This window comes from Lepus europaeus, chromosome 10 (genome assembly GCF_033115175.1).
Source record: "Lepus europaeus isolate LE1 chromosome 10, mLepTim1.pri, whole genome shotgun sequence".
NCBI lineage: Eukaryota > Metazoa > Chordata > Mammalia > Lagomorpha > Leporidae > Lepus > Lepus europaeus.
The window spans coordinates 60,887,962-60,960,050 of NC_084836.1; the positions used below are offsets into that span (position 1 = coordinate 60,887,962).

Genomic DNA, 72,089 nt, shown 5'->3' on the forward strand with positions numbered 1-72,089 from the left:
GACTGATAGAAAAGCCAGTAGAGATCCTCTATCCACTGGTTCATTCCTCAAATGTCCACAAGAACCAAAGCTGGACAGGACAAAGTAGGGGTCAATAATTCAATGTAGGACTTTCATGTGAATGGTAGGAACCCAAGTACTTGGGACATCTGTCCCTTGCACCCTCCCAAGGTGTACAACGGCAGGAAGCTGAGATTCAGAGTGGAGCCAGAACTTGAACCCCAGTCTTTAAGATGTTCTACTCAAAAAAAAAAAAAAAAAAAACCACTGTCTAGATGTTCAAACACTAAAGTTACCTCACACACTGTATTTTTTTCTTCATTGTTGAATTGATTCATGTAGCTTACAGAAAACCATTTAATAGACAATTAGCTTACATAGTAATGTCTTTGTAGAATACTCAAAGTATAACACTTGTAATTGTAGACACATGATTCATGACTAATCCGCACAGTAGAGCCATATTTGAACTTGCTCCCTGGTGACCTGGATGCCTATTAGAGTCCAGAAGCTCTCTGGAAATGAAGTACTGTCCAGTGGCCATTAATTTTCATCATTCCTGATTACATAGATCTATGGGGAAATCCACTCAAATGATCAGCTAAAATTTGTCTTTGGGAAGTCCTGGAGACTTTTTTCCTGTGCTTTTTTATCATCCTGTTTTTTTTGTTTGTTTGTTTGTTTGTTTTTTTGTTTTTTTTTGTTTTTTTTTTAATCAGCTAATTCAAGCTCATTTTATTTGATCACTTTAGAGGTAAAACTATTGTTTTTGATTTGTGTTTGTTTTCTTTTTCTGCAATTCATGAATGAACAAAAATCAAAATGGCAATTGCCTGCATTCAATGTGAAAGAATGTTGGATGCTTTGTGGCAGATATTTTATCAAAGTGAAAGGTTTTTCTAGAACAGGAGACCCTGTCATCTTTAGTTGTGATGTTGTGTTTCACACAGATTCTAGCAAGGGCTGCACCATCAGAGATAGGTCTGCTTTTAGTCATCAAATTCTTAATATCAGCACAAAAGTTCAACAATTCTTCTCACTTAATAAATGCATAAAACATTGTTTAAAATCTAAATTTTCTGACAGCTAAATTTAGTAATTGTATTTGATAATCCCAGATATTCTTGTGAGTGTAGAAATTTAATGTAATTACATGTCTAAATTATGTGTCCGATCATTACTACCAGCTATTAAGATTAACAATAAATTTCAAAAGATGAAAAAAAAATTCTGAAAAAAACAGTATTCAATGTATGTATACATCCTTGTTCATTAACCAAGGCTTCAAATAATATTGACTGATGTAAATAAGTATTTACTTCAGGTAAATATCTACTTAAACAAGTACTTACATAACTCAGTAAATAGTAAGTAAAATCTTTATCTTATCTAGTCAATATGTATACATTAAACATATGTTATATGAAAGGCACTATTTGCTCAACCAACATTTTGCATTCAATATTATTAACTTTATGTTTAAAATGGCACAGCACTCATCATTGTTGTCGCTATTCTAATTATGCTGAGTGCCCTTCACCCACATCCATGTGTGTTAAAATTTTCCTCAGACTCATTTGCATTCTGCTTTACATACTTTTCACTGGAGTTTCTCGATTAGCTGGGCATGATATCCTGTGTATAGGTCACCTCTTCAAATCGTTTGTGTTTTGCATCTGCCATTCTCCATGGCTGGCCAGTAATGTGCCAGGTCTCAGGCCCAAACATTTTCTTCTATCTGACATATGCTCAGAATTTGATGTCGTCTAAAGATTCTCCCAGGGAGAAACTACAACAGAGTGTAACTAGATATTAGTAAGGCTGTAGGTCTGGGTTGAGAACAATTCGGAGTCTTATCATAAGAACAGTGTGACAGAGCTTTGTAAATTAGTTCCAGTTACTGCTCTTAATGTCTTAAGATATGACACAGAGACTGGGTGACCAAAGGTTAAGATAACAGTATTTTTATAGCTTTACAAATAGAACGATTTTAAGGTAGTCTTTGTGACGACAAAGAAAGTTAAGCCACCCTTGGGATACCTGCATTCCATAAGATTGTTTGAATTACATTCCCAGTTGTTCCACTTCCAGTGTGCACACTGGGAGGCACCAGATATTGGCTCAAATACTTGAGTTCCGGCCATCCAAGTAGGAGTTTTGTATCAAGTTTCCAACTCTTGGTTTCAGCCTAGTGCAGCCTTGGCTGTTGGAGGCAGCCAACCAGCAGACAGAAGATTTATGTGTGTGTATGTGCATGTCATTTTGCCATATTTAAACTTTAAAAAAAAGTAAAATAACTTTTATTTGTTATCCTGGATGTCATTAGTTACTCATGAGTATCTTTAGGCAAGCTGGTTTGCCCATTGGTCCCCTGGTTTCTTCATCTGTTAAACACAGTAATAATGCTTATGCATAGAGAACACTCAACAGTAGTTTTTTATGTGTGGTAAACTTGAAAAAAATTGGTTTTATGTCTGTTGACCACCCAGACATCTCTACGTCCTTCCTCCATGCTTTCAGGGCACTTTACATATAACTCTTATGTATGCTTTCAAATCTGCTGTAACTATATATCAATGCCTGGATTCCCATTAAACTCTAAACTTCTCTAGAGTAGGGGCTGTGTCTTACTTGTTTGTGTATTTCCAGCATCTACATTAGTGCTGGTCATATAGAAACACTCAATAAGTCTTGAATTATTGACTAAATAAACTAAAAAAGCAGCAATGTGTTATAATCCTAGGTCTGGCGCAAATCCTACCTTAATTATCATTTTCTAGTAAAAATGTTTTGAAATATATTTATTATGACATAGTAAAAATATTTCATTTCCATAAATGTAAGGTAACATTTAGATAAAGAAAGCAAGAAGAGCATGTATACTCCATTTTTCCTTCTAAAAATTTCTACCTCAGAAGTGAATGTCTTGATATGATAGTATTGTGATGAAACTTGCATGATTTCGCTTTTGCTGTTAATAGAAATATGTAATTATTTGCATAACAACTTCCTCAAAGCAATATTTTACAAAAATTTTACCTAAAATATTTTATTGTATTAGACTGTACAGGATGGAAATCAATGCATGATATGAATACAGTTTCTGTAATTTTCACAATGTGAACAAATTGTGCAAGAGTCATTAACATCAAAATATGGAAAATTACCATATAAATCAATAAAAAACATGTCTTATTTCCCTTCTTTTATACCACTACCTAAAATAACTATTACCTTGAATTATAATAAGAGATTAGTCTTTCTTGTTTTTAAAATTTATATAAAAGGAACCGTATATACTTGATTCTGTCTTCTCTCTCTAAAATCCTGAGATGCATCTACATTGCTGCCTGTAGCAGTGATCTAAGAGATTCTTCCCTGCTGTAACACAAAGTGGTCATTTAGTCATTTTTTTTTTTTTATTTGGCAGGTAGAGTTATAGAAAGTGAGAGGCAGAGACAGAGAGAAAGGTCTTCCTTCCATTGATTCACTCCCCCAAATGTCCGCTGTAGCCGGAACTGTGTCAATCTGAAGACAGGAGCCAGATGCTTCCTTCTGGTCTCCCACGCGTGTGCAGGGGCCCAGGCACTTGGGCCATCCTCCACTGCCCTTCCGGGCCACAGCAGAGAGCTGGACTGGAAGAGGAGCAACCAGGACTAGAACCTGGCACCCACAGGCAGAGGATTAACCAAATGAGCCATGGCGCCAGCCCCTATTTAGTCATTTTGATTACTAAACAATATTTTATATACAAATATGTCAATTTATTCAATTGCTGATAGCATTTGAATTATTTCCAGTTTCAGGCCATTACACATAAAGCTGCTTTGCACAAAGATATTTATTTATTTGCAAATTAGAGTAACAGCAAATGAGGAAGAGGCAGAGAGAGAGAGAGAGAGAAATTGATCTTGTATTTACTGGTTCATTCTTCAAATGGCCACAACATCCAGGTCTGGACCAGACCAAAACCAAGAACCAGGAATTCCATCTTGATTTTCTACCTGAGTGGCAGAGCCCAAGTATCCGGGATGTCTTCTGCTGCCTTTCCAGTCTTAGAAACAGGAAACTGGCTAGGAAATGGAACAACCAGAACATGCAGTGGCACTGACATACAGGATGCCCACCTTGCAAGTGATGGCTTAACCTACTGCACTACAATCCCTGCCCCTGTTTATAGAGTTTGAAACATACAAGGGATCTCCAGATAGGTCATGGTGAATGCCCATTGTGAAAAATTTTGCATTGATTTCTAAATTATTTTGTACCAAAATAAAAGCATATGAACTTACAATATATTTTAACACATCTAAGTTTGAGGCAAAACAAGATAAGACTCCCTGCTAGAATGACACGAGTCCCGCTAAAATTGAAGTAAAAACAAACAGCAAATTTACGATGAAAGTTGGGCAGAAAATTGTAAATTTATTGCTGCTTTACAAGATGTTTATGAGACAAATGGCCAAAGAAAACAGAACTGTAATAGGATATGAAACACAACTTTTGCAGGATGATCCTGAAGATGAAGCCCAAGCAAAGCAGTGGCTACCAAGAGGAAGAAGAGTTAGTGAAGAAAGTGGACTAAGCAAGAGGAAAGATTATGTCAACTTTTATTGGGGATGCTCAAGGCACTTTTGTTTTTTGATGTTCAGGAGGAGCAAAGAACCACCGCATCTACTTATTCATTCAGAAAGTGTTTTAAGAAAGTTAGCCAAAGCATCAGAAGAAAAACACTTGGTAAAGCTTCACAAGAGATTCTCCACCACAGCAGTGCTTCTGATCATTCCACTCTTCAATATGGGGAATTGTGTATAAGTTTCTGTGGGGAATCATTAGGTAGCCACCTTCAGGTCCTGCTTTGGCTCCTTTTGAAATCTTTTTGTTTTCTACTCGTAGAAAGTCTTTTATCTTTTAATTCCATTTTCCCGTGAATTTTTTGACATCACAGGTACATAAACTCTTTGGTTATATAACTAGGAGTAGAATTGTGGATGTGAGTTACAATAACACTGTATCCCAATGGCTATGATTTGGTTGAAATTTGAGAGTACCTAATGAACTATATTTTAAGATTTTTGTCCCCAGAGTGGTGGTATTAGGAGGTACTTGGTATTTTTAAAATGTGAGCATTATGGGAGGTCCCTGGGCCAATGGATATTTGACAAAAGCCAAAGCAGTGGGACTCTTCTCCATCTAGGACCCTGAACCTCCAAAACTGTGTGCATAATAAACCTTATGCTTTTATAAGTCAGCTGCCTCAGATATTTTGGAAATCTATGCAAAGTTGACTCACCTACTTTGTAATTGCAACTTTTATCTTCTACTTACATGGTTTGGGAAAATATAGCAGTAAATGGTTGTGGTTATAACTAATGATGTTGAGTATTTTTATGTAATTTAAATGTAATTTTAATATCTGCTATTGAAAGATATTATTTGTAGTCACTTTCTCATTTTCCTCTTGCAGATTGTATCTTTTCTTATTGATGTTTAATAATCTTTGTATATTAATGTACTTGATTCATCTTTTTCAGATATGTATTCTAAAAATAAAATCATGCCTCATTATCCACAAGGACCTGGTTCCAGGAGTCCTGCAGATATAAATACCTGTGATTGCTCAAAGCCCTCATATGAAAGGGCACAGCATTTGAACAGAATCCATGCTCATACTCTTATATACTTTAAATCATATCTACTTTAATGTGAATGCTATATTAACAGTTGTTAAGCTATATTGTTCAAGGAATAATGGCAAGGGAAAATTATCTACATGTTAATTGTAGTGGATTTTTTAAAAAATATTTATTTATTTGAATGGCAGAGTGACAAAGACACACACACACACACACAGAATCTTCTGTAGGTGCTTCACTCCTCAAACAGCTGGCTTCAGATCAGCACAGCTCCAGCCTTTGAGGCCATTAGGGGAGTGAACCAGCAGATGTGGAAGACCTCTCTCTCTCTCTCTCTCTCTCTCTCTCTCTCTCTCTCTCTCTCTTTCTCTCTCTCTCTGCCTCTGCATATCTATAACACTACCTTTCAAATAAATAAATCTTTTTTAAAAAGATCTATAACTCACATCACTATTGTGTTCCATCTACTCACTTTAAATTCTTATTTCAATCATACTGCTATAATTATTGTAGGTTAGAACTAAATTTCTTTTTTAAAGATTTTGTTTTACTTATTGAAAGACAGAGTGGCATAAACTGAGATAGTCATAGAGAGAGAGAGAGATCTTCCATCCAGTGGATCACTCTCCAAATGGCCACAACATCCAGGATAAAGCCAGGAACCAGGAACTCCATTCAGGTCTTCCATGTGGGTGGCAGATGCCCAAGTGCTTGGGCCATCTTCTTCTGCTTTCCCAAGCACGTTAGCAGGGAGCTGGATTGGAAGCAGGGCAGCCAGAACTCAAACTGCGGCTCTGATACAGTATGCTGCCTTTGCAGATGGTGGCTTAACCCACAGTGCTGCACCATAGTGCCAGCCCCCGATGGAAGTTTGATAAAACACTTACATGACCTTAAAGTTTATTGCTCCTCACAAGTGTCTTCATATACCTGGATACTTTGCAGCTTTGTAATATAAATTTTATAATCATGTCAATTTCCTCAGGAAAAAAAATCACTTTGGGATTTTTAATTGAAATTGCATTGGATTAAAAGATCAGTTCTAAGAGAATTGGCATTCTTAATGTATTCCTTCCATGCATGAAAATGTTATACACTCAATTTATTTCGATCTCTTTGATGCTTCTCTAGCAATTTATTTTCATTTTCTAGGAAGAATTTTTGTCCCTATTTGATCATCTAATTCCCAATATATTTTATTATTTTAATGATATTACAAATATTTTATTTCATTTTCCATAAGTCTGTTACTAATATAGAGAAATGCTATTTTGTATTGACATTGTATCCAACAGTAAATACACTTCATAGCTCTAATTATTTATGTGTTTGTTCTTTTGAATTTTCTGTATAATAATAATGTTTAAGTGATTTTTTCTTCTCTTTTTCTCTTTTTAATATTTGTATGTTTGTCAGAATTATAATTAATAGGTAATCAAATGAAATGGAGGAACAGCCTAGCTTTGTTTTATTAACTTCGTTTCTCAAACTATAAATAGGTACTGAATTTTATGAAACATATTTTATGCACCAAATTATTTTTCTCAGTCTGCTAAGCAGTAAGGTATTTGATTCACTTTTCAAACATTTAATCATGCTTGCACCCTGAAATAAACTTCATTGACTTTTACATGAGGTATTGGTTCTTCAAATTCAGACTACCTTGGTAAATCAGTGAGACTGCCATAGACCACTATACAGCTCTCTGATGTCCCATACATTCTTGCAAATAAATAGGTTATCTCATTGTGTTTTCTTCTTTTTGAATAAAGATTCATCTATTTATTTACTTACTTATTTGAAAGGCAGGATTAGAGAGAGAGGGAGAGACGGAAAAAGAGAGAGAGAAGTTCCACCCACTGGGTCACTCCCCAGGTAGCCACAGTGGCTAGTTCTAGGCCATGGGTAGCAGGACAGAAGCACTTGGGCCATTTTCTGTTGCTTTACGACATCCATTAGCAGGGAGCTGTATTGTAAGTGGAGCAGCCAGGACTTGAACCAGTTTGATGCCAGTTTCACAGGGAGCCGTTCACATTCTGTGCTGCCACACAGGCCCCAGTGGTTCTTCTTCTTGCATCCTGGTCCTTTGAGTACAGACTGCTTTCCAGCTCTTTAAATGCATGTGCTTCGGTCGTTTTCCTTCTATTTTTCTACTTTCTGCTGTAAAAATTGTACCTATCATTTATGGTCTTTTGGCATCTACAGTGCCAAAGCTAGAAGCAAAATTTTCAATAACTTAGTTTCATTATTAAATTTTATAAATTCTTAGGATCAGGGAACAAAAAATGTCCCAGTATAATTTGTTATAGACACAGTGACAATGTGAGATGTATTTTGTTTGTACTCATCCCAGGATTTTAAACTTTCTTAAGGGACCAATTATCTAGACATCTTTCAAGAAGCATGTGGCACAAAAATCTTTATACTCAGACACCAAAAGAGAAGAATAAGCTGTCTGGAGTTTGCAACACTCTGTTCAAACTCTTATTCTGTAAATTGCACTTCTTTTAAATATTTACCAGAAAACTAGACACTCATTTTTGGAGAATAAGTATTTATAGGAGGTTTTTGGAATTGCCACCATTTCCAGTTTTCAGAAATAATCATATTTGCTTTAATTTATCTCAGGTCTCTTTTATACTTTGGGGTTCCAGCTATGACATAGGAGAAGTATATTTTCCTGATAATGCATATGCAGACTGGAATGTAAATATATTATCATATTTGCATAAGAGTTTTAATCATAAACACAGAAAGCAAAATTGATAGAAATCATATTGATCTTTACTACCTCACATTACATCCACATTAATAATGAATGTGACAGCAGCATCATAAATATGCAAAGGAGCAACACATCAGCCTAAACATCTTCAGTAATTTGTAGACTAACACTCATAGGAAACCACTAATGGAATACAGTGCATTTTCTTTTCTATGAATACTCAAAATCCATGCATTATGTATCAGTGAAACTGCTAATAGCAGACTTTAACCGTATCATTTAAACTTGTTATTATGGGCAGGGCAAACTGATCTTTAAAGTGACTGATAATAAAATACATCTCTGCCTTGACATTATCCCTGATTGTTCAGTTTATCTTTTTCGCCAGTCCCTGTATTTATAGGAAACAGAAGAAATCACTACTTGGATATTTGGGATACTTATGTTCTATTAAATGTAAGAGAATGGTGGCCAGTGAATACCTAACAAATCGAAGTTAAATGTCCCCAAAGCACCTGCTCAGTTTAATGTCAGAATATCAGAACAGTCTCAGTATATCCATTATTACAGTATACCTCATGGTACAAATTACCACAACAGCTCTTATTTATGTAAGAGATCTGACAGAAATGCGGAAGTTGAGAGCATGTGCAGATACATGGGGACAGAGGCTCCGCAGAGGCTCAGTTATTGGAATTCACAGGATGAATAATAGCTCCTAAGCACAGGGCTAATGTTAGAAGCTTTAAGAAAATACCCATAGCAAAATACAGGGAAAACTTTGCCATAATGATTCTGAGGAGTTTCCTCAGAAATAAAGTATATTAGATAATACAGTAGTGATAAATTAGCTTTTTCTAGTATTTTAACTCTGTTTTAGAACCTGTACAAGTTTTGGAATTCCTGGAGTATCCCACACTCTATTTTCAAGGCTGAGTAGAATGCTTACACACACACGCACACCCAACACATACACACAATGAAAAATTAGATCCAAATCTACTATACATTTTCTGTGAACTTTTTGAGAAACCATCATATCTTTCATATCAATTTGATCTTGCAATGAGAGCAGTATTGAATTAACTAAATTGTAGATGTATCCAAAATATAATTGAGTTAATGCTTTGGATGATTAAAACATTTTTTGTTGTATGTGCTTTCAAGTTTGTGATTTAAAAGCACCCCTTTAATAAAGTCAATTAGTCAGTTCACATAGTATGCAAAATCATATTTGACTAATTTGAATTTGTATAATAATGAGAAAAATTCAGTTATTTTAAAATTCTATACATAACTATAATTAAGAGCTACCTTTTAAAGGAAATTTTTAATTTCAATGTATTTAAAAGAATAAAACATGCAATATGGAATTCTAAAGAAAATTCATTTTGTGCAAAAACAGATAAATAAAACAAATATAAGAACATAAGAGGCAATAAAATTGGTCATTGATATGAATCAAATCATATTGATAATTACACTAAATATTAATGTTCTAAATACTTCAGAGTTTTTCAGCTTGGATAAAAAGAAGAAACTAAACTAAAATAAATCCAACTTTCACACAAAATCACAGTGAAATAACTCTACAATGAAAATTATAAGACACTAATGAAGAAAGGACACAAAATGGAAAAATATCCAAAGTTTGTAGATTGAAAGAATTAACATTGTTCTAAAGTTTAAAATAAAAAACATTGTTGAAATGGCTATACTGCCCAAAGCAACCTACTTATTCAGTAAAATCTTCACCAAAATATCAATGCTATCATTTGCATACATAGAAAAAATGATCCTAAAATGTATATTGAATGACAAAAACTCAGAATAGTCAAAGAAATCCTGAGAAAAATTATAAATCTGGAGATATCACAATCCCTAACTTCAAAGCATACTACAAAACTGTAGTAATTAAAATACCAAGTTACTGGCATACAAGCTGACACACAGAACAATGGAACAAAATAAAAACTTCAGAAATTAAGACCTGTACTTACATCAACACGTTTTTGAACATGATGCCAAAAATGTAGATTGGTGAAAGGACAACCTTTTCAATAAATGGTGCTGACAAAGCTGGATACAAGTATGTGGAAGAATGTAACAGAGCTTTGCTTTCCACAATATAAAAACAGCAATCAAAATGGATCAAAGACCTAAAACAAGACCTAACATAGCAAAACTGATGAAAGAATATATGGGAAAAACACTTCAAGACCTTGGTGTAGTCAAAGATTTTTTTTTTTTTTTTGATGAGACTACAAAGGCACAGGTAATAGAAGCAAAACTAATGAAATGGAACTCCACCAAACTGAGAAACCCATGCACAGAAAAGGAAACAACAGTGTGAAGAGACAATCAGTAGAAAGGGAGAAAATCTTACTTATTATTCATTTGACAAACAATTAACATCCAGAATATATAAGGAACTCAAACAATTCAACAGTAAGGAAACAACTAATTCAATGTAAAATGGACAAACTATTTAAATACACCTGTCTCGTGAAAAGAAAACACGGTGCAAACAGTTGGGACTTCCACATCTCCCAGTGGACTGCCAGCTCAAGTCCCAGTTCCTCTGCTTCTGTTCCAGCTTCCTGCCAATGCATTCTGGGAAGTAGAAGGTGATGGCTCAGGTGCTTAGGCCCCTGCCACCTACATGGGAGACCCAGAAGGAGTTCCAGACTCCTGGCTTAGGCCTGGCCCAGTTACAATTGTTTTGGGTATTTGAGTAAGTAGTGAACAGGTGGAGGAGAGACCTCTCTCCCTCTCTCTTTATCTCTGCCTCTACCTCTCTGTAACTCTGCCTTCCAAATAAATAAATAAATCTTTTTTAAAAAAAAGCATGCAGAGAAAATGTAACTGTAATATACTGTTGATAGGAAAGTGATATGGACAGTCTTAACAAAACTAAAAATAGGTCTACCATAAGATCCAGGATTCCTACTGCTGGGTGTAACCAAAAGAAATGAAATCACTGGGCCAGCATTGTGGCATAGTGAGTTAAGATGCCACCTGCAGTAGTGGCATCCCTTATGGACACCATTTCATGTTCTGGCTGCTCCACACCTAATCCAGCACTTTACTAATGCACCTAGGAAAGTAGCAGAAGATGGACAAGCCCCTACCACACGTAAGGGAGATTTGGAAGAAACTTGGCCTCCTAGTTTCGGCCTGGCCCAGCCTTGGCCCAGCCCTGGCCATTACCTCCATTTGATAAGTGAAGCAAAGGATGAAAGATCTGTCTGTCTCTTACTCTGCTTCCATAATTCCGTCTTTCAGATAAAAAAAGGAATCTTTTAAAAATTGAAATCATTACATCCAGGAGACACCTGTTATGTCCAAAATCGCCAAGATATGGAATAAATCATGCAGTCTATCAACAGATGAATGGGTATGCAGCCTCTAGTATACAAAATGGAATACCAGCCATCTGTGAGATGAAGATAAAGCATTGCTCCAAGGGAATTTTATAACTGTAAATACTTATATATGTCATAAAAAAGAGAAACACATAAAGTCAATTGCACAATGGTGTAAAAATAAGTTTGAAACATGACTTAAAGAGTGATCTTATTGAGGAGTGGAATGTTGTGGTTCAGAGTTAAGCAGGATGAGACACCAGTATCCCCTATCAGAGTGCTTATTCTAGTCCCAACCGCTTCACTTCCAATTAAGCCTCTGCTACTGCATCTTGTAAAGCAGCAAATGATGGCAACACACATGAGGCACCAGGATGGAGTTCCTGATTCCTGGCTTTAGTCTGGCCAGCCCTAGAGGTTCTGGACATTTGGGGAGTAAATGGAAGATATCATTGTGTGTGTGTCTCTCTCCCTCATTTGGCCTTTCAGGCAGTGAAAATAATAAATAAAAAAAATTTTTTTGACAGGCAGAGTGGATAGTGTGAGAGAGAGAGAGACAGAGAGAAAGGTCTTCCTTTTTGCCGTTGGTTCACCCTCCAATGGCCGCCGCGGCCGGCACATCTCGCTGATCCGAAGCCAGGAGCCAGGTGCTTCTCCTGGTCTCCCATGGGGTGCAGGGCCCAAGCACTTGGGCCATCCTCCACTGCACTCCTGGGCCATAGCAGAGAGCTGGCCTGGAAGAGGGGTAACCGGGATAGAATCCGGCGCCCTGACCGGGACTAGAACCCAGTGTGCTGGTGCTGCAAGTCGGAGGATTAGCCTGTTAAGCCACAGTGCCGGCCATAAATAAAAATTTAAAAAGAAGTAGAACACGGTACAAAGAAGTAAGAGCTGATAGGCAGTTTTGAATTATAAATAAATATTAATAATAAATAAATTACATATTCATAAGATAATAATATTTCTAATTTATCTACTAGAAGTTTTGGTAGGTTTATTGTTGGCCTGGATTTTTCCCTAACTCTATTGTCTTTGCTGCAGTGGATGGTTCAAAACATAATCTTATTTCATTTTTCAAAACTGAAGTGATTATTTTTCCAGATGCTGGAAATGCTGTATTCTAACACCCCTCAACCTTCAGCCATGTCTGGAAATTGCGGTTGGCTGAAGTGAGATGTTCATCCTAGAGTCACACCCCTTTCCAAAGTAGCCAGCATGCAGTCACTAACAGATTAAAGTGTATGAAGCCAACTATCCAGTCCCAACCTGTGCCACATCAAAAGGGCCAATTCAGACTTGGAGTTCCTCTGAGGAAACTTCATTGATGGTGCTATACAGTCCAAATTCTTCCTCCCCCACTGTTCTCTTTGTTTTCCTTGCAGATACAGATTTCAAGAGCACCTGTTGATACACTTAATCCATGCTCATCTCCACCTAAAAGTCTTCTTCCTGGTTAATTCAAATGACAGCAATTCCTTTTCAACATAACTTCAAAGCAGCAGACATCAAGGCAGAAACAAATGTGCGAGGATTCTATTAGGATAAATGCTTGTGAAAACAAATAGGGACCTAAGAAAGGCATAAAAGGTCTGTAGGCATCGGTGGAAATCTATAACCATATGAAAGAAAAAGGGAATGATGTTTATGTGGAATTTAAAATTGAACAAAAATACTGGATTCCTTAAATAAAAGTTAATTTTATTGAGGATTCCCATAATTCTCAGGAACTAGCTTGCTTTGGTGTTCCTTTTTTGAGACACACAATTTTCCTAACGTATAGTTCTCAAAACAAATCCATTTTATTTATGAGGATTAGATTCATGGAAATGTTACTTGCTCAAACTTACCAAGCAGTGAATACCTATGACTTGGTATTGTTGTGGTGTTAATTTTTAATAGAAATAGGACTTTCTCTTGAAGAAAGAAGATTTACTACTGTTTTTTGCTGAAAGAATCAGCCCACTTTGGGTTAATATTCAGAAATTATACATGCATGTATTCATACATGCCCACATTTCATTATATATTCTTTTAAGGTAGAATTAAGGTATTGATAAACAATTTAGGCACAAGAGATATCACTGTGCAACAATTACAATTCCACAAGTGTCTACCATGTATTTATAGTCACAATTAATGACATGTCAAATTGTTAGAAGAAAGGTATTGATCAAATAACAAATCAATCAGATTCTCAGAAGGCCAGATAGTTTGAACATCTTTCTAAAAATGTAATTTATCTAAGCTGACATGCAAAATGCTACCGTATTTCAAAAACAAATGGTAGAAGCATCAAGGTATGTATATTTATCTTTGCAGTTTGTAGTGTCAGAGTAACCTAGAATAAAAGTGAATATTCAACACAATCATACAAACTTTTGGCAACATGTTGTCAAATATTTGAAAATGTTTTTGTTTTTCATTATGTGATGACAAAATTGTGTGATATGAATCATTTATATGCAGGTGCCCTGGTATCACTTCATAAAATTTTATTTTATCAAGTAGACTTCCAAGATAGACACCATAACCCCTAACACCAAGATATTTATATCCTGTGTAGTCCTGTGTCTGACTGCGTGTTTTATTTAATGGTCTGATTTTAGCTGATAGACTATGACAAAGGTAATGAGATGTCATTCCCATGATTAGATTGTAATACATGGTGACACCTACCTTTCTAGCAAAGTCTCCTGTGATGATTAGTTTTATGGTGCCAACTTGATTGGAAAAGCATAGTATGGAGTGGGTCTGTGAGGCTGTTTTCAAGTGAGATTAGCAAGTCAGTCTGAGTAGTTGGGTGGAAGGACCTGGACTTGATGTGGGCAAGCACTATCAGTAGACTGAGGGCTGGGAAAGACTAAACAGGAATGTGACTTAGCCTCTTTCTGAGAGAGCTGGGATTGTTCAACTCCAGTTTCTGATATAGTTTCTGGCTTTGGTATTCCAAGGTTTACACCTACTCCCCCTTTGCTGGCACTCAGGTGTTTTTACAATTTTATTTAAGTTATATAAGTTCCATGTATTTCATATGTTCAGATTTAGGAACATAGTGACACTTCCCCCTCTTCTTCTCACACTCCAACCCTTCCTCCTCCTCCCTCTTACATTCTCACTTCTATTTTCTACAAAGATCCATTTTTAGTTTCCATAAAGATCATATAGATAAACCTACACTAAGGAAAAGAGTTCAACAAATAGCATGAAGAAAAAAATACTCTTCCTCAACAGAAAAGACAAGGTCTGTAAACAATCATTGAATCTCAAAATATCTATTCCACTTTAATACATTTCAGATACTTGGTACTCTATTAATTATCATTGGTCAGGGAAAACATATGATATCTAAGTATAATTGTTTACAGTTGATGTAAAAGACAAGATTCCTTTTTCTTTTCAGCTGAGTAGTACTTCTTCTATAATTTTTTTATCCAGTCAACAGTTGATGGACATCAGGGTTGATTCCATATCTTAGCTATTGTGTATTATGCTCAATGAACATGAGGGTACAAATAACTCTTTTGTATGCTGATTCCATGTCCTTTGGGTAAAGTCTCAGGAGTGGGATGGCTGAGTCATATGGTAGATCCATATTCAGAATTCTGAGGTATTTCCGTAGTGTCTTCTACAGAGGCTGCACCAGTTTACAATCCCACCAACAGTGTATCAGGGTACCTTTTCCCTCACATCCACACCAGCATTTGTTGTTTGTTGATTTCTGTATGAGAGCCATTCTAACTGGAGTGAGGTGAAACCTCACTGTGGTTTGTGTTTGCATTTCCCTGATGGCTAGTGATCCTGAGCATTTTCTCAAGTGTTGGTCATTTGAATTTCCTTTTTTGAAAAGTGCCAGTTAAAGTACTTTGACCATTTCTTAACTGGATTGCTTTGTTGTTGTTGAATTTCTTGTGCTTTTTATAGATTCTGGTTATTAACCCTTTATCAGTTGCATAGTTTGCAAATATTTTCTCACATTCTGTCAGTTGCTTCTTTACTTTGCTGAATGTTTCTTTTGCAGTACAGAAGCTTTTCAGCTTGGTGTAATGCCATTTATCAATTTTGACTTTGACTGCCTGCTTTTTTATAGTCTTTTCCAGAAGTCTTTGCCTATTCCAATGTCTTGCAGGTTTTCTCCAATATTCTCTAGTAATTTGATGGAACTAGGTTGTAGATTTATGTCTTTGATCCATTTTGAGTGGATTTTTGTGCAAGGTACAACTTATGAGTGTAGTTTCCTATTTCAGCATATGGATATCCAGTTTCCCTAGCATGATTTGTTGAAGACAATGTCCTTGCTGCAGGGATTGATTTCGCCCTTTTGTCAAAGATAAGCTGGTTGTAGATGCATAGATTGATTTCTGGAGTTTCTATTCTATTCCATTGGTCTACCTGTCTGTTTATATGCCAGTACCAGGCTGTTGTAATGATAACTGGCCTGTAGTATGTCTTGAGATCTGGTATTCTGATGCCCTAAGCTTTGTTTTTGTTGTATAAGATTGCTTTAGCTATTTGGGGTCTCTTGTGTTTCCTTACAAATTTGGCATCATTTTTTTCTAGGTCTGAAAAGAATGTCTTTGTTATTTTGATTGTGACCATATTGATTCTGTACATTGCTTTTGGTAGTATGGACATTTTGATGTTGTTAACTCTTTTCTAAAATCCATGACATGGAAGATTTTTCCTGTTTTTAATGTTTTTTTTTTCTATTTCTTTCTTTAGTGTTTTATAATTTTCATCATAGAAATCTTTGACATCCTTGGTTAAGTTTATACCAAGGTATTTAATTATTTTTGAAGTTATTGTGAATGGGACTGGTATTAAATGTTCTTTCTCAGCCATGACATTGTCTGTGTATACAAAGGATATCGATTTTTCTGTGTTGATTTTATATCCTTGCACTTTACTAAACTTTTTTATGAGTTCCAACAGTCTCTCAGTGGAGTTTTTTGGATCCCCTATATATTGAAGCATGTCATCTGCTAATGGTGATAGTTTTACTTCCTCCTTCCAAATTTGTATCCTCTTTGTTTATGGCTTTAATAGAGCAATTTACCATGTTGAAAAAGGAACCAAAAGTGGGTTATTGGCCAGTGAGGGACTCAAACTGTGAGAAATAAATTTATCTTCATCATGAATCACCCATTCTGTATCATTTTGTAACAGCAGAAAATGTAGAGACACAATATATTTATGAACAGAGACTCAAAAGAATTTAAAAACAAGGTATTCAAATAACATTATGTTGATGCAAAATGTGTTGTCTTTAGAAAGAAATAAGTGAAAAAGTATCAAACTTTTAAAAGATGTGTTATATATAAATGATAATATGTTAAAATATAAATAAATGATGAGAAAGATCCTTAGATTTTAAAAGACATAGCATATAAATGTATAAATAAATGTCATGGCAAACTGTTCCCACTGCTTAAAACTCTGTATGTATGCATAATATCATCTGTGTTTCCACACATACCAAATTGTTATGATAGGTTTTCTAATAAAACTATAAGATTTAACTCATTCTGGTAGAAAAATGAGCATCCTTGGACAACGAAAATGTAATTATTCTACTTTTAGTGCATGCTTTCTACTTAAATACCTGTCACATATAGTTATATAATGATTTATTTTTCCTCGGAATCTTTCATATATGCTTACATTTGCCAAATTAAATGATATTTTATTTGTGTATTTTTTTCTACCTTAATATTATATAATTTAAAACAAGGAATTGAGAGAATGCTCCATAACATGAAAATTAAGGTGAAGTATCAAAATTAAGTTAATTTCCTCATTTCTAAGACATAAGTTATGGAAAATAACAGCTTCTTATGTTTGAGCATTTTTAAAAGATTTATTCATTTATTTGAAGTCAGTGTTCAGAGAAAGAGGGAGAGACAGAGAGAAGGAAATCTTCCATCTATTGACTCACTCCCCAAAAGGCCAGGGCTGAGCCAAGCCAAATCCCTGAGCCAAGAGCTTCATCCAGGTCTCCCAAATGGGTAGCAAGGGTCCAAACACTTGGGTCATCCTCCATTGCTTTTCTCGGTCCATTAGCAGGGAGCTGGATAGGAAATGGAGCAGCCAGGACTTGAACTAGTGCCCATATGGGATACTGGCATCACAGGTGACAGCTTTACCCACTGTGTCACAACACCGGCCCTTGAGTATGTTTTTCTCATAAAACAAGTCAAGAATTTTCTACATAGTATTAATGATAGCATCCATGAAGGTTACTGTAAAACATACTATACTTTCAGTGTATAGGTCTTCATGCACACAGATGCAAACATTATGCAAATATAAGTACTATTAGAATCCTATTGAACTTAGGAAGAGGGCAAAAAGCTCAAATGAAATATATCAAAAGTGATTATTTGTTTAGCAGCATAAAAAGTAATTGTACTTTAAAATTTCTTGGTGAATAAAATTTTTATCCTTCAGTTAGTATAAGAACAAGAAAATTATTAGTGAAGACATCAATTACATGTCATAATACAAAGCTGATTTTAATGAGAATAGATAAATTAGCTAGAGCTAAGTGCATATGAACTTGCAAAAGATGATGCATGATATTTTATAATCATTATTTTTATAACTAAAGATCTGCATTACCAGTAGTAATCCTAGAGTTCTTCTGAAAATATATTAGAATCTTCCCATGGACTCTTAAAATAAACATATTTTGATTCTTCTATAGTAAGCATTTTAGATAACAACTGGTTTGTAACACATTGACTATGTGGCATCATTTCCCCTGACAACCTCCTCAAGAAGAGCATTTTTAAAATTGCATATATAGTGTCTGGCCTTGTGTATGTACATTTTTTTCTGCACCAGCAATAAATACAATTTTCTAGATTCTGCCCTTGATAAATCCTACTACTGTCCATTTTAATAATCAGTTATACAGCATTTAAGTGGTGTCATAAAATATTTTACTCACTATCACAATGTGATGTATTCATCTTACTGCCAAATTTTATGAACTGTTACAGAGTTATCATAGAACCATACATAAAACACAAAATGAAATACATGTAAGCTTCCCTTATTTTTACTTTATTGAATGTCATAAGTGTTTTTCTTCCCAATCTTTATTGTGAATTAATCAAATGACTTCCAAACATTCTCTCACAGAAAATCTAGTTTCTGTGTTTTTCCTTTGTTGTCTTTACCTACTCTTTATCAAAATGTCATTTCAAGTTTTACTCTTTTGTAAAACTAATGAACAGGACAAAACTACAAAATATAATATCATTATACCAAAACTACTAGCAGGAAGATAAAAAAAGATTTCATTGTCTTTGTAACAATTTCTTTTTCTAGATTTCCAGAGGTCAACCTGACATAAATTATTGAAGGGAATGAGATTTGCCCAATAAACTGAAGTGGTACAATGGTTAAGTTGTTTTTATTTATTTATTTATTTATTTTTTTTGACAGGCAGATTTAGACAGTGAGAGACAGAGAGAAAGTTCCTTTTCTGTTGGTTCACCCCTCAAATACTGCTACGGCTGGCGCGCTGCACCAATCCAAAGCCAGGAGCTAGGTGCTTCCTTCTGGTCTCCCATGCAGGTGCAGGGCCCAAGGACTTGGGCCATCCTCCACTGCACTCCTGGGAGATAGCAGAGAGCTGGACTGGAAAAGGAACAACTGGGAGAGAATCCGGCACCCCAACCGGGACTAGAACCCATTGTGCTGGTGCCGCAGGCAGAAGATTAGCCTAGTGAGCCGCGGCACCAGCCCAGTGGTTAATTTTTATATACAAGTTTTGTCTGAGTATACTTGGAAATCAACATTACCTTGATTTTTAGAAAACTCGGGTTAATCATTTTTATTCTACCATAGTCAACTTTCCCATTTTGGAATTTTTCAGATTTATGTGAAACAATTAACCAACCCAAACACATTACTCTTAGTCGATGCATGTGCCATCATGGTTCTTAACTGCAAATTACAGAAATGAATTCCAATTAATGTAATTAGAAGATGGATGATTGGAAGGATTACATGAAGCACACAGAATCTATGGGAAGCCTAGTAAATCAAACTCAGGAATGGGAAGAAAGAGAGAAAAGATAAGAACTTGGAGATCTCCCAAATACCTCTAAAATACCAGTCTCCATGCTACAGCAGAAGTCATTGGCAGCCATAGCTGGTATAACCAATACCATGAGACACTTAAGAAAGCACTGATGGGCATTTTAATTTCAGTGTCTGTCTTCATTTCAGAACCATCACTTGTGGAATGGATCTTAAGTAGCCACTGCTTTTTTGGGTTATTGATGCCAGAATAGGGTTGAATATTCACTTTAGGCTCATGCCTGGGTAGCTTGTAACTGCTCAGCTTTAGTCACAAGGGTGAGCTAGAAGTCAAAGTTGAAAGAAGTAATGAAAAATGTTCAGTTACTGCTAACCCTAGTAATGGCATCCACTGTAGTTTATAATTTTGGCTGCCCACTATCCATATACATGCTTCTTTGAAAAATTCCTTCTGCCTAATTTAATGCAAATATCCAGATTGTTGTCCAAAACACATCTACAAATGTATAATCAATAACTGCCTCCAGTTCTGACATGTGCCCAACATAATATTCTTCATATTATAAAATTAAGCATTGCAGTACATCTTCCATGATAAGATCAGAAGTATTTAGGTAGAAGACAAAAGATAGCTAAAGTGTATAAAAATTCATAGATTGTAAAAATAAAGAAAGCATGGATGGAGATTACAGTCTATTTCTATATAAACTGGTTATATCATGGTGAATCAAGTTGCTTAATTGCAATTAATTTCCACGTGTTCATAGATAGCAAACATTATGAACAATTTCCAGAGCAGGTGGTCAGTCTTCATTTCTTTGTTTAATCTCTAGGTATTATTGTTCCTCCATTACATAAGTAATTCCAACCTATCTTTTTTTCTGGTTTCTCTAACATTGTTTTCAAATATTTATTGTCTCTGGGTGTTTAAGATGATTCCTAATCTTTATTCTGTGAAATTTCTAATTTTATTTGTGGTGGTTTATCTCTTCTATTTACTGATATTGAAATATGCAAAATTGTATTTAGATTCTATGTTTATAGACTGAGTATTCTATAAACATATTCTCAGTTATAGACTGAGTGGTATTCCTTCATACCATTCCTGTGCCTTTTAGAGCCTTCTCATCATCTTTTTCCTTGAGTATTTACTTTCTTCCAAGTGAGAAACAGTTAGTGTTGTTTCTCTTATGTACTCCCTGAGCAAAGAAACACTGTATGGCGCAGCCTAAACTAGTCACACTATACTCTGAGTCAAACCACTTGCTATGCACTGCCTTCTTGCTAGTGGGACTGTTTAATCCCACATTATCCTCTTTCTACTGCATTACAAAGCATTACAGCCTGAGATTCGGATGTGAGCGTCTATTCTATAGTTTGAGACACTAAGTATGGGCCTGTCTTGCATTAAGCTTTTCCACAGCATACAGACTAGTTTATCATAAAATTTTATTGGATGATTGCCACAAACTCATAAAATTGATGGAAGCACATTGCTTATGTTGCACTTCATACACAAAATTTTATTAGAAACATAATGGAAGAGTGGAAGGAGTGTATTCGTGAATGAGATTCAAGGACTTCATATTCTCTGTATTGTCCATTTAACTCTATTTCCCATTTTCAGCCTTGAAGCATGATATTGCACTGCATTTCTCAAGAAAAAGTATATTAATGAATGAATTAACTGATTTGAGAGAGAGAGAGAATGAGAAATGGAGAGAAGGAAGGAGGGTTCTCCCTTCTGCTGATTGACTCCCCAAATGCCTGCAATGCCTGGTCTGGGTCCTTGAGCCAAGGCCAGGAGCCAAGATCTCAATTCAGGCCTGGCACATAGGTGGCAGGAATCCAATTATGTGAACCATGCCAGGGTTAACATTATGAGGAAGCTAAAGTCAAAAGCCAGGGGTGGGAATCAAACTCAGGTACTATGATGTAGGACACAGGTGTTTCAACTGTTAGACTAAATGTCTACTCTTAAATATATTCTCTTATGTAGTGATTCATTCATTCAGGTGTAGCATATCATGAAATGTTTAAGTAAACAATGTTTTAAAATATTTTCTTTTAAGTTTCCTTCTTTGTCAGCTTTTAAAATTATTTTCAAAAATTTTGGATTAACATGTAGCACTTGTACATTCTTGTGGGGTACAATACAATATCTCAACAAACACACACAGAGTAAACCAATCATGCCAAGCAATTAGCATTTCCATTTCCTTATCTTTTCCTTATGTTTGGAGTCTGTCAGCTGGAAACTCATCTCATTCAGTTCTTTCTATGGCATACTACACATTTTTTTTTAACGTTTTTAAAGATTTATTTATTTATTTGAGAGAGTTATAGAGAAGAAGGGAGAGACAGAAAGACAGATCTTCCATCCTTTGGTTCACTCACCAGATGGCCGGCCACAATAGCCAGCCTAAAACCAGGAACCTGGAGCTTCATCCAGGTCTCCCACATGGATGGCAGGGATTCAAACACTAGGGCCATCTTCTGCTGCTTTTTCAGGCACTAGCAAGGAGCTGGATCTGAAGCAGAGCAGCAGTGTCATAAACCCGCGTCCATATGGGATTCTGGGCATTGCAGCCGGCGCTTGACCCATTCGGAAACAAAGCCAGTCTTTCTTTATCATGATCAGTCCTTAGATCCTAGTATTTCTCCCTTATATCTTTTCTACACTGAATTTCTTTTGAAGCATGTTTCTGGATCAAATCTTTGTCATCTAATGATTGTTTAATGCTAATGGTTTCCTACATGCTAAGTTACTGGTCCAATTGAAATAGGAGCTGTATCTGTTTTTCTCTTTATCTCCAAAATGCTGATCACAATGCCCGAGTGTAGTAGGAAGGGTTTGAAAATATTGCATAAATCTATTAATAAATGCATAATAAAGATACATATTCTCTTTTAAAATTTAATTTTAATTGACAAATGAAAATCAAGCAAAAATGCATATTGTGTAAAATATGCTATTTTGAAAAATGGTGTGTATACATATACATATATATAATATATATTTAATCTCCCCTACTTTCCAGTAAGCCCCAACAAATTATTCAGGCCAATCAATTTCTCGCTTTATGCCACTTTTCTGGATAAATATTTTTCTTGAATAAATTAAATTTCCTCTGCTAATTTGGAAATCCATTGATTATTTAAAAGTATCTAGGAAATTAATTTCAGCAGATATGCTAATATTTCTTCTTCTGCTGATAGTGAATCGCAGAACTGCAGACTTTACAATATTAAAAAAAAAAAGTTCATGTGCTAGGAACACAAAAGGTGGCCAAAAAAACCAGTTAGATAATGGTTAATATTGATGTTCAGAAAATTGTCATCTGAACATTGCAAAAATTAAGGAAAATTGCCATCATTGCTTATGGGTCTTACGATCTCTCTCCTATTGCTTTCAAACTTTCCTCTTTTATTTTCTCCTGTGTGCATTCACTATTAAACAATGTCTGTGAGAAAAATGCAGAAAATCAAGCTGCAATGCTAAAGCAGTTAACTATTGTGGTTAAGAACATGAACTTTGGAGCCAGACCAGATTAGTCTGATTTTTTTATGTAGATTTTGTAATTTTCTCAATCTCCATATGCATTAGTTTCCTGAGCTGTAAAATAGGAATATGATAGTACTCAGCCTTGTGAGATTGATAAGAGGGTCAAATTAGTACCTGTTATATGGCAAATATTAGCTAATTATTAGCTATCTTTAGCATTGGAAAAAAGATGATTTCCAAATGCTTATAGTCACTTGTTATTATTTATTATTTTAATCCCAGTTTACTCTTCATATGCAGAATAAAATTAATAAGTTAATAATTAGCAAAACTAAGAAAAATATTCCCCCTCTTTTTAAAATATCTCAACAAAAATCCTTTTTAACAAGAAAATTATCCATATCACCTAAATGTGTATTATTTTATTAGGAATAACTGAATTGTCTAATTCTACAGTCTCTCTCCATTTATATTGCTGTATTTACATTGAAAAAAACCAGTATTTAAAGGAAATGATATATGATTACAGTGTAAGCATTTTGTAAATATATGTCTTTATGTAAATAGTTGTGTCTGGTACTGAAAAATATCTTGAAACAGGTTTTTGGATTTCATTAAATAAATTCTGCAATTACAGACTTCTTTTACTATAGTGTAGCATGAGATTATATGATTTAAAATTCATGATAATTTGCCTCTCATTTATTTGCCTCACAAGTTGAGGTTGTGTATTAAATATTATAGCATATGTAAACCTTAAAAGATTTTTCTGACACTGAGTTCGATCTCTTATTCCCGGAACAGCGATGCTACTAATAACTTGTTTCCATATAAAAAGAGAAGAAAGAGCACACCCAAACACCAGAACAGACATATCCCTTGCTCTTTATGCTAAAAGTTTATTTGAAGGTAGTCTATAAACAGAAAAATCTCAATAGGCAGCAACTCTAGGTATGCTTATGTACTATTCAACTGGAAGTTCTGGTGAGAAAAGTCCAGCACCTTGCATCCTTTATGCATTATTCATTGCAAATCAATAAGCATCTGCCCTAGTCATCCAAAGGTAGGTGCCAGAGCCCCAGTGGACATAATGGACCAGAAGTTAGATATTCACTTTTCTAGTAGTTGATGAAATTCAAGATGACTGTGCTTTGGGCAGTGACCTTTTGTTGAAAGTCTGTATGCCATGTAGTGACATATTTTATAATTTTTTTGTTTCCATAGAAATCAGTTTCTTTAATATTGTCTGAAACAAAAAGAATTAGAAAAATTTTGTTATGAATATTAGAGGGATATAAATTAAATTTTATATAAATGCTTGCTTCATTCTATTCATAGAGGTTGAGGATTGAAGTCAAATATGCTCTGGAAGCACATTCTTTTAAATATAAATGTATTTTATATAGCTAGCCCTAATAATGACACCATTGTATTTCTCACATAACACTTTTGATCATAAATCACATAAAGAATTCACTGCATTTATTTTACTACTAATAAGAATAGTGTTGAATTACGTTAGAAAAATTACAGAATTTTGGTGAATGGAATTTGAATTTTATAAGAAATCAAAAGAGAACCAACGGCATTTCTATAAATGTTTATAAAGAAAGTATTACATCAGAGCTTTATCAGTTTACATGTTTCTGTTGGATTATGTTAATGAGTTAATTTTAACTGATTCAAAAAACTGATTCACTTTCTATCTAGCTGGAAAAGGATGAAGTTGTCCTTTCAGTAGAACATTAATCCAACTCTCTTTTTCTTTTTCTTTTTTTTTTTTGACAGGCGGAGTTAGACAGTGAGAGAGAGAAAGGTCTTCCTTCAATTGGTTCATCCCCCTAATAGCCGCTACGTCTGCTGATCCGAAGCCAGGAGCCAGGTGCTTCCTCCTGGTCTCCCATGCAGGTGCAGGGCCCAAGCACTTGGGCCATCCTCCTGCACTCCCAGGCCACAGCAGAGAGCGGGCCTGGAAGAGGAGCAACCGGGACAGAATCCAGCGCCCAAGCCGGGACTAGAACCTGGAGTGCAGGCACCGCAGGCGGAGGATTAGCCTAGTGAGCCACAGCACTGGCCCCAACTCTCTTTTTCTGAAATCCAAAGAACTATTCAAACTAAGAATAAAAACTGGAAGCAATTTTGCAATCATCCTAAATAGAATAATACATGTCCATTCAAAAATTCAAAATCAAAATTTCTTTATTGGGGAATACATCTGTCACTGTGTTAAATCACAGTTTGCAACACCCACGTTCCATTTCAGAGTCCCTGGGTTTGAGTCCCAGCTCTCCTTCCAATCCAGCTTCCCACCACACTTCAAGTACTTGGGTCCCTGATGTCCACATGGGAAACTTAGATTAACTACTTCAGCTCTTGGCCTTGGCTCTGGCCCAGCTCCAGCTGTTGCAGGTATTTGGAGAGTGAGCCAGTGAAGACCACCTCTTTGCTCTCCTCTCTTCTCTCTCTTTTCTCATCCTCCTCTCTTCTCTCTCTCCCCCCATTCTAACTCAGTCTCTGCCTTTCAAATAAATAAATGATAATAAAAAGTTAAAAGCAATCGCATCACATATCAACTACCCAAAATTTATCTATGTTAAGATTAAAATATCATGTTTCTAATTGACAGAAGCAAAATATGGAAATATGAAAGGAGTACTGGGTTATTCCTAACACCATTATCTAATTTAGCAACATTTATTAAACATGGAATCTATTGGGTTTTATATATATGTATATATTCAAATAACATATAAAATATTTATTAAAACATAAATGACACAATAAACTTTTGCTGATTTTTGTCTATTTCATTTAAAAACATGTTCATCTATATTATTTAATCTATAAGTGTCAATCATTTATAATTGCTTTGTATAATAATCCTACCAACAGTAGGATTGCTGGATCATGTGGTGGTTTTACTGCAGATTTTCTGAGGAATCTGTATGTAATGGTTATGATAATTTACATTCTAACCAACAGTATGAGAATTCTGCTTTCTCTCCATCTGCATCATTTATTATTTTTTTAACTTTTATTTAATGAATATAAATTTCCAGTGTACAGCTTATGGATTACAATGGTTTCCCCCCCCCCATAACTTCCCTCCCACCCGCAAACCTCCCCTCTCCCGCTCCCTCTCCCCTTCCATTTGCATCAAGATTCATTTTCAATTCTCTTTATATACAGAAGATCAATTGAGTATAAAGATTTCAACGGTTTGCACCCACATAGAAACACAAAGTGAAACATACTGTTTGAGTACTAGTTATAGCATTAAATCACAATGTACAGCACATTAAGGACAGAGATCCCACATGAGGAGCAAGTGCACAGTGACTCCTGTTGTTGACCCAACAAATTGACACTCTAGTTTATGGCGCCAGTAACCACCCTAGGCTGTCGTCATGAGTTGCCAAGGCTATGGAAGCCTTCCAAGTTTACCGACTCTGATCATATTTAGACAAGGTCATAAAAGACAGAGTGAGGATAGTAACCAATGATCCTAAGAGTGGCATTTACCAGGTTTGAACAATTATACAGCATTAAGTGGGGAAGAGGACCATCAGTACACACAGGTTGGGAGTAGAGCCATTGGTGGTAGAGTAGAGGTTATGATTACAAAGGAGTGAGGCCCAAGTGCACTAGACAGGGCCTAGAACAAAGGACAGAGTCATTATTAGAGGAGCTAAGAAAGGTGCTGTCTAAGCTACAATTAAGTTTTCTGATTGAGAGGCAAATAGAACCTGACAGAAGGGGCTTGATAATAATCTGTTGGGCTTTAGGCCTTGTAAGTTAAGAGGCCCAGACCTATCTATTTCTTCACATGGGGTATATCCTAAGGGAGGTGTGAACCTCCTAGGGGAAGGCACTCTGTTGACTTTCATTACTTGGCTGGCCTGGGAGGAGAGCTGGCCAGGTAAAGGCAGGGGGCATCTCTAACAAGAAATTTACAGTTCTGCCTTCAATGTTGCTGACCCTACTTGACCATCCCCTCAGCTGCAGTGGTCACTTTGGAAGTTGGGCTGAGTGAAGGGCTTTTCAGCTTAGAGCCAATAAGATCTGTGGCTCTGACCTGGGCATCCTTCGACTCCAGGGCAGGTCCATTTCCAGTGATCCAACTCTTGGCAGAGCTGCCAGGGCTCTTCACAAGCTGACTTCTGCTGAAGCCCAGGCTTACCACATTGAAAGCCACTGCAGTGGACTGGCCTGTTGGGTCTCCTTGAGGGCAGATCACTGTACAGATCAGCCATTAATAGGCCTGCCACCCATTGCTTCTGATGCCGAGCTTTCTTTTCCTCCTGGTTTTTCTTAAAGCAGACCAGAGGATGCAAGTCAAGGGAGTGCCCAAGTCCCATCTCTAATCTTCGGTGGCCTGAACTACAAGTCTCTAGTCACAGGCATGTTCTGTAGTAGTTTTTCTAAGGTAGACAATGCCCATGAGGAAAATTATATTCTCATTTTAAAACTTTCTTTCCCTTTGGTCTGAAAGGGAGGTTTTTTCTACTTACTGTATACTTCGCTTATCTTAATCTATAAGCCATTTAAAATAAAACTCTTAATAAAATTTCCCCATGTGGACATACAATATGTACACACATATAATATAGCATAATAGACCAATATAGCAATTTTAATAATAGCTTTTAAAATCTTTAACTCTTTTTGTAGATTGCCAATTGATTTGAATTGCTTTTTCTTTTTAGTAACCTCAGTTAACCATACTTTCTCTCAGTTGGTACTGTTAATACATTATTGGCTTCATCTGTTTACAGAGCCATCCCAAAGTACTGAATACAATAAATTGGCTGGAAAAAGTCCATAGGAACCTACAGGAGGACCGCTAAACACAGAACCAACAACGCTTTAGTTTTATGAGCAGCACATCATATATAACTGTGGATGACAAAAGACTTTAAGTCGCCATGTTTAAAATTATAAACTCATCAACCAACAAGAGGCACTTGCTTACTTCACAGTATTTTTGAAAGCACCTGCAGGATTTTACAAGTATTTAACCCTTTAGGCCTCTGGGGCTTTCTCATTAAGATAACTATCCTATCTAGTAACACAAGATCATTAGACTTTTTAATTCTCAAACATTTGTATTAATAGCATTTTCCATTATAGAAACTTAAAGTCTGGTACCACATCACATCTTGACAGTCCTTCTAATATAATCCAAATAGACTGATTAGTTGGTGTCTCTATAAGATGAGAGACATAGGTCCTTCGATTTTTTCAGTTGGGCCCAAACTGGAAAAACCAAAGTCCAGGATTTACTGGAAATTTTAGAGACCAGATTGTTTGAAACTTTGATTTTTTGAATGCCTGTCAAGACTGCCAAGAAGGCTCAAAATCCAAAATATCTGGTTGAAATAAGATTTCTTAAAATCATGACATAACATAGACCAAATTTGATCATTGTTACAAGGTGATTATTCAAATTTTTGAAAAAAGCACATATTTAAATAACCCATAGCTCTTAATAAAAATTCAGCTGTTTTTGAACAATTAGAATTTAACAGACATCAAAAGAACAGTCATTCTAACTAAAGTCATTAGATATATCATTGTGATTTGGATTTGCATTTCCTTTGTGATTAATGACGCTGACTATTTTTTCATGTAGTTTTTAGCCCATTTCCTCTATTGAAACATGTCTATTCAGATCATTTGCCCATTTGAAAGTGAGATTATTTATTCTTTATTTTTTGCTTTTGAGTTGTCTGAGTTTCTTGTACATCCTAGAAAGTAAACCCTTAGTAAATTGTTTCCAAATATTGAATGAAAAAGCGAAAGTTGACATCCTTGTCTTGATCCTGATCTATGAAGAATAAGTTTCAGCTTTTCCCTATTCGGTACAATGCAGACTATGTGCTTCTATAACACAGCCCTTACTATGTTGTGCTACCTTCTTTCTATGCCTATATTTTGAGGATTTTTATCATGAAGGGATGTTGAATTTTGATAAATGCTCTTCCTGTCTCTATTGAGATAACTGTTTGTTTTTATCCTTCACTCTGTTGAAGTGCTATAATACATTTAGTTTGATTTTATATGTTGAAACATGCTTGCATCTCTGAAATAAATCCCACTTGATCATAGTGAATATTGCTTTTGACTTGCAGCTGGATTTGATTTGCTAGTATTTTGTTGAGAATTTTTGAATGGATGTTCATCAGGGATATTGGTCTGTAGTTTCCTTTTTTGCTGTATCCATGTCTAGTTTTCGTGTCAGGATAATTGCAGCCTTATACAATTCATTTGGAAGTGATCCATCCAGTTTAATATTTTAGAATAGAGCTCATCTTCAAAAAGTTAGTACAGATATACTAACATGAGGTTAGTAATAGGGGAAGTTGGATGTTCTTCATAGACTGTGACAAATATATCATATCAATATATTAATAACAATGGAATCTAGGTGGGTAGTTGGTGAAAACTATACTATATCAAAACTTTTGTTTTGTCAACTGAAAACTAGTCTGAAATTAAAAATTTGTTTTTAAAGTTTGATAAAACTCAGCAGTGTTGCTATATAATAGTGGGATTTTCTTTGTTGAAAGACTTTATATTACTAATTCAAGCACATGCATTGTTATTTTTCTGTTTAGATTTTTTTACAACCTCATTGTTCAGTTTTGATAAATTATGAGTGTCCAGAAGTGTATTCATTTATGTTATGGCTTGCAATTAGCTATTTATAGTTATTAATAATAGTCTATAATGAGCCTTTGGATTTCTATGTAATTATAATATTACTATATATTATTCTATATTCTATATTATATAAATATTATAAAATATTTTCATTTTCTTTCTGATTTTATTTTGGACTATTCTCTTTTTCTTATTGAATCTGGATAAAGCTTTGTCAATATTGTTCATCTTTTCAAAAAAAAACCTTTTCATTGAGGTTTTTGTATCATTTTTTTAAAGTTCATTTGGTTTATTTCACCTCTGATTTCCACTATTTCTTTCCTTCTACTGGTTCTGTATTTGGCTTGTTCTTGCTTTCCCAGGTCTATGACATGCATCATAGCATGGCTTGTTTGAAATCTTTCTATTTTTTAAATAAACACTTATTGATGTAAGCATCCCTATTTCTATATCCTGTAGCTTTTCCTATGCTTCATTTTCATTTTTATTTGTTTCAAGAATTTTTTAAATTTTTCTTATTTTTTAATGTCCATTTGGTCAGAGACTGTCGTTTAATTTCCATATATTTGTACATTTTCTAAAATATCTCTTGTTGATTTCTAATTTACTCCATTGTGGTCAAAGAAATTTCTTTTGCATATGTTCCATTTTTCTTTAATTGTTGATCCTTGTTTTGTGGCTTATCCTGGAGAATGTTCTAGTTACCGAAGAATAAAGTGTGTATTCGATAGCTGCTGAGTGAGAAATGCTTTAGGTTCACTTGATCCAAAAGATAATTTAACTGTGATGTTTCTTTATAAATTATTTTTGGTGTAGCTACCCTTTCCATTGATGAAACTGGAGTGCTGAAATCCTCAACTATTATTGCACTACAGTCTTTCTTTTTTGACCAAATAATGTTTGTATTATTTAATTGGGTGCTCTACCATAGGGAGCATATACATTTGCAGTTGCTATTTCATTTTATTAAATCAATCCCTTTATCATTATAAAGTAACAGTTGTCTGTTTTTTTCAATTTTAAATTGTAACCTATTTTGTCCAATGTAAGTGTAAATATACCTGGTTGCTTCTGGTTTATTTCCACATGGTATATTTTAATCTATTTGTTCACTTTCAGTCTGTGTGTGTCTGTTGGTAAAGTGTCTTGTAGACAGCATATAATTGGATCTCTCTTTTTGTAATTCATTGAGTGTATCTATATCTTTTCACTGATGAAAATAATCCACTGACATTCAAGATAGTTATCGTTAAGTAAAGACATAGTCCTGTCATCCTATTAAGTTTTTTCTGCTCATTTTGTATGAACTATGTTTCTTTCTTCCTTTATCATTTTTCTTTTCTATATTGAATGAGTTTGATTTTTTTTTTCTTTTTGTGTATTCACTTTGTTGTTGAGATTTGTCCTTTTGGGTGCTCATATGGTGATTATCATCCTTTTACTTTTAATTTAGGACTCTCTTTAACATTTCTTATAGACCAATCTGGCCAGATGAATTCTCTGCTTTTCATTGAAAGTTTTGTTTCTTCTCCACTTGTAAGAGACAGCATTGCTGGTTAAAGTGCTCTTGTTTAGTAATTTTATTTGCCTTCAGGACATGGAATATATCATCCAGTTCTCTGCTGATCTGTTGGGTTTCTGCCAAGAAGTCTGTCATTAAGCTAATGAGGGTTCTGCCATGAGTGACAGGATTCTTTTCTCTTGCTGTTTTTACAATCCCTCTCTTTAGTTTGAGTTTTATTGTAATATGCTTCAAGGGAGGATTATTTTTGCTGAAACATATTGAGGATCTTTTGAGCTTCCTTTTGCACTTTCTGACCTAGATGCATCAAGATTTGGATTGTTTTCAGTAATTATGTTATTGAATAGAAATTTTAAATTTTTAAAAAATTTTCCCTCTTCTGGACTGTCCATGATTCAGATGCTTGTTCATTTAATGGTGTTCCTTAAGTCTAGAAGGCTTCATTCTTTATCCTTTTTTTCTTTGCAACTGGTTTATTTAAAAAAACCTGTCTTAATGCCTAGAAATTCTTTCTTCTGTTTGATCAGCTCTGATGTTGTGACTGCCAACTATATTTTTAACTTCATTTTGTACTATTTAATGCCAAGATCTCTGATTTTTAAATGATCACATCATAGTTACTGAATTTATCATTCATTTATTGAATTGCCTACCTAACTTTATTTCATGTTTTGTTTGTACTGTCCTATAACTAAGTTTCTTTAAAATCATTCTTTGCTCTTCTTTGTCAGAAAATGCATTGATCTACTCTTCTGTGTGATTTATTGTTAGAGAATTAGTGTGTGTTCCTTTGGCAATCTCATGTTACCTTGTTTTTCCACATTTTTTATGTCCCTACATCAGTATTTCTGCATTTGTTGGTCAGTTGCCTCTACTAGTTTTATAGGTTGGCTTTCGTAATAAAAGACTTTCTGCTGGTACTATGTCAGAGATTGACTAGTTATGCACACTTGTTTTGGGTTCATCTGGGTACTTTAATATAGTGTCCATTTAGCTTCTTCAGCTATAACCAACTTTGGTTATGTTTGTGGATATCTCAATAGTGTAGGCTGAAATGTTGTGAGATTGCACCACCAGCTGGGATGCAGCTCCCTTAGATAGACAGGGTTCATTTGAAACTCTGACCATTGAGTACCTGGCTTCAGATGAGTTGTTCCCTTAAGTTTCCGTGGGTTCTGTTTGGATAGAATCACTGTGGTGGGCCTAGGGACCTGTGAAAGAGCATGCCAAATAAGAAGTGTGTCTGTTAGTGTCTGGATGCTACATGGCATCTGGACTACACCAGTGGACCCAGACAAGACTTGTTACAGTCCAAAGACTGAACAGATGACTTTTTTGGAACTCTGGGTGTCAACCTGCTCAAGCAGTTATGCTCAACTACTTCCTGGGGCCATGAGTGGGTTGGTGTGGCTAAGCATTTGTTTCTCAGGGTTTTAGTGGGTAGAGACTCTTAAGCACTGTCTACTCATATGCTTTTTAGGGCCTATAGGAGAATGGGCATGCCTGTCTGTTTGCTTTCCTGAGATCTTGCTATGCCAAACTACTCAAGAAAGCCTGTAATTTGCTTCATTGAGTTTCTGTACACCAAGACACTCTGGTTGGGCAGCTGGGCTATTTTCTGGTGTTAGACTGGATCATCTTATTACTGCTTGAGCAGTAAGAGAATGGACAGAGCCACCTGGGTGCTTATGGATGAGCAGATGGGTAGATGGGGTTACCTGTCTACTTTCTGAAGACTTTTGTAGGCCAAAACACTCATTTTATGTAATATATTGAAAGTACATATGACTTTTTCATGTTGTTTTAGACAGGCTATTCTAAACTTTGTTTCTAAAAGATTTGTTTATTTATTTGAAAGGCAGAGTGACAGAGTCAGACAGATGTAGAGATAGAGACCTTGCATTTCACACACCCCCTAACTGTTCCCAACAGCCACGGATAAGACAGTTGGAAGCTAGGAGCCAGGAACTCGATCTGGGTCTCCCAAGCTGGTAGCCTTCTATTCTTGGGCCACCTCCCACTAGCTCCCAAGGTGCATTAGCAGGAAGCTGCATTGGAAGCAGAGAAGCAGAACTTGGTGCTAGGGCTGGAACCAGCAGGTATTGCAGAAGTGGGCTGGGTGACCCCATGCACCATAAGGTCTGCTCTAACTTTGTTCCTCATTTAAACAATCAAAGGAAGATGTAACTTACCCCCTGGCATTTTCACATAATGATCAAAAGTAGAAACATTAATTTATCATGCATGCTCTCATTCAGCATTTTTTCAGCTGACTTACAGCAGAGGAATTAGAGAAGTTCCTCTTACTCCATTCTGCATTATGAGGGCACCATCAGAAAAATTTTAATCGTTCACTTTAACCTAATGGACATATTTTGAGGCCCATAAATCATTTTTGATTGATAGATTATCAAGAAATTTGTCTGAAAATTGATCAGAAATTATTGGTGTCATTAGAAAAGTGGTTTTATCATTGTAGCGTTTCTTCCCTTTTCCCCTAAGAACACCAAATGATTTCCTCGACCAAAGCTGTGATTACATTTTTCTAGGCTTTCAGTGTCACTAGAAATACCTGTTTAAGTACATATACATTAAGTTTTGAATATGTCTAATTACTTATTTCAGTAGTATTAAAGTTTATAAAATAAAAGGCTGTTAGCTTTTATTTCCAGCTTAAGATTCTTTTATAAAACAGTACTATTCAGTCATTTCTCCTAGATTTTGCACATTTACTTTTTTTCTTAACTCTTAACTAATCATCTAGAAGTGACTAATGAATTCTGCATCCCCATTATATTTACCAGAGTTTGAAGAACACAATACTTACTGAAACAAATCTCTTTATTTCAAATAATCCCAAAGTTTCTTTTATGGATATCATATTCATGTACCTTTAACTCATGTGTGTTTAGTTCAAAATAATTTCCACCTGACAAATATATATCATTCATTTGAATTAATATATTAATATATTTTATTACGTTGGATAGAGGAGATTATTATTTATGTACAGGAAACTCAACAGTGTACATTTATCCCAGCTTCATGGCAAGTTCTTTATTTAGCCTTGGCTTTCTCCCACCTGGCTATGTGAACCACAAATTTTGGACCCAAAACACTGCCTCCCGAGAAACTGCAGATATCATATCTGTCATTGCAATTGGTCTTGATAACTTCCACCAGCTTCACCAGAGCCCCTTAGTTTACTGAGTTCACCTGCATGAAAACAAAAATAGTTCATATCTTTCAGTGGAACAAGTACCCCACCTAGCCTTTCCAATGATAACGCATCAGGGAACTCCCATTTTATGATACTGGAAAGGCAAGAAGACAATCAGATACATGGTATTCACGTCATGTACAGTCATCACCAGCTGTGTCTTCTCATTCTCCAACAAGGTGGTGACAAGATTGATGCCTGCCTAGAGGACAGGTGGTATATTAACTACATATACATCAAGTTCTTATAAACAATTTTCTAACCCATAAATATATTGAGGGGTAGATGGGACAGAGAACTTAAATCACTTGTCCTAAACTACAAAATAAGCAAGTGGCAGAGCCAGAGGCAAATCCAGGGAGTCTGGTACATTAACCTTCACGGGACGGCCCTTTGCCAGCATTCTTCATTTGAGCACAAGCCAATAACCTCGGCTTCTTATCAGTTTCATCTCTAATTTTTACTTATGGGTCAACTTCAGCAGTTGAACAGCTTCTTGGGCCATTCAGGGGCTGGGTGGCTGGTTAATGGCAGAAGACACTTTCAGCTGCTTCTATAGAATGGCCATCTGCCACTGCAGCAGGGTGTAGTGGGGCCATTTGACAAAAAGAGATGAGTTGCATTTCAGGCTCTGGGCCCTGCCCAATGCCAAAGTTCTTAGATCTTTTCTCAAACAGGAGATTTACCATCTGTTTGGTCTCCAGCTTCTTTTTTTTTTTAACTTTTATTTAATAAATATAAATTTCAAAAGTACAGCTTATGGATTACAATGGCTTTTCCCCCCCCATAACTTCCCTCCCACCCGCAACCCTCCCATCTCCCGCTCCCTCTCCCATTCCATTCGCATTGATTCATTTTCAATTATCTTTATATACAGAAGATCAGTTTAGTATAAATTAAGTAAAGATTTCAACAGTGTGCACCCACACCAAAACACGAAGTGTAAAATACTGTTTGAGTACTAGTTATAGCATTAATTCACATTGTACAACACACTAAGGACAGAGATCCTACATGAGGAGTAAGTGCACAGTGACTCCTATTGTTGACTTAGCAAATTGACACTCTTGTTTATGGTGTCAGTAATCTCCCTAGTTTCTTAACAACAGCAGGCGCTGGGGCCATCTCCTTTCCCTTGGCCATCTTTCTGTTGGCTTCTTGGGGGATTGGATGCTGAATTAACATGTTCAGTGTATTTGTCAACATACCATTGTTGACATACAATGTTAATATGCTTTTCTAATAGCATTGGCAACCTGTCTATTGAGAGTATATTAACCACATATGATGAAAATGACCTCATAAAGGCAAAACAGCTTAGGGGTTAAAACAGACTATAAAACCAGACTCCCCGGATTTGCCACTTGCTTGTGCAATCTAGGACAAGTAATTTAAGCTCTCTCTTCCATCTACCCCTCAACATATTTATGGGTTAAAAATTGTTTATGAGAACTTGACGTATATGTAGTATGCACATATGTATGTGGGTAAACATCTTTGTTTCATCTTTGCATCTGCATAGACGAAAGGGCATGTGTATATTTGAAACACATAGCAGTGATACCTAGAGAATTAAGGTTCTTCAGTGATAGTTTCTATTGCCATTATTCGTACCTGCCCTTGCTGCTCATATCACCACAAAACCAAAGATTAATCTGGAGCATCACGAATTCCTACAAGGATCCTGCAGCAGAACTATAGGGAGAAATCTCTGAAAATATAAAACTTTGACATGACTATAAAATAAATATATTCTCTGTTGAGATGAAGATTAATGATCATTGATAAAAATGAAAGAATAACTTCCTTTGGGGCCTGGAGTCTAAGGTTGGGCATTAAGAGAGCAGTGTGTTGAGAGGCCTTTTAGCCAAGAAGACAATGTGAAAGCAACTCCTGTGCAAACCTCAGAGGTACATATTATATCTCTCTGCGACTTATGTATGAAGAGAGTAAGCCTTAGCATATATTTTATTTGTGACTAATACATTGGATTTTCTTCTGTGCAAAAAGAATCACAATATTGAAACAAACTCTCAGCTACAGTGCCATTTCAAATTTCCGAAGGAGACTGCCATTTCTAATATATCTCTTTTCTCACTTCTGCTTCTCATTCCCACAGAAGTATTTAAAAGTTTCTCTATTCTCAAAATACTGAATCAACTTTTTTACATTCAAGTTTGGGTGGTACCCTACATTTTATCTCATATGGAAATAGAAAGTTAATGTGTAAAAATTATCGCAGTCTCCCAATATTGAGCTTAGTAGAGTATTTTGTACTCTCCCCTGCCCCCACACAACCAGATTATCCCACATCCAATGTTTATTTTTAAAGATCTATTTATTTATTTAAACAGCTGAGTAACAGAGATAGAGCAAGGGAGAGATAGAAAGGGATTCTCCATTTGCTGATATACTCCCAAAATAGCAACAATGGCTGGGGCTGGAAAGGGTCAAAGCCAGGAACCAGGAGCTTCTTCAGGAAACCCCATGTGGATACAGTGGCCCAAGCACTTGAGACATCTGCTGCTTTCCCAGAGACATTAACAGGGAGCTGGATCAGAAATGTAGCACAATCGTAATCATTGCTATATACACATGTTCATTTACCATTCTACAAAACTCAGCCACATCATTTTAAGTACATAATTCCTAACTGTATTGTATATTTAGATGCTAAATATGCTATATAAAAGATAACATTGCTAAGTGATAATTAGTGCTCAGCTTTTAAGTATCTTCCTTTCTTATATACATCAATGAATTATTGATTAATCTACAATAAATACAGCACATATTACCAGGATGTATCTATAAAGCATATTATTAACTTGCCTCAATACCTTTAGCAGTATCTCTCCTTATACATACTGAAATTACTAGAGACCTGCTCCTTAATGATTTGAAAATCAAGCTAGGATCATATTCGCAAAGACCAGCTTTTCTAACCTAATACATTGTAGTTTTATTGACCCTTCAAACTACTTGAAGAATGAGACTTATTTTTTTTGAAAGCCCCACTCATAAGTGTTTTTTTTTTTTTATTTGCTTAGTGGCTTCCATCAGTGGACTTTCTTGAAGTTTTATTGTAGGTATAGTTCTAAGACTTCACATCTGCCCCTGGCCTTTAAATAAAGATCACTCTTTAGTGAGTAAATTCCATTAGCTAAACCAGGCCAAAAAAGTGAAGGTGGGATTTTTCTCTTGTCCAATATGATTGAAAGAAGGAAAATTGAGGAAATGACATTATCTGATTACATTTTATTGCAGCAACATACGGAGCAATTACTGAGCTCTTTGCTCTCTCTTTAAAAAAAGGATACTACATCAAGTAATCTCAAAATTTCCTGTCAAATTTAATATTGTATCAAGACCTTCATCATAAAGAATCTGTGTCAACAACTAGAATTTACTATATTCAAATAAAATAAATAATTGCTTTCATGTCTTTGCAAAAGTATCTTTATGTTTTCCTCATTAAGCATGCTCCTTCCTCAGTAGCTTCAGTGGCCCATATATTGAATCTTTAATATGGTATATTATTTCTGTATGAATATTGAAGAACATTTCTTTTTGAAAAAAAATTATTCCCATTTACATGCAAAATATACCACCTTTTTCAATGTTTTTAGCTTTGGAATCTTAATATGTCCATCTCCTTTCTTTATTTATTATCTCTCCTGCATTTAACAGTCATTAAACTTTGACATTTGTAAATTGCTAATAACTGCAAGCCCCAGTTATCTCGCCTAGGAAGTATTCAAAAGGAAAAGTAGCAAATTGGCTCCCAACAGAAAAACTTGGCAAATCCACAAGCAACACACTTTTGCTCAGATCCCAACTGAAACAATAGTCAGCACTTAGTGAATTGATATCACATTTAATATCTTTCTAGACATCACTTGCTATTTCTTTGTTTGCTAGTGCTTTTAGAGATTTCCCTTGCTGATAATGCTTTGTGTTGTTATCAAGCCTAATTCAGCTTTTAGCAGAGCCTTTGAATGTTTTATAATAGTCATTTACAGATGCCTGTAGATAAATTAAAACCACAAATACAGCTAAATTGCATAATCACACCAATTGATTTTGTGTTAGCCTTCAAGATGTATAGATACATGGTGGCATCTCTATCAAAGGAAGGCAGTGAAAGTCAAAGCCCTTCAAATCCCAGAAAACAGGAGAAAGTGTATCAAGGGATCAAAGAAAAACACAATTCTACAAGGGAAACACCCACCGGTTTGTAATTACTCAACAAAGGGATATCACTTTACTCTCACATTTAAACACATGTGAAGGCTGGTATGCATGTACCCAAATACACATATACACAGTGAGTGATTTAAGAGAACACCTACCCATATAAGGCTCTATAACAATAGCTGACATTTTTTTTTTTTTTTTTGACAGGCAGAGTGGATAGTGAGAGAGAGAGACAGAGAGAAAGGTCTTCCTTTTTTGCCGGTTGGTTCACTCTCCAATGGCCGCTGCGGCCGGCGCATCGCGCTGATTCGAAGCCAGGAGCCAGGTGCTTCTCCTGGTCTCCCATGCGGGTGCAGGGCCCAAGCACTTGGGCCATCCTCCACTGCCTTCCCGGGCTATAGCAGAGAGCTGGCCTGGAAGAGGGGCAACCGGGATAGAATCCGGTGCCCCGACCGGGACTAGAACCCTGTGTGCCAGCACCGCAAGGCGGAGGATTAGCCTGTTAAGCCACGGCGCCAGCCAATAGCTGGCATTGTTAACACTGCACGATTTACTTGTGAACTGTGATTTCAAAAATTTTTGTTGAAAATGATCACATATTAAATTTATTCAAAATAAATGGACATAAAATTCACATTTCCTGTAATATAGGGAAAATCATATTAATAGCTGATCTCATTCCTTTGAGACTACCTGTTCCAAATGAACTACCTGTTCCAAGAACACCTTCAAGTCATAGACACATTCACTCACACTAAAATGAAATTATTTATGGAATTAAAGTGTCATTTGTTCAGAAAAGAATACAAAAGAAAGTTAAAGTAGGTAGATATAAACTAAAACTAAGCTCTACACACAATTTTAAATATGTCATTTCCATCATTGAGTATCTTTTAAAGCTAATTTAATTCTAAAAAGGTCTGGAAAATAGCAAACATACTGGAGATATCAAAACTTGGGAGTCTCATCAACCTGAGTTGAACTTCCAGAAATCTTTAAGGCATAGCTCAAAGATAAAAGCAATCAAAAGAAGAAAACAAAAATCAACTCCACAAATGCCTAAACACAAATGCAGAAATTCAAAAGACAAGAATAAGGAAGACACCATGACATCTACAAAGGAATACAACAACACTTCAATATCAGAATTAGAAGAGGAAAAGATTGAGGAAATGCTAGACAGAATTAAAAAAATTAATCATTGGATTACTCAAAAGCAATCAGAAGCAAATCCAGAAACCAAGACCAGAGATGATGTGAATGAAAATTCTTCCCATGAAATCGAGATTTAAAAGAGACACCAAAATGAAATATTGGAATTGAAGAATACTCTAGATCAAATAAAAAAAAGCAGTGGAAAGCCTTAATAGCAGACTTGTTGAAGCAGAAGAAAGAATATACAAACTAGCTGACAAATATTTAGAAATCTTACAGTCAGATTCCTCCACCCCCCAAAAAAGAGAGATTTAAAGGATACGATCAAATGACCCAGCATACAGGTCGTAGGAGTTCCTGAAGAAGTGTAAAGAGAGAATGGGCTAGAATGCCTATTTAGTGAAATATTACAGAAAACTTCCCCAATTTGAAGAAAGAAAATGAAGTCAAAGTAGAGGAAGCACACAGAACTACTAATATGACCAGAAAAGATCTTCAACATTGTAGTCAAACTCTCCACAGTAAATCATAAAGAAAAGATTCTAAAATGTGGATGAGCGAAACAACAGATTACTTTTAGAGGATCTTCAATTGGACTTACAGCTGACTTCTCATCAGAAATGCTAAAGGCTAGAAGGGAATGGTGAGGCATAGTCCAAGTATTAAAGAAAAACTGTCAATCCAGAATACTGTATCCTGCAAAGCTCTAATTTATGATTGAAGGTGAAATAAAGACCTTCTACAACTAGCAGAAATTGAAAGAATTTGTCACCATTCATCCAGTCTTACAAAAGATGCTCAAGGATTTGCTATACACAGAACAACAGAAAGATAGCCATCATTAAAAAAGAAATAGAAGGCAGTAAATCCTCCAGTAAAGTACAAAAGAAATCCAAAGTAAACAGTAGGAATATTTATGGAAATATGGCAGGACCAAACCATCACTTAACAATAGTCATCTTAAATGTAAATGGCCTCAACTCTCCAGTTAAAAGATACAGACTGGCTGAAAGGATTAAAAAACAAGACCCATCTATTTGTTGCCTACAAGAAGCATATCTCACCAATGAAGATATATGCAGACTGAAAGTGAAAGGATGAAACAAGATAGTCCATACTAATGAAAAGCAAAAAGGGCAGATATTGCTATCCTCATATCAGACAAAATATATTTTAGCACAAAAACTGTTGAAAGAGACACAGAAGGGCACCATGTAATGACTAATAGAAATTACAGGGCACAAGGCTATTTAAAAGAAATTCTAATGGATCTAAAGGGAGACACATATTCCAATATATAGTAATGGGCGACTTCAAGACCCCTCTTTCAGCAGTGGGCAGCTCAACCACACAGAACAAAAGCAAGGAAACAATAGAGTTAATAGATACCAAAGACAAAATTGACCTAATGGATGTCTACAGAACTTTTACCCCACAGTTGCCAAATACACATTCTTATCAGTGCATGGAACTTTCTCTAGGATAGACTATATGCTAGGGCTCAAAGCAATACCCATCTCACCCTGCAGGCTGTTGCTTTTACCTGCTACACCACTGTACTCACTCTCCAACTCATCTTTGACAAATTAGCTAAAATCAACCCATGGGGAAAGAACAGTCTCATGGCTGGTGCTGTGGCGCACTAGGTTAATCCTCCACCTGCAGTGCCAGCACCCATTTGGGTGCTGGATCTAGTCCCAGAAGCTCCTATTCCAGTCCAGCTCTCTGCTATGGCCTGGGAAAGCAGTAGAAGATGGCTCAAGTCCTTGAGCCCCTGCACCTGCATGGGAGACCAGGAAGAAGCACCTGGCTCCTGGCTTCGGATCGGCCTAGTTCCGGCCACTGCAGCCATTTGGGGAGTGAACCAATGGATGGAAGAACCTTTCTATCTGTCTCTCTCTCTCACTAACTGTAACTCTACCTGTCGAATGAATGAATAAATAAATAAATAAAATCTTTAAAAAAAAAAAAAGAAAGAAAGAACAGTCTTTTTAACAAATGGTTCTGGGAAACTGAATCTCCATGTGTTTAAGTATGAAACTAGACCCATACCTTACACCTTACACAAAAATCCACCTAGAATGTATCAAAGACTTATATCTATGACCCAACACCATCAAATCATTAGAGAAGATTAGGGAAACTCTGCCAGACATTGGGATAGGCAAGAACTTCTTGGAAAAGACCCAGAAGCACAGATAATGAGAGGCAATATTGACAAATGGGATTACTTAAAGCTGAGAAGCTTCTGCACTGCCAAAGTGAAGAGGCAACCAACAGAATGGGAAAAATATTTACAAACTACACAACTGATAAAGGATTATTAACATCCTGATCTATAAAGAGCTCAAGAAATTCAACAACAAAATGAAACAAACAATCCTGTTAAGAAATGGGCAAAGGACTTGAACAGGCATTTTTAAAAAGAGGAAATTCGAATGGTGAACAGATACATGAGAAAATGCTCAGGATCACTAGCAAAAAGGGAAACACAAATCAAAACCACAATGAGGTTTCACCTCGTACCATTTAGAATGACTCTCATATATAAACCAACAAAGGACAAATTGCTGGTGAGAATGTGGAGAAAAATGTACCCTGGTCCACTGTTGGTGGGAATGTAAAAATATGCAACCACTATGGAAGATAGTATGGAGATAAGTCAGAAATCTGAATATAGACCTACCAAATGATCCAGCCATCCCACTCCTAGGAATTTACTCAAACCAAAAGAAATCAGTATATGAAAGAATGATCTGTACCCCTATGTTCATTGCTGTTTAATTCACAGTAGATGAGATATGGAATCAACCTGGATGTTCATCGACTGTTGACTGGATAAAGAAATTATGGTATATATACACTCTGGAGTACTACTCAGCTGTAAAAGAGAAAGATGAAATCTTGTTTTGTAAAACAAAATGAACACAACTAGAAACCATTATACTTAGTGAGATAAGCCAGTTCCAAAAAGACAGACATCATATGCATTCCCTGATCTGGGGTAACTGATCAAGTACCTGAATTTTAATGTATTGAAGTGAAATAGACATTTTGAGAATTGATGAATGTTTATAGCCTTGGTCTCTCCCATTGAAGAACATTGTTTTTTCTCTTCATACTATTTTTTAAACTCTTTTACTTAGAATTGTGTTAACTATATAATAATTAAGTATACTGAAAATAGATCATTATAAAAATTAAGAATGAGAGTCTGATAGTGAGGGTGAGGAAGAGTTGGAGCATGAGGAGGAGGGAGGTTAGGGGGGAAGTGCCACTATTTTCCTAAATTTGTATATACAAAATATATATATATATTATATAACTAAATAAAATTTTTAAAAAACACATATTAAATATATTTGTTTATGGAACTTAGAAAAGAGGTTTAAGCCACAGTAGAGGAGATTATAAAAATATTGTTTGAAGCCAGATCATGAGTTTTACCCGTAGGAAATGAGCAGCCATCTTCAATTTTAAAAAATGGTTGTAAAAAACAGACTGCCAGGTGGCTCCAGTTACACCTGCTTCCTGACTTATAGCTTGATAGGATTCCCTGAATGTGAATAGAACCTTTGAATTGCTTCTGAGCAGTAAAATCCAGCACAGAAATAGGGAGTTCTTGGTTTTGTTATCAGAGATTGCAATGTCTGCCTTATGAGGAGACTTCTTTTCTAACTTTGAATCAGTAAGCTTCTAGGCAGTGAGCTTCCATAATGAGAGGGTCGCATGAAAAACAACTCAGGAGACCAGACTCCTACAAGCCAGGAAGTTCAACCCAAAAATCCATAAGAGGTCAAATGCTCGCAAAAGCCGTGTAAGCATGGCAGAAAATCCCTCCCTAGTCAAACCATAAGATATGAAACCAATCCTGACCAACACCATGACTATGGCCTTGCAGGCAGTACAACTAAGTGGTACTTTTTGAACTATTAAGAAGTGTTTTTTTAAGTCTCTGTGTTATGGTAGTTTGTTACACAGCAATAAATAACTGCATAGGATTTGGGTCTATTTCATATTTTTTGAAAATATACTTGTCAGCAGTTATATTCCTTAATGTTTGTCAAATTTAAAAAACTCATTCAACTCTCATATCTAGTGTTTGTACTTTAGCACAGATTAAAATACCATCCAATGAATTCATTAAGTTTAATTTAGACCAAAAAGGCAAAAATGTTTCCACAGATAGTTATGTAACTGAGGAATTATCACTAAATAATTAAAGGGGAAATAATATATTTCTAGGATATTTCTAGTAAATATCATTGGCTTTTGAAAAGTATTAGATATATTTTTTGTTAGTTATACTGTACAATATTACCACATACAGCTGGAGTTATTATTGTAATATATTTATAGGGAAATCTTGTACAGCATTCAAGAGAAAATGTATTTCTTTAACTTAAACATTTATTAAATAAGTTTTCTTTACAGAATATTTGATTTGTGTTTAAATATGTGGATGGGATGCTGGCAAGAAAAGCAAGGCTTCTGTGACTGTGTATTGAACAGTGCATATCTGAGAGCATGCTTTATACTTTATTTGAAATGTAAGTTATTTTATTCTGGTAGTCAATAATCAAAATTCAAGCACATTTTCCTTAGGAAAACCTCCCAGTACCAGTAAACTGTATAAAAATATACATATCTAAAAAGAAACTCTCTGTTTAAATACAGACTGGAAATGCATTGCAGTCTATTAAGGTCTGAAATACATTCCTATTTTCCAAACCAATTACCATGCTGTTTTAGAAGTTATGTTATTTTAGTAATTTTTTCTAGCTTAAAACAATGTTATAAGAAAAAGCCAGAAAAAGCAATAAGAACATTTTCTGAGACCACATACAGAAGGGACCTTCAAAATTTGTGTGGAATATTAAATCTAAAATTTTTAAAAAGTATAAACTTTTGTTTCTCAATATAAGCTTGGTCAATTTCAAAATACTTTTGTAAGTGAGGATATGCGACATTTAGTACACCTCTAAATAACTGAGGATCTTGGGAATTTATCTATGTCAGTGGTGTCTTTTTGACATTAATTGAAGATTAATATGTGCTCCTTTTTTAAAGATTTATTTATTTATTTCAAAGTCAGATTTACAAAGAGAAAGAGAGAAAATCTTCCATCCGCTGGTTCACTCCCCAAATGGCAGCAATTGCCGGAGCTGCATTGATCCAAAGTCAGGAGCTAGGAGCTTCTTCAGGTCTCCCACACGGGTGCAGGGGCCCAAGAACTTGGGCCATCTTCTACTGCTTTCCCAGGCCATAGCAGAGAGTTGGATTGGAAGTGGAGCAGCTGGGACACAAACTGGTACCCATAAGGGATGCTGGCAGGCGCTGGCTTTACCGGCTACACCACTATGCCAGCCACAATATCTACTTTTTAAAGACTTTTTTTTCCCCCAAGACACTGTTGTTGTGGTGCAACAAATTAAGCTGCTGCCTGTTTCATCAGCATCCTATTTGTTGCCAGTTCAAGTCCCTATCTCTCCACTTCTGATCTAACTCCCTGCTAATGTGCTTGGAAAAGCAATAGAAGCTGGCCTGAGTAGTTGAGTCCCTGCTACCCATTCTTCTCTTCTTTCTGCGAGAAGCTGTAATCATTATCTACAGTTCTCTACATTTTTCTCTTTTACTCCTGTGGTAAACATAGAATTGAAACATAAATTTGTCTTGCCCTATTTTAAAACAAATAACAATTCATCAAAGCAAACTTTCTTTTTTTATTGAATATGACACCTAAGAAGCTGACCAACTTTCTACTCACTTTAATCTTTGGTTCTAGTAAGACCTACCGTAGGAGTTTTTGTTTGTTTTGAATGGCTTTATTTTTGGTAAGACAGATAATTGCCTTTATTTCCAATAAGTCTGGAACTCCTGGTACTCTTTTTGGTGTATTCACAGTTGAATAATCTCTACCATATACAATTCATCCCTCACAAAATTCTTTCCATATACATAGAATATTCTACAAATTTTATTTCTGCATATAAAAATATGTTATGAATCCATATGATATTTGGATTCAGAATTTTAACATGAAATGTAAACATTTTCCACATGATATTTTTCATATAACACCTGGAAAAATCAAAAGTGAATAAAAATGAAAGTATGGTTTGCTTTCATACTACCTAAAATGAACTACTATATTCCAGTTCCCCCACAATGTTCATTTTTCAAGGTGAAGGATAAACTAACTATAAATGTGTAATAGTTGGTAGATTCCACTTCTAAAACTCTAATTTTATTGACAGAAATATTCCACACTCAGAAATTTGCTTCCAATAACCGAATAAATTGAAATAGCAATTGTTGTTTCTTGATTATCTGCCTGAAGCTCAACATGTAGACATACATAATTCACTCCTAGTAGGAGTCAAATCTTGGACTAAAAGAGCAGGATGAGCAAACATAAAATTTCTAACTGTAGTGAAAAGGAAGATTGTTTTACAAGAAAATATTGTAAGGACAAATGAAATTTAAGCAGGAATACTGCAAAAAATAGATATATACTTGCTAAGTTTTGATGAATTGCTTTTTCCTATATAGACTTTCTATCCTCCTACAAATGAGGTTATGGTTTTAAATTTTCAAATTTCTTTATTTGCTTTCAAAATAAATTTATTGCATCTTTTTCCCCCTCTCTGGACCTTTGAAATAGCTATACTTTTCATATCCACAAAGCAGCAAGCCTGTTAATCTTTCCATACCCCTATGAGATCATTAAACCCTTCTTGTATAGACAGGTGGTTATGCATATACAGACATGCAAAGGAATGCATGCATAAATCCATAGGGAAAAAAGTGTTACTCAGATAATTTATGTTGAATGTAATGAATAGTCATGATGTAGAATAGAAATTATTAAATTCTTCAAAAACCTATGATCTTCAAAGCTATTGCAGTGAGAATGGAGCCAGTTTCATGGCACAGCAGGTTAAGCCAGCACCCCATATCACAGTATCATTTGGAGTCCCGGCTGCTCTATTTCCAATTTATCTTCCTCCTAATGCTCCTGGAAAGGCAGTGGAAGATGGCCAAGTACTTGGTCTTCTGTACCCACATGGGAGACCCCGAAGGAGTTCCTTTCTCTTGACTTTGTCCTGTCTCAGACAGGCTGTTGTAACTATTTAGGGAATAAAAAAATGGATGGAATATATATCTCTCTCTCACTCTCGCTCTCTCCCTTTCCTTTTCTGTCATTATGCCTTTCAAGTATATAACATCTTTAAAGTAAACAAGAGAAAAACAAGTAAAAAGTTCAGTTCTTCAATCATAGAAGCCATATTACAAGAACTGAATGTACATTTATTCTTTTATTTTTTCTTTGTATAAAAAGAACAGATTTCATATACACAGTTTTAATCCCATAATGATAATGTAGATTTTACAGAAGTTTCTTCATTGCTTGAAGTTCTATTGGTAAGTGTTGGTTCTTGGAAATATCCTTTATGTAACCGGATATAAGGAATGATGAACTGAGAGATTATTTCCCTCTGGATTATTGGTGGGTATGATAGAAACTGTTAGCTGTATATCTATTTTCTCTTTCCCATATACATTTAAAATTTATTTAAGAGAGGTATACACACAGAAAGGGGGGAGAGAGAGAGCAAGAGAGAGAAAGAAGCACGAGAGAGAGAGAGAGAGAGAGAGAGAGAGAGAGAGACCTGCCTCCCTCTGTATCTACTGATTTACCTCCCAAGCACCTCTGTAGTTCATGGAACATAGAAATCACTCATATTAGTGATGATGATGACAAAGTTTCCTGTTGATGTTTCTATAGTATTATGTGATTCTCACATAAATCTTTAGATGTTACAGCATTTCTGATAATGCCCTGTATTCTATTTCTAAGAGTTCTTCTAAGAATTAGAGGTCAGAGCCAACTCTTGGTAGATCCTTTGGAAATGATGAGGTGGAGCACATCCAGTTGTCAACGCAGTAAATGAACACAAGTGTGTCCAGCCAAATAGGTCTGGGCTTTCCTTCTGTGGGCTTTAAGAGAGCATTTGGTTCTATGCCATTCCAATGCAGGTGTTTGTCAAATCATCTTCTAATGATAGTGACTGGTGAGTTGCTGGTCTTATAGGGGAAGGACTGGTCTGGAGTATATCCCATCTAGTTAAAAGATGCTTGTTATTACACAACTGTATTTTCCTCAGAGTCAATGATAAATGTGATAAATAGTTTATAATTTCAGGAACCACCAATTTCTAAGCCTAAATGTAACTTCCTGGCTGGCGCCGCAGCTCAATAGGCTAATCCTCTGCCCGCGGCACTGGCACACCGGGTTCTAGTCCCGGTTGGGGCGCCGGATTCTGTCCCGGTTGTCCCTCTTCCAGGCCAGCTCTCTGCTGTGGCCTGGGAGTGCAGTGGAGGATGACCCAAGTGCTTGGGCCCTGCACCTGCATGGGAGACCAGGAGAAGCACTTGGCTCCTGCCTTTGCATCAGCGTGGTGCGCCAGCCGCAGCGCGCCGGCTGCGGCGGCCATTGGAGGGTGAACCAACAGCAAAGGAAGACCTTTCTCTCTGTCTCTCTCTCTCACTGTCCACTCTGTCTGTTAAAAAAAAAAAGTAACTTCCTTTGAAAGCTCTCAGGAAATACTAACTTAAGTTAGAATCTTAATTTTAATTTGTAATGTCCTTCATACATTTTCATTTTCATTTTCATTACTTATCACACCTTCTAAGTTTCCAATTATTACTCTGAATAGGGGTTTGTTTTTAAAATATTTATATCTTTGTTTTGTTTGAAAGGCAGAGAGAGAGAGAGAGAGAAAGAGAGAGAGATTCGATCTACTAGCCACTACACAAATGCTAACAAGAGCCAGGGTTGGGCCGGGTTGAGGCCAGGGGCTTGGAATTCAGTTTGGGTCTTTCAAGTGGTGGCAGAAGTCCAACTAATGAGCCATCACCTGCTGCCTCCCAGAGTGTGCATTACCGGAAAGCTGAACTCAAAACAGGAGCTGGGGCTTGTGGATATTCCAAGTGATTTTTGTACCACTGTGTCAAATGTTCTCCCCAGCATAAGGTTTGTACTTCTCTCATAACCTGGATGTGGAACATATGCCCACCTCTTTGGGACCTAGGCTTTTAAAGAATAGAAGAAAAACAAAACAAAACAAAAAAAAAAAAACAGTTGTGGAAAAAGATTCAAAAATATTAATTTTGATAGGCTCATGGGTTTCTTATCAGCAGAAGCAGCAAAATTTATGCTGCATGACTTTGGAGGTTAGATTAGAAAAGCTGATGTAGTTCCAGTTTATTTTATTCAAATACCCACAATTGGAGCTCTAGCTACTCTGAGGCAATTTCATTATGAGAAAACCATGAAGAAGTCTAACAGAAATGTCACATGCAGGTGTTCTAGTCAGCATTTCTGGTTCTAAGACTTCTACACCCAGATCCCAAATATATGAGTGAACGCAACTTCAAATACTTCTAATCGCCAGCCGTATGAGTCATCACAGGCTATTGGATCTTCAGAGCCCAGCCATCATGAAGGAAAATCAAGTGTTTCTTATTCTGCCCTTTCCAAATTTTTTATTTTTTAAAGATTATGTATGTATGTATGTATTTTAATACTTATTTATTTGCCAGATAGAGTAACAGAGAGAGAAGGAGAGACAGAGAGAGATCCACTGGTTCACCCCTCAAATGGCCTCAATGGCCAGGGCTTTGCCAGGCTGATGCTAGGAGCCAGGAGCTTCTTCCAGGTCTGCAATGTGTGTGCAGTGGCCCAGGGACTTGATCTATCTTCTGCTACTTTCCCAGGTGCATTAGCAGGGAGCTGTATTGGAAGTAGAGCAGCCTGGACTTGAACTAGAACCCAAATGTGATGCCGGCACTGCAGGCCATGCCTTAACCTACCACAGTGTCAGCCCCAGGATTATTTATTTATTGAAAGTCAGTTACAGAGAGGAAGGGAGAGACAGACAGAGAGATCGTCCATCTGCTGGTTCACTCCCCAGACACAGCAGCCATGGCTGGACTCTGGTTCACTCTTCAAACAGACACAACAGCCATGGCTGGTCCAAGCTGAAGTCAGAAACCAGCAGCTTCATTTGAGTCTCCTATGTGGGTGGCAGGGGCCCAAATATCTGAGCCATCTTGAACTGTTTTCCCCAGGCCATTAACAAGGAACTGGATCAAAAATGGAGAAGCTGGGCACAAATTGGTACCCATGTGGGACATCGGAATTACAGGCAGCAGCTTAATCTACTACGCCATGGTACCAGCTCCCTTTTTTGAATTCTTGACCCTCACAAAACATAGCTATTATTGTAAGCCACTAGGTTTGGAGATAATTTGTTATAAGACACTATTAACTGGAATAAGTAGTATAATGGAGACACCACAAGAAAATTTTAGAAACTGGACAATGAACTAACTCTATACAAAATTAGGATTCAAAATTGATGGACTCCAAATACAGAATCTAATTATATACGATAGGAACCATAAAATGAGTACTTAGTATAATCACCTAAGCATTATGCTAATAACTATATGACTTTATATGCATAATCTCCATATAATTCTTATAATAACTGTAATACTATATACTGTAATTATTTCTATTAAAATAAAAATTAAAAACTCCAAGTGGTTAAATAACTTAATTGTCTAGAGACAACAGGATTTCACAGACCCCCAATGAGATGCTTTCAATTTGGAATGGTCATTTGGAATTGTCCCAGTTATTAACAATCTTTTACACCCTCTGTAAACCAATCATTAGATACAGGTTCCTCAAAGAATTCTTTCACACACATAAGTTCAAAGACAAAATAGAGTATTCTGTGACGATAAAACTTAGGAGCGTGTTTCCAATTAGTGGGAATAGTGACTGGAAGGGGAAACTGAGTGTGCTTTTATCCATTCAGGATGCTGTAACAAACTATCACAAACTGGGACTTATTAGCAACAAAAATTTAATTCTCACAGATCTGATGTGAGTACATTCAGTATCAAGGCACTGTCAGATTTCTGGTCTAGTTAGGGCCCTCATCCCTAAATTGTCAGTTTTTCTGTGTACTCAAAAAGAAGAGGCAAGAGAGTGTGGGGCACTCGTTTATAAAAGGCACTAAATCAATCCTACTGACTTAATATTCTCCAAGTGTCCCCATCTCCAGATAACATAACAGTGTTGATTAGGCTTCAAGAAATTAATTTGGGAGTGTGGGGTTATAAACTAATTCTATCATATCTGGTTTGTTTATTGACTTGTTTTTTGTTCCAAAAATGTGTCACTTAGATATTTATTGAGCTATACACTAATAATTTGCAAAGTTTTTCTAGTTATTTCTAGTTATAAATGTAGAAATATCTCCTATGATCATCTTAATAGATTTAGAAAAAATATATTTATTTAGAAAAAATATAAAACAATTTGGAAAATTTGATAAATATTATAGTATCAATAACTAGAATTTGAGGGCAATCTTTTAGGTCATTTTCTAATTGCCTTTCGTGTTTATTTGTTTTTACTTAGCATGCAAGTACTCCAAGAGAAGAATCTCATTGGTCTTATTTGTTTTAATCCACACCCCTCTGATGAGGATTAGAGAGTTACTCTGGTTCCTACTGTACAAAAAGTGGAACTAAATATGAGTCAGGCAAAGTGAAGAGGTGATCACCTCAATCTTTAATTAAAGTATTCCTTCGAACACATCAGTGGATCGATAGGTTCAAAAGGTAAAGATATTTAATAAACATCAATAGATGGTTCAAAGTGATTGTAAAGAAAATTATGTAAAATGTGAGAGGTAGGAAAGACCTATCTCAAACAATCTGTTAGTCCATGTAATTAATACGGATTTAAGTCTAAAGCAATAAAAACAAGCAAAGCATTTAAAGCAAGGTGGACATGAGGTACTGTGCACTTCAGTAAAGGAACATGCTGGCATCTTTGATGAAAATGAACACAAGAGGAGTGGAGTGAGCTTCAAGCACCAGTAAGAGACTGGTATAATAATCCCAGTGAGAAATGAAGAGAACTCATATTAATTGGCAATGAAATGAGGAGAAAAGGACATATCTAATTGTAATTTACTAGATCCTTTCCATAAGGCATTGTATCTAGCTGGGTACACAGAAATGCATAAAGAAAAAAATGTCAAGGTTAGACAACGATAAGGAAGTGGGTGAGGCTAGTTAGCAACAAGAGGATACCACAGGATTGGTGGATGGGAAAACATAAACATAACAAATTCTTCCATTTACTTTGACTTTAAGTTGTTTGCTGGAATAACCCTAGAGATGTCCAGTAGGCATCTGCATATATAGGATATATATATATATAGATATATAGATATATCTATATATATATCCTTTAAGGCTTAGCATGCTTCTTGGCAGTTGTTGGGTATATGCTAAATATATGGTAAAACAAATAACAAGTAGTAAGTGGATAATTTTTTAATACAACCAGAGATCCTATAGTAGTCCCATTTTATTTAGTACCTCTCTCAGCTCCTAGCACAGGATGGAATTTCAAAAATACCTTTAATCCATGAATGATCAAAGAAATAAAAATATTTTAAACTTCATAATGAATCCATAAGTACATGCGAACTACATACATTTCCTTTTATCATTCACAACAATATCTATATTTTGCTAAAAGGAATACATGTATTTTTATTTTATCAGGAAGACTACATGGAGATTATGTATCATATTTAAATAATATATATCTTATAAAAATGTGCTTTATAGGCTTCCTGGCTTTATGTATAATTTACCTCTGTATTTCAGGCACTAGAAGTTCTGCAGCATGACTTTGCACTCCATTGAAACACAAGACAATAATAGTCATTCTACTCATTTATTATTTTACACTTTAACTACCAATAATACTGAAAAACAATGACAAGTAGAAAACTCATTGACATTCCAATTCACTGTAGAAACATATCTTTAAACACTCATCAGCTGACTAATGCACCATAGAGAAGATGTATAGCAGGTGTTATATTTCCCAGAATTTAGCTAGCCATTTAAACCTGCTGTGTTTACATGAACAATGCTGATTTTGTCTCACTACATTCTACTTATAATTGAAGATCGTTGACATATGAAAGTATGTGATTGGTTATGGGTATTTGAGGGTATGGAAAATATATACTAAATAGAATTTTCCAAGTAAAATGAAGTTTAGTTCTATTAGTAAAATGAAACTTGTTGCCCATTATTTGAAATGGCAATTCAATGTTATCATTGTCAAAAGCATCATAAATGGGATGACTGTTAAAAGCAGAGGGCTCTACTTTCACGCTCATTTTTGTTTTCATGCTTAGATTTCTAATCTCCAGCATCATATGAGAATGTTGTGCACACTTTTTGATAAAATTTCATTTTTAAAATTCTTCTCATATACTTTGTGTCAGTCATGATAACAATATAATATAAATGATGTCTGTCAAATTGTCTTCATATCTTTTCTACCACCTTTATCCTGTTTCTGGCTAGTAAAGTATAGAGTCAAGTATCTTAAGAGTTGTACTTTATATGAAAATCAATATAATTTAAATTGAATCTACCTGAGTAGAATTCAAGACTTTACTTGATAATTTTTTTTTTTTTAACAGGCAGAGTTAGACAGTAAAAGAGACAGAGAGAAAAGTCTTCCTTCCATTGGTTCACCTCCCAAATGACCACTATGGCCAATGCTGTGTCGATCTGAAGCCAGGAGCCAGGTGCTTCCTCCTGGTCTCCCATGCAGGTGCAGGGCCCAAGCACTTGGACCATCCTTCACTGCCCTCCCGGGCCACAGTAGAGAGCTGGACTGGAAGAGGAGCAACTGGGACAGAACCAGCTCCCCAACCAGGACTAGAACCCCGGGGTACCGGCGCCGCTGGTGGAGGATTAGCCTAGTAAACCGTGGCGCCAGCCTGCTAAATTTTATAATATAGAATATCTTTTATAAATATTTTTCTTTCCATGTAGTTTCATAGTTGTATTTTTTCTGTGAATTTGTGGAATTTGGAATTTGTGGAATTTTTCTGTGAATTGTGGAATCTGCTATTTGTGGAATTCATGTCTTGTAAAGTGTGGCATTTCTGTACCGAAACAAGATATTTGTGGAAATAACTATTTCCAAATTGCTATAAGACAAATATTATGAAAAGTGTTTTTATTTGTGAGTGTGCCCTAAATGAAAAGTAAAGTAATCTAGTGAAATTTGTACCTTCTTAGAGTCAGAAATATAGATTTAAACAAGAGAACAGATATTCACTAATTATTTTAATTTATGGAGGTTAATTAACTGGTGAACCTTAATTACTTGCCTATAAAATGAGGTCATGATCTCTTATGTCACATTATAAAAATTAAGTGAAACCTCATAGTAGAAAATGCTACCACAATGTTTATGTGCCCAGATAGGTACTGAGCTCTTTTTATATTTTAACTTATGTAAATAATATATATTATACATATATACATATGACTTCCAAGACAGGTTCTGGTATATGTACTCAATCGGATTAAATTCTAGCAGACTAATAGTGAATTTGCATATTTTGAGCATTCAAATCCCATAAGAAGAAAAAACACCATAATCTCATTTGGCAAACGAGATACCAAAAGTAATAGTTCTCTGTTTTTGATTTTAAGCAGGCATATAACAAGTAATTCTTGTTATACATAATATTTAGGAAACACCAAAACTTGATAATTATTTATTATTTGATAAAAAGTGTGTTCAGAGAATCTATAATCCCCAGAGGGACTCAGGATGCACAAGATTGGACAAAAATTATTAACACAGAATATAATTTCAAGAAATCAATCTTTTAAAAAACGAATTTGAAAAAGAGATTCTAATTTGTTATTGAAACAAATTGTTTTTTAGACAACTATCTCTAAACATTTCCTCCATGACTCATGAATCCTAGCCTTCAGAGAATGTGGACAGAGATGGGAGCATTTAGTATAAGCCATGTTTTGAGACACCTGCAACCTGTAACAGACTATCTTTGTGTAAGTCCTCGCTTTGAAAGCGATTCCAGCTTCCTGTACAACATGATAATGTAATGGGGAGGTAATGGCTCTGGTAGTTGGGTCCCTGCTCACATGTATGGAGACCTGGTTTGAATCCCCACATTCTGGCTTTCTCCCAGCCAGGCCCAAGCCTGGCCCTAGCCATAGAAGGCATTCAGTAGATGAGGACATCTCTATCTCTACCTCTAAAAAAAATGAAAGAATGTGAATGTACATCTGAATTGTCCTGCACTGGTGCTACAGGTTAGCATGGCTGCCTCTAAGTAATAAAGAATATTATTTTTCTATGGATATTTCTTGAAAATAACACATTTTTAAAAGATTTATTTATTTATTTGAAAGGCAGAGTTACACAGAGAGAGGAGAGGGAGAGAGAGAAAGAGAGAGAGAGAGAGAGAGAGATCTTCCATCCAATGGTTCACTCCTCAATTGGCTGCAACCGCCGGAGCTGTGCCTATCCAAAGCCAGGAGCCAGGAGCCCCTTCCGGGTCTCCTGCATGGGTGCAGGGGCCCAAGGACTTGGGCCATCTTCGAGTGCTTTCCCAGGCCACAGCAGAGAGCTGGATGGGAAGTGGAGCAGCCACGTCTCAAACTGGCACCCATATGGGATGCTGGCTCTTAAGCCAGGGCCTTAGACCATTAACCCACTGCGCCACAGCACCAGCTCCTAGTTTTTTTCTTTTTTCTTTTTCTCTTCCTTTTTTATATTTAATAAATGTAAATTTATAAAGTACCTCTTTTAGGCTTTTGTGGCTTTTTCCCCCATAACCTCCCTCCCACCCGCAGCCATCCCATCTCCCACTCCCTCTCCCTTCCCACTCTTCATCTAGATTCATTTTCAATTATCTTTATATACAGAAGATCAACTTAGTATATACTAAGCAAAGATTTCAACAGACTGCACACACACAACCGCACAAGATATAGAGTACTGTTCGACTAGTAGTTTTACCTTTAATTCTCATAGTACAACACATTAGGGATTAAAAAATTAATAACAATACATTTTAAATTTCCTGAAAATGTTGACTGCTTTCTAAAGATGAATAGAACAGCAAGACTTTTAGCTTTCCCAGTCTATCTTAGCATCTCAGAATGTAGTTTGTTGTTCTGTTTGATAAATCAAGTGATTTTTGAATTAAATTATTTTCTATAAACCTAATCTTTGAAGGCATGTTAAGGTCAGTAATACTTAATTTAGATATATTGCTCATTGATGAAATGGAGTTGTAAACTGTTCTTTTTAGAAATTATTTTTTCTTTATTTTTAATTAATTCTTAGTTTTAGTTGTTAACAGATTCCATATATTTCATACATACAATTTTAAGAATATGATGATTCCCTCCCAACTTTCTACCCTACTCCCTCTCCCCCTGTTGCTCTTTCTTTTGTTTTTGAGATAACATGTTTTTGACTTACATTACAAACAAGTTTTATGCTCCACTCAGTAAACAGTTCAATAAATAAAAAGCCAAAACACTGCAGTTTTGTAAACAAAAATCCAATGGGAAAGATGACCATTTCACATATATACAACAAACTTCAAAATAATCATAATTCATTAAAACTTCAGTAGTTTAATTCTTAACCACTGGTTTGACAAATGTATGAAACAAAGTTGGGGAAAACTGCGTTTGCAGGAATACTGATACACACGGGTTATATGTATGTGGGTCAATTTCCGGACTTTCTTTTCTGTTCCATTGATCTATCTGTTGATATTTATGCCAGTGCCATACTGCTTTAATTACTATAGCTTTGAAGTCGAGTATTGCGATGCCTCCAGCTTGATTTTTTTGCTCAGGGTCACTTTGGCTATTCTGAGTCTTTTGTGATTCCATATTAATTTTAGGCTTGTTTTTCTAATTCTGTAAATAGTGTCACTGGTGTTTTGATAGGGATTGTGTTGAACCTGTACATTGTTTTCAGTAGTATAGACATTTTAATGATATGAGCAAGGAATATCTTTTCCATTTTTTCTCATCCTTGATTATTTCTTTCATAAATGTTTGATAATTTTTATTGTAGCAATCTTTCATTTCATTGGTTAAATTTATTCCTAAGTGTTTGATTTATTTTTGGCTATTATGAATGAAATTTCTTTCTTGATTTCTCTGTCAGTGAGTTCATCATTACATATTAAAAAAAAAAAGCTACTGATTTTCATATGCTTATTTTGTAACCTGTAACTTTACTGAATTTGTCAGTTCTAACAAACATTAATATTTGTATTTCCTCATTTTCAATTTTGACGCCCTTTATTTCTTTCTCCTCCCTAATTGCTCTTGCTAAAACTTCCAGTACTATTTTCAATGGGAGTGGCAGAAGTGGAGATTCTTTTTTTATTCTAAATCTGAAGGGACATGCTTTCAGTTTCTCCTAATTCAGTGTGATACTGGTTGCTGATTTGTCATTTACAGCCTTTATAATTGTGAGGCTTGTTCCTTATGTACCTAATTTCTGGAGGGTTTTTAATCATGAAGTGGTGTTGAATCTCATCAAATGGTTTATCCACAGCTATTGAAATGACAATATGGCTTTTGTTCTTCATTCTGCTGATGTGATTTATGGTGTTTATTGATTTGCCTATGTTGAATAACCCTTGCATCTCTTGGATACAAACCATTTGATCATGATGTATGAACCTTTTGAGGTGGTTTTAGAGTGAATTTGCTAGTATTTTATTGACAATATTTGCATCTATATTCTAGGATAGAGGTCTGCAATTTTCTTTTCATGTGTGTGTTCAGTTTTGCTATCAGAGTAATGCCAGTCTCATAAAGAGTTCAATATTTTGGAATAGCTGGAAAAGTACTGGAGTTAGTCCTTTAAATATTTTGTAGAATTCAGTAGTAAAGCTATCAAGTCGTAACTTTTCTTTGATGGAAGACATTTGATTACTGCTTCAATCTCATCATTTGTTATGGGTCTATTTAAATTATCTGTATTGTCTTGATTTAATCTTTATATTATGTATATATATGTATATATATATATATGTATACACATACAGGAACTTATCCATTTATTCAAAGTTTTCCAGTTTATTAGCATAGAGGCTTTCATAGCAGTTTCTTATGATTCTTTGTATTTCATTTGTGTGAGTTGTAATGTCTCTTTTTTCACTTCTAATTTTGTATGAGCTCTTTGTTCTTTTTTTCTTTGGTAGTATTACTTGAGGCTTATTTATTTTGCTTGTTCTTCTCCAAAAACCAGCTTTTTGTTTTGTTGATCCTTTGTATTTTTTTTAGTTTCAATTTCATTTATTTCTGCTTTGATCCATATTATTTCTCCTCTCCTGCTGATTTTAGGCTTGATTTGTTCTTGTTTTTCTATGTCTTCAAGGCACATCATTAGATTTGTTATCTGAGATATTTCTCTTAGTGTAAGTACTTAATGCTATGAACTCCCCTGTTAATAGTGCTTTTACTGTATCCCACAGGATTTTATATGTTGTCTTCTCATTCTCATTATTTCAAGAAAGTTTTTATTTTCATTTTAATTTCCTCAATGACCCATTGATCATTCTGTAGCATGTTGCTTAATTCCCATATATTTATGAATGTTCTGTTGTTCTTGTTGATTTCTAGTTTTATTCCTTCGTGGTTTGAAAGAAGCATGGTGTGACTTCAATTTTTTTAAAAAAAGTTTCCTGACACTTGATTTGTGGACTAGTATACAGTCTATCCTAGAAAATGTTCCATGTGCTGATGAGAAGAATGTGTGTTCTTTAACTGTTGAGTGAAATGTCCTATAAAAGTCTGTTAGGTCCATTTGTTCGATGGTATGTTTCAACTGTGATGTATATTGATTTTCTGTCTGGATGATCTGTCCATTGATGAGAGTAGAGTGTTGAAGTCACCCACTATTATTGTATTGCAGTCTACCACTCCTTTTAGGTCTAATAGAATTGGCTGTACGTATCTGGGTGGCCTTAAGTTGGGAGTGTATATATTTATGATTGTTATGTCGTCTTGCTGAATTGAACCTTTTATCAAATATAAGGTTTTTTATCTCTTTTTACACTTTTTGATATAAAGTCTGTTTTATCTGATATGAGTATAGCTACATCCGCTCATTTTTCATTTCCATTTACTGGTTATATGTTTTTCTAGCCCTTCACTTTCAGTCTATATGTATCTTTCTGTGTGTGAGGAATGAGTTTTTTGAAGGTAGCATATAGTGGGGACTGTTATTTTGCCCATTCAGCCAACCTAACTCTTTTGGCTGAAGAAGTTAATCCATTTACATTCAAATATAGTAACCATAGAACTAACACCTGTCATTTTGTTGACCACATACTGGTAATATCTGCTGCGTTGGTGAATTTGTTGATATCATGTTGTTTTTATGATATTTACTTTTAATGTAGGATCTCCAGAATTTCTCTTGAGGATGTTTTGGTGGTGATAAATATCCCAGTTTTAATTATCTGAAAAATATCCTTTTTCTCCATTTTTTTTAAAGATTTATTTTATTTATTTGAAAGACAGTTACAGATAGAGGTAGAGACAGAGAGGCCTTCCATCCACTGGTTCACTCCCCAGATGGCTGTAACAGCCGGAGCTGCGCTGATCCAAACCCAGGAGCCAGGAGCTTCTTCCGGGTCTCCCACGCAGGTGCAGAGGCCCAAGGACTTGGGCCGTCTTCCACTGCTTTCCCAGGCCATGAGCAGAGATCTGGATCGGAAGAGAAGCAGCAGGGACTAGAATTGGTGCCCATATGGAATGTCGGCGCTTCAGGCCAGGGCGTTAACCCACTATACCACAGCATTGGCCCCTTTCTCCTTCATTTTTAAAGGTTAGCTTAACTGGACATAATATTATTGGTTGGAATTTTTTTTTCTTGTAAGACCTTGAATATATCATTGCACCCTCTTGTATCTGTAATGTTTATACTGAGAAGTCTGATGTTAATCTAATTTGTTTCCTTTGTATGTAACTTCATGGTTTTCTGTTTATGTCTTAAGGATTTTCTGCTTGTCCTTAACTTTTAGCGATTTGACTATACTATGCCTTTGAGAATATCTTTTTTGGTTGAATCTGCTTGGGAGCCTTTGAGTTTCTGGTATGGGGTTGTCCATGTCTCATTCAAGACCTGGGAAATTTTCATCTATTATTTACTTAGCAGGTCCTCAGTGCAATTTTTCTTCTCTTCTTCATTAAGAATACCTAAATAAGAACATTTATTCATTAAATTATATGCCATATTTCATGTAGAATTTCTTCATTCCTTTTGATTCTTTTTCTTTATTTTATCTGATTTGGTTATTTCAAATGTCTTGTCCTTGAGATAAGAAATTCTTTCCTCCACTTGGTCTATTCCTTCTGTTAAACCTCTGAATCACTTTCTTAAAGTGTTTCACTGAAGATTTCCATCTCCAAAATTTCTGTTTGATTTTCTTAATGATTTCTTTCTCCTTGGTGATATTTTCACTCATATCATTCATTGATTTATCATTTATTTAATCTATCTGCATTCTCTTGCCTTGCATTGAGTTTCCTTACAGTCATTATTTTGAATTTTATTCCTTGCATTTCATAGATTTCCTTTAGTTCATGATCTGATTCTGGAGAATTACTGTGTTTTTTGGAGGCATCATGCTGCCACGATTCTTCATGTCTCCAGTGTCCCTCCATCATTATCTGAACAACTTTTGTAATTGTACCTCTTCCTTTATGGGGTAGGTATTATTGGAAAAGAGTTTATGGTTTAGATGGAATGCAGAGTATCATTTGGCTTACTGCTTTGGCTTTGGTTCCAGGTGAGCTCAGGAATGTAGTCCTGAGTAATTTCTTTTGTGTTATTCAATGTCTATTATGTCTATAAGTGACACAGTGGTCTAGTCTGCTGCAATTCATGGGCATAGAAGTGTGGCTTTGAGATGAATATGAGTTTCATAGGCTGTGTATCTACGGGCCAGAGAAATTTTGGTGTCAGTTTCCCAGGGATCCTGATAGCCAGGGTCTTGTTGTTGGTGCTAAGGAAAACAAAGATGGCTGCCCCTTTGCTCCTCTGCTAAGCCTGAGTGATGCTGGGCCTTGAGGTACAAATTTTTGTGGCTCTAGGACTGTTTGGTGCAGATGAACTCTTCCTCAGATAATTCTAGGAAGATGCAACTGTTGTTGTGGATTAAAACACCGACAGATCGAGTCCCAGAACTTGGGATAGGCTGTGGGAGATGAACTATATTCTGCTCCAGTCCTGAAAGGAGACTGCAAGGCATACAGAAGATTTTGCTCCAGCAGGTTTGAGTCCAGAGAGGAATGCAAGTAGGCTCTTCCCTAGAACCATGGGGGTAGATTCCAGTGGGATTGAAGAAGCTGGAACTAATTGCTACAGTCCAGCTGTTGCTGGGTACAGTGGAGTCATTACCCAGGTCTCTCACAGTGGGAGCAGATTTGTTATGGGCTGCTGCTGGGGCCACCGCCAGAAGCTAAGGGGAAGTCCCCAAGCTCAAACAGTGAGTGAGCACAGCTCTGAGGTCAACTTAAAAAACCAAAACTCTGTACTTTGGAAATTTATATTCATTAAATAAAAGCTAAAAAAAAAAAAGGAAAGAAATGTACCATAGCCTGGAATTGAAGATTATTAGGTTCACTAACTCTATGCTAATGAAGATAAGTGCATATGTGAATTTCCAGTATAAATATATTAATTCTACTTGGAATAAATGCGGATGGAATAAAAAAAAATGAAGTTGGAGACAGTGGAGTCAGCTGGTCTAGGTTTCTTCCAGGGAAAAATCTGTCAATGACCCCGTATTAATTCTGTTGTTTGTTGTAGAATCCTTTTAAACAGCTTGATCAGAGTAAGGAAGCCACAGTTTATTTTTACTAAAAAAACTAGCAAGTTTTTTTTTTTCTTAATAACATGCTGATTTTTTAAATGCTTTTCAACATTCAATCTAAATGGTCATGTGATTTTCTTGAATTTTTCAACTATCTGGATAATCTACATGGCTTGTTCAAAATGTTAACCAGCTCTTGCATTTTTTTTTTATATCTCACTTGTTATTCATTTTATTTTCATATGTATTTCATTTATTATAAATCTACTAATGAGATATGCATGTGTTTTTAAAAAACAGGCTTATACTTAATTCATATTTTAAGTTCTGATCAATTTGCATCATAATCAATGTAATGCTGGCTTTCTAAAAAATGTGAAAATATTCTGTGCTTATTTCTACCTTGGCATGTCTTGGAAATACAAGTGCGTCTTTTTTTTTTTTTCTTAAATGTTTGAATATTTTGTATTTCTATAACTGAAATTTTGTTTCTGTAACATTTTATTGGTTGGTAGTCTTCGAATTGTGATTAAACTTGCTTAGTTTAATTTGGCATTTTCCTATTTTATACTTGTTATATTGGATTTGAGAAATTTATATTTGTGTTGTAGGAATTTGATTTCCAAAGTGTAGTTGATTTTTATCTCTGGTCCAATTTTTTTTTTTTTTTTGACAGGCAGAGTGGACAGTGAGAGAGACAGAGAGAAAGGTCTTCCTTTTGCCGTTGGTTCACCCTCCAATGGCTGCCGCGGCTGGCGCGCTGCGGCCCGCGCACCGCGCTGATCCGTTGTCAGGAGCCAAGTGCTTATCTTGGTCTCCCATGCAGGTGCAGGGCCCAAGAACTTGGGCCATCCTCCACTGCACTCCCTGGCCACAGCAGGGAGCTGGCCTGGAAGAGGGGCAACCAGGACAGGATCAGTGCCCCGACCGGGACTAGAATCCGGTGTGCCGGTGCTGCAAGGCGGAGGATTAGCCTAGTGAGCCACGGCGTCGGCCTCTGGTCCAATTTTTACTCCTGAGTTTTACAAAAATTTTTTTCTAGCATCTTGACTAGGGTATATTCTCTGTGAAGAATTGTTTTAATACCTGAAACTGGACATTAGTGTTGCTTTTCCCTGTGTTTCCTTAATTTCTTTTATTCATGGTTTATTATTTTTGTTAACATTAAAAAGTATACCCATGTTTGTGGTACTCTTAAAAAAAAAAAAAAAAAAAAAAACAACTCCCATAGCTGTAGGATGCAGGGGATGTGTCCCCCACCCCACTTTTGTAGTAGTGGAACACAAATCTGCTGTGTGACTTTTTATAGCAGAGTCCAGTGCTCTGAGGGAGTAGAGGCAAGGAGGGAGACAATGTGGCTTCTCTCCTGGAGGCCAGGCCATCACTCCGGCACCAGTCAGCTGCCCAGGCTGGAGTGAGAATGTGTGACTGTGGAATTCTCCCCAGCTAACATTGCAGGTTGTGGGGCATGCAGCAATTTCTTCTTTCCTTGACTTTGTAAGGTGGCAACTCCCAGCCAGCAGCTGGCTGTGCCAAATAGCTGGCCACAGCAGGGAGCAGAGTCCATGTCCTCCCTCCTCTTGTGTAATGAAGTCTTGTCACTTTTGCCACTGAAAGTTTCCATCAGCCAGACCCGTGGAAATGTGGTCTTGCTTTGTTTTTTGTTTGTTTATTTGTTTGTTTGTTTTAGTTTTTTGTTTTTGTTCTTGTTTTTATCCCATGGCAGTTAAAGTTAGCCTGGTTCCGCCCTATTCAGCCATCTTGGAACAGGCCCCAAGAATTTTCAAGAAAATTTCCTGAAGAACCCTAAAATTCATCCTTGTATATTTCTATACATAGCCCTGGTGGGCTGGCATTGTAGTCTAGCAGGTTAAACTGCCACTTGCTAAGCCAGCATCCAATATAAGTGCTGATTCAAGTCTTGACTGCTCCATTTCCAGTCCAGCCCCCTACTAATATGACTGGGAAAGTGCTGAAAGATGGCCTATGTGCTTGGAGTTCTGTACCCACATGGGAAACCTGGATGGATTTCTATGCTCCTGACTTTGACCTGTCAAACCTGGGTCATTGCAGCCATCTGGAGAGTGAACCAGTGGATAGAAGATCTCTCTCTCTCTCTCTCTCTCTCTCTCTCTCTCTCTCTCTTTCTCTCTCTCTCTTTCACTCTCCCCCCCCCCCACCCCTTGTATCTCTATAGCTCTGCCTTTCAAATAAATAAATGAATCTTAAATAAACAACTTGGTGCCTGGTTTGCAGGCTCATGAATAATATCTGGAAAAAAGAAAAAGTTCCCCACAATATTTCAGGATGGATCAGTGAAGATAATGGTACAATTGTGGAAAATTCAGAAGATTATGTTTATCAGAGATATGGACTCAAAGAATATATGTGAAACTCAGAAAATAGCACACCTGATTATTTTAAAAACAGGATTTAGTTATTAAAATGTCATAATTGCAGGGATTAAAATCATCTTTTATTCTTACATTCTTGAGGAATTTCAAGATCCATTTAAGGCAATGAAAATTGTTCTAATATAATTTTATGCAGTCTGTACCTTATTATTCACTATTAAGGAATTATATCTGCCCTTAGCGCCTTTCTAAGAATTTCTTTGAATACTTGCTGAGAAATTATCTTCCTTAGCAGTGGGAAAGAAGTGATAGGGATAAAAGGCATCACTCAAATTAACTTTTTAAAAAATAGCACTAACATTATTGATAAATGTTCTTGGCTTCTACTCCATTCTGTGAATTAGTAATATCTAACTGAGACTAACAGAGGCATCTGTTAGACTAATATAAATGCAATATTCCCAATTTCTCAGAATCTTATTCCTAAATATCTTTTAAATAACAATTGAGATGCAGTTTTCTCAGTCTATTTTCAAATAATCAGAAGCACAGAGTCTTAGAAATAAAGGATAATGACCCCAGATCAACTTTGCCAGAGTTATGGAAGGTAAAGGGAAGATGGTGTCATGTGTTGGATGAGTGAGCCATTCCTCCTGGTCATCAGCAGTTTTGATCATCAAGTGTGCACACCAGCCTCTTTGAAGAAGGTTTCATTGCTTTCAACACATAAGAAATTATGAACTCACAACACAAAAGCAAACAAAACAATAAATTTACCCTGGGTTGAATTAAAATAAGATGGTTGATGGGTAGGTGTTTATCCAAATGCTTAAGCCTGTTCAGACACTGGCAACCCAATTAAAATACTTGCATTCCATTCCTGGATCTGTTCCTGACTCCAGCATCTTGAAAATGCACAATTGGGGAAGTGTCAGGTGATAGCTCAAATGACTGATTTTCTCCCTTCCATGTTAGAGACCTGGATCAAATTCCTGGCTCCCTGCTTTGGCTTGGCCCAGTTCCAGCTATTATGGACACTGGGACAGAAAACCAGCAGGGTACAGCATCACACTCCCACTTTCCCTCTTTCTCTGCCCCACTTTCTCTCTCTCTCTCTCTCTCTCTCTCTCTCTGTGTGTGTGTGTGTGTGTGGTTAATCCAACAGAACAAGGTTCACTCTCTTGGTGGGAAACTGTCAACTCCCCAAGTCTCAGTAAAAATGAATGAAGCATACCCTGCAAATAAAAATAAAAGAAGGGAAACAAGTTCTGAAGAAGCAGGACCTCACTGGAAGTGAGTTACTAAAATTTTTAAGGATTAAAGAGAAAGCCACACCCAAGAAAATGTTGGCTATTTTGGATGGGAGTTGTCTATCTGATACATTCTGACTTTTTGAAACTCAGTTTACTCAACAGCACATGTCTCTTAATTTCACTGTGCGATAGACAACTGAAATAGTATATGATAAATCATGACAAATAGAACGCACTAGTCATGGGATTGGGAACAAAAATATAATGTCCAGGTTTTAGTGAAGATTATATAATATAGGAAAACTCAATTAAATATCACTGCAAATAAATCTGAAATAAAAAATAATACATTTTCTGATTTTTCTGTCCTAAATGTGTTGATTATGAAAAAAATAATTATTCAATCCTCAGTGTTTTATTTGTCTGTAAACCAAACTTCCAGGTTTATATTTCAATTATTTTCTAAATGATGGAGGTATCACCGGTATTTTTGGTATGCCTTCTGGCATTTTGTAAAGTGCAGGCCGGCACTGTGGCTCACTAGGCTAATCCTCCAACTGCGGAGCTGGCACCCCAGGTTCTAGTCTCAGTTGCTCCTCTTCAGTACAGCTCTCTGCTGTGGCCTGGGAGTGCAGTGGAGGATGGCCCAAGTGCTTGGGCCCCTGCACCCGCATGCGAGGAAGCACCTTGCTCCTGGCTTCGGATCGACATGGTGTGCCGGCCATGGAGGCAATTTGGGGGGTGAGTCAACGGAAGGAAGACTTTCTCTCTGTCTCTTTCTCTCACTGTCTAACTCTGCGTGTCAAAAAAAAAAAAAAAAAAAGAGTAAAATGCGAATCAAGAGTTCAAGAGTTACAAAAGGACACCGTCTGCTTACTTAAGAAATAAACTAAACATAAGTGAATAAGCTGTGCTGAAATTAACTGCCAATTAAACACCTCAATCATCACAGAATCAAGCTTTAGACCAATGCTTTTTTGTATATCCCAGTAAAGTATGTGTATATGTAAGGAAGCTAGACAGAGAGAACAAAAGTAAGCCCAGCCCCGTTATTAGCTGCAACAGGCTCTATTCTGTCTGTCATGCCCCAGGTTACGGTTTATCATCTGAGTCAGTCAATTAGTTCACACAACCAAATTTATTGCCTAGCTTAGTTTTATTTGCTTACATACCTTCTTGAAAAAGATATTGTTTAACAGAAACAGACCCCATTCCTGAGCAAATACCAGAATGTATACATCTGTTTTCTCCACTGTGAGGGGAAAAATACGCACACAGCCACCATTATTTATTTGTGTTTGGTGTTTTGTTTGCTACAAAACAGCCATCATAAATTACAGCTGATAGAAGACAGAGACTCAGCCTTTAATAATATTGTTTTGGGAATATATCACCTAGCGCTGAAAATGTCATATAAAATTCATATCCATAACTGTTTACGGAGAGAAAAGAGAACGGTTGCACTTTGCAATGTTAGCACAATTCTCCAAAACATTAAGAAAGATGCCACACGCTGTGTCTTTTTTTCACACTTATTTTTGGTATCCAGAGCTATGTTTCAGGGTTATATTGATTTTCATTCTGGCTTCGGTTGATTAACGTTTCAGGAAGTAGTCAGGTGCATTAGTGCAGAGCTGAATAGAAATACCAGTGCATTTTCTCACGTCAAAGTGGGCTGGAGGGCATGGCAAAATCAACCCACCTACTGGTCTTATCTGGTAATGTGTGCACACAATAAAATGCATCTCTAAAACTGACAACCATGCAGACTGGTTAACAGGAAGCTCAACACTCTTTTCAATTCTTGCTATTGTTATTAACGACCTGTCAGCAACTTCTGGCAGCCAATAAAATGTTAGTGTTTTGTGAGAGCATTAGTGATCTTTTCATTTTTTTTTAAAGATTTAATCTCTAGGTTAAGTGTGCTCACCTTATAAATTCAGTTCCCAGAAGGTACATTCTTTAGTAATTGCTTTTCCTTGATAAGGATTTCTCACTCATTACAGGAAAACTGCAAATGTAATAGTTAAGGAACTGTTCCATTGTAGCAACATTTTTCATCCTGACCCCATTCCCAAGGTTGAGAAATTGCTCATCAGTTTAATACTTCCTATTTGCTCCTTTGCTGGCTGCGTTTTTCTATTTTAATAGCTCATTTTCTGCGATCCACAATTCTCTTTTCCATATCAGGCTGGCTTTTTCATTAGATGACTGTTACACGATGCTCACAGATTTCTCTGAGCCTATTGAAGTGTCCAACATATTGTCACCCAGGTAAACAATCACACCTAATTATTGTGCCTTACAAACCTCCATGAATTTCTAAAGGGAAACACATTCTATACAAATAATAGATAACCATCTAGACCTGCTGGTTTTTACTGAGTTTTAACATTACATTCTATTTAAATAATATTAAGATTGCAGTAGATGAAAATATTTTAATAAGACCCTTAGTAATCCAATAAAGTTATAATCAAAGGTTATCTTTATTAGAATTTTTGATGAAATCAACATGGTTTGGTTATTGTTGTCTAGTTTCATGTTTGCTAAAATTATTCAGCTTATAGGAAACATGATTAAAAATCTATCTTGAAGATGACTCTAAGACTACCAAACAACAGTAAACCTCTGAAACTCCAGTGATCATATAAAGAGGAACTAATTTTGAATGAAAATTCTGTACCCATAGTAGTGAAGAATGTCCCCAACCAAGGTCAAACATACTTGCTTGTCCTACAGTTCTTTACTTTAGAAGTGTCCAATGTTTGTACCAACTAGTCAAAACTTTGATGAACAGCTTTTTGTTTTCCTGAAGTTGTTGAATAATGTTTCTTTCTTAATGCTGACAAAAGAAAGTAATGTGACCTTCCATTATCCAGTTGTAAATCATGTTTGTTGCTATATGAGACCCTTTTCTTTTCTCTAAGGGATCTCTTTTAGAACCCTCAAAATGTAATCCAGGGGCTGGCATAGTGGGTAAAGCAGCCTGCAGTGCCGGCCTCCCATATGGGCACTGGTTTGATTCCGGGCTGCTCCACTTCTGATCCAGCTCTCTGCTGTGGCCTGGGAAAGCAGTAGAAGATGGCCCAAGTCCTTGGGCCCCTGCACCTACCTGGGAGACCCAGAAGAAGCTTCTGGCTCCTGGCTCCTTCTCTCAATGTATAACTCTGACTTTCAAATAAATAAATAAATCTTTTAAAAAAAAATGTAATCCAAACTGGTAGCATTCTTGATATGTCCCAAATCCTGCATTGTAATTTCAGTCTTCCTCTTTATTGAAACTGTTTGTGTGTGTGTGTGTGTGTGATTTATGGTCAGTAATCTTCCTCTGTAAAGGAAACAAGGAGGGAAAAAAATCTGTGTTGCTGAATGTCTCAGAATTTCTTTATTTTTACTTCATCGATTGAATAGGCATAATTCATACATCATTAAAAAGAATATCTAAGAGTTCTGACTGATGTAACTTCTGTTCCATTAGTCTTCTTTTTCAAGTGTTCTTGCTTTTGTATCACTCTTTATTTCTTATTTTTTTAAAAAGTTACTTGAGAGTCAGAGATATATGGAGACAGAAAAAAGAGAGAGAGTGTGTGGGGGTGGGGGGACAGAGAATGAGAGAGGAGAGAGAAACATTTGTAAAGCTGCCACCAAACACACCAAACACCAGAGTAAGGGAAAGGGTTTATTGGGGGAAACCTGACAGACTGGAGGGAAGGGGCAAAGAAGGTAAAAGAGGGAGAAGGGGAGTGTAAGAGAGAGATTAAGAGACAGACAGTCAGACAGAGAAAGAGACAGAGAGAAGGAGAGATCAGGAGAGAAAGAGCCACGTGTTCAGGAACAGGTCCTTTTAAAACTTTGCCAGGGAGTGGGCAGGGAAGTAGGAACAGCAAATCCCATTAGGATAGGGGTGGAGCTGACACCTGTGGTTAGGCCATGTGGCTACCTGGCTTCCAGCAAAGGCGGAGGGGGCTAGAGCCTAGGATGGGGTCTGAGGTGTAGATTGCACCATGAATAAGACTGCACCGTTTACTAACTCCTATGCACTATTCCATTCTCGAAATACTTGCAACATCTGGTGGCTGGGTCAGGCCAAAACCAGGAGCTGGGAATTCAATCAAAGGACCCTGGGTACATAGCGAGAACCTGACTTTTTGAGCCATCACTGCTACCTCCCAGGAGTGCATTAGCAGGAAGATAGAATGGGGGTAATTGGCACTCAAACCCAGGTACTTCAATGTGAGATGTGGGCATCCCAATTGGCAATCTAATAGACCAAACACCAGCACCCTCCTCTTTCAATGTTATTTCTTTGAGTAATTACAGATTCAAAGAAATTTGAATAGTAATTTGGAAAGGTTTAATTTAATCCGAGAGATAATTTACAAAGATTTCTACAACACTTCACTTAGTTTTCCCTAGAGTAACATTTTGAAAAGCTATAGTAAAATATCACAACCGGGAAATGGGTGTTGCTACAATATACCAGTCCTATTCCAATTTTTCTAGTTTTACTTGTAATTGTGAGTGCGTGTGTTATATTCTGTATATTTTGTCACCTGTGCAGGACCCTATCTCCATTCCTCCAGCCCAGACACTAGACAATCCAACACCACAAGCATTCTTCCTATAGACATTTTATTTCCACAATAACTTCTCTCCTGCATCCTCCACTTCCTGATTCCCAATTACTAGTAATCTTAGACCTGTAGTTCAAATGACTCTGTGTTGCTAGCAAAAGTTATCCTCTGGCATGGCAACTAATCAGGCCTATGTTTAACTTAACAGATAATGATGCTTAACAGATAATGAACAGAAACTGGCTTTGAGAAAGCCCCACTGAAGTTGCAAAGTAACCCAGGCTGCCCCAGTCAGTATGACCAGAAGATCAGATTTATGAGAGCAGGCTGACAGTATCTACTGTGACTCTGGCCCCCTCTGTATGTGCCTGGCTGGAGGCCAACATGCAGCTGGCTCTATCGTTGTTCCCTTCTTCCTGACTTCCCCTTTGATATGGGGAGTTAGGGGCAAAATGAACTGGAAGGCTTTCCCACAATTTACATCACAGCATTTTAACTCTACTCCCTCGCGTACCAAGGGACCCTTTTCCCACAAGGTACCTGCATCTCCTCTGGAATTGGGAAGAAAGTGATGCAAGATATAAGCTAACTCTACCTGCCTTGACACTCCCAGAAAACCTCAAGCAAGCTATGCCATGCACGCTAAACTCTTCTCAGCCTTCATCTTGTTTGTACATTCAATCAGGGTAACACCTCTAACCACATAAAGGGGACGACTAGATTTGGGAGCGTCGCTTCTCTTGCCTTTTATTGTGTTCTTTCCTTGTGGGCTGCTCTCTGGTCCTTTTATGGCTTTTAGGAAGAGTTGCAGATTGGTGCCTCCTCACATGGGGCACCATAAATGTTAGGAAAAGAGGTGCAGAATAGAGAGGAGGCAGTGTACAAATTTACAGCCAGACCAAATTTATTCAGAGAAAATATGTTCGTAGAGGTAGATGACCAACAGCCAAAGTACACATTGGTAGAACACGTAGCAGAAGGCCCGACCCCCAGGGACCAGGCCTTTTTATATTTTAGGAGGGCTAGGGATGGGGTTGGGGGTACAGGGTATCAAAAGGAGCTGAATTCCTGGAACTGATCTTTCAAGTGCCATGCAATTGGTCTTTCAGGTGGCTGTGGGGGGTGGGGTATGAAGGCAATAGGGTGTGAGACAAAATGGAGATTCAAGGGCAAGGAATAAATTCCAATGTTTAGCTATCTTTTGGACAATGAATGAGAATGGTTAAGGCTTATGTCTTTGTTCCATCAATAGCAATTATCTTTCTTTGCGGGGTTACTGGCACTCATGCCTGAATGTAGTCTCACTCTCTCACTCTGCATTTATGCACTTCTGCCTCTGCTTGAGTTTTTATCTCTGGCCATGACATGGGCATGAAATGAAAAACAGAGAAACACACTTCTACGTCAGCCTTACCTCCTCTTTACTCTCCCTCAAAAGCTTTCCTGTTAACTTGAGAATTTGAGATGGTCTTGGTAACAATTATGCCCTACATTTCCCATGATTGTCATCATCTTGAATAACTGGATTTCCTTGCATCAACTCTTGCCACTCGATTTTTTGCCTTCAAGCAGCAAGAAGCAAAAATCTTGTTTTCAGTACAAGGTGTCCTCGATTTCTCAAACTTTATCATTTCAAAAATGTTGCATAGACACAATCACACAGGATGTGGCCCTTTAGATTCATCCAAGCAGCTTTGTTATCAGTCAATTCTAGATACCCTGAAAAGGATATTTGTTTCATTCCCATTTGGTTTTATGGAGCTAATAACAAAACCAGTAGTGAATGAGAAACACAAAGACTTTTTTCCTGAATCCAGAAAACAGGAGAAGCGGGAGTCAGAGCTCTCAAATCACCTCTCAGCCTGTTGGGGAAGGGGAGTTGAAGATATGGGGCAGCAGATATTAGTGGAAGGAACATTCATGTTTTTCCTAGGAGAGGGATGGCATAATTCTCAGAAGCAGGTTGTCTCTCTATTTGTCCTTTCATGGATTCTTCCGGTGACTGTCACACATCACGGCACTGGTGGCAGTGTTGTTTGTTAGATAATTGTGTTTTATTAATATTATT

The 72,089-nt window shown here is 36.3% G+C and overlaps 1 pseudogene; it reads right to left on the bottom strand.

Moving 5' to 3' along the window:
• Window positions 1-34,494: 34,494 nt before the first annotated feature.
• Window positions 34,495-35,867, bottom strand: LOC133768047 (large ribosomal subunit protein eL8-like; annotated as a pseudogene).
• Between the last annotated feature and the right edge of the window lie 36,222 nt (window positions 35,868-72,089).